Source organism: Elephas maximus, chromosome 4 (genome assembly GCF_024166365.1).
Source record: "Elephas maximus indicus isolate mEleMax1 chromosome 4, mEleMax1 primary haplotype, whole genome shotgun sequence".
NCBI classification, from domain to species: Eukaryota; Metazoa; Chordata; class Mammalia; order Proboscidea; family Elephantidae; genus Elephas; species Elephas maximus.
Genome location: NC_064822.1, coordinates 130323470 through 130395558, shown reverse-complemented (window position 1 = coordinate 130395558; position 72089 = coordinate 130323470). Strand labels below are relative to the sequence as shown.

The window sequence follows — 72089 nt, the reverse complement described above, 5'->3', positions numbered from 1 at the left end:
TTTTCACCTTTGGAGCTCTGACATCCTGTCCCCAGATGGCTAGAGCTGTTATCAGGTGTATCAGTCTAGGAGTACATTCACTTTTCTTGTACGAATTCAGCTCAAGTGTCCAGGTAGCTGATCAACAAGTGTGTGGTACCGGCTCTGTCCTATAGTGCTAGAGGGGCAGGGGTGACTGGTGTAGGCACTGGTATCTGGTTGCAGCAGGGGGTCACACTCTGAACAATGCAGGGGGCTAAGAATTGTCCCCCACGTGTCTCTAAGGAAAGCACGTTCCTGTTCCCTAGAGCGTACAGGTGGGTGGGTTCTGCAGATGGACCATGGGCACCCAAACTTTTTGGTTGTAAGAATTGGGAAGTACCAGTTATCCTTGGCTGCCTGTCAAGGGGGGCTGGGGGACCGCAGTGGAGCCACCAGTCCTTAGGCCCGTGATGTGGGTAGGTGAAAAAACAGACCCTGTTTAATAGGCAAAGCAATATAAAATATCAAATGCCTACCTCTCTACCGCACAGCTGAAAATGGTTGTAGTGTGCCAACAAGGGCCTATTCTCCAGAAATAGGCCCACACAGGTGCATGCAGAGGACAAAGGTACTCAAAGTCCATGGACCATTTATGCCTGGACAGGAGCCGCTGGCAAGTTATCTTTTCCCCCAATAGCAAATTTATTACTTCTCCAAGGATGGGAGGATGGCTCTAGGTGCTCAACAGGGCCTATCTCTGGCCCAGGGAAGTCTGCTGAAGTCGCCTAGGGAGCGGGGGGCACGGTAAAATATACGCAAGTACCTAGGTTTTGCTGAGAGTGCCGTTCTTCACTGGTTCCGGAGGTGTGAGTAGGCTGTGTTGCTGGCTGCTTCTCCCTGAGGCAACTGCGGCTGAATGCTAGTACTAACCCCCCACTGCCGCTGCCCAGAATGGTGCCTGAGGGCTCTCCACAATTCAGGTCCAGTAATTCCTCTCCACTTCTGAACCGTCTCTTCCTCCCCATGCCCCTCAATTCATTTTCTAAGCTTGCCTTTGATGTTGAGGGTTCCTAGCTTGTCATAAATATACTCATTTCAATTCTTTTTTCAGGTCTTTCTTGTAAAGAGGGCTCGCCGGAAGCGTCTGTCCATGCCACCATCTTGGCTCTGCCTCCAAGCACTAAATCATTTTCTTCAAAAATTTTCTTTTCTTCAAAGACTCTAATCTTAAACAGACAAGGTGTGACTTGCAAAGCCTTTAACAACGTCTGCATTTTTTTTACAATGTGCATAATTTCTTAGCTGTTGTTCATTAGCATTTCAATACTTGCAAACTCATCTACCTTCTGGATTTTTTAAAAATAATTTTTATTGTTCTTTAAGTGAAAGTTTACAAATCAAGTCTGTCACACAAAAACCCATATACACCTTGCTACACACTCCCAGTTACTCTCCCCCCAATGAGACAGCCCGCTGTCTCCCTCCACTCTCTCTTTTCGTGTTCTTCTCGTCAGCTTCTAACCCCCTCCACTGTCTCATCTCCCCTCCAGGCAGGAGATGCCAACATAGTCTCATGTGTCCACCTGATCCAAGAAGCTCACTCCTCACCAGCATCCCTCTCCAACCCATTGTCCAGTCCAATCCATGTCTAAAGAGTTGGTTTTGGGAATGGTTCCTGTCCTGGGCCAACAGAAGGTCTGGGGGCCATGACCACAGGGGTCCTTCTAGCCTCAGTCAGACCATTAAATCTGGTCTTATGAGAATTTGGGGTCTGCACCCCACTGCTCTCCTGTTCCCTCAAGGACTCTCTGTTGTGTTCCCTGTTAGGGCAGTCATCGGTTGTAGCCAGGCACCATCTAGTTTTTCTGGTCTCAAGATGATGTAGACTCTAGTTCACGTGGCCCTTTCTGTCTCAGGCTCGTAATCGCCTGGTGTCCTTGGTGTTCTTCATTCTCCTTTGATCCAGGTAGGTTGAGACCTATTAATGCATTGTAGATGGCTGCTTGCTAGCGTTTAAGACCCCAGACACCACTCTTCAAAGTGGGATGCAGAATGTTTTCTTAATAGATTTTATTATGCCAATTGACTTAGATGTCCCCTGAAACCATGGTCCCCAGAGCCCTGCCCCTGCTACACTGGCCTTCGAAGCATTCAGTTTGTTCAGGAAACTTCTTTGCTTTTGGTTCAGTCCAGTTGTGCTGACCTCCCCTGTATTCTGTGCTGTCTTTCCCTTCACCTAAAGTAGTTCTTATCTACTATCCAATCACTAAATAACCCTATCCCACCCTTCCTCCCTCCCCCCTCTCGTAACCACAAAAGAATGTTTTCTTCTCAGTTTAAACTATTTCTCAAGTTCTTATAATAGTGGTCGTATACAATATTTGTCCTTTTGCAACTAATTTCACTCAGCATAATGCCTTCCAGGTTCCTCCATGTTATGAAATGTTTCACAGATTCCTCACTGTTCCTTATTGATGCATAGTATTCCATTGTGTGTATATACCATAATTTATTTATCCATTCATCTGTTCATGGGCACCTTGGTTGCTTCCATGTTTTTGCTATCGTAAACAGTGCTGCAGTAAACATGGGTGTGCATATATCTGCTTGTGTAAAGGCTCTTATTTCTCTAGAATATATTCCAAGGAGTGGGATTGCTGGATCGTATGGTACTTCTGTTTCTAACTTTTTAAGGAAGCGCCAAATCGATTTCCAAAGTGGTTGTACCATTTGACATTCCCATCAGCAGTGCAGAAGTGTTCCAATCTCTCCACAGCCTCTCCAACATTTATTACTTTGTGTTTTTTGGATTAATGCCAGCCTTGTTGGAGTGAGATGAAATCTCATTGTAGTTTTGATCTGCATTTCTCTATTGGCTAATGATCGTGAACGTTTCCTCATATATCTGTTAGCTACCTGAATGTCTTCTTTAGTGAAGTGTCTATTCATATCTTTTGCCCATTTTTTAATTGGGTTGTCTATTTGCAGTTGAGTTTTCCAGTATCATGTAGATTTTAGAGATCTGGATTTAGTTTTGATGTATGAATCTACATTTATAAAAGTAAAGAATAGCAACAGCTTATCTAATCTTTCCTTATGTCTCCTTCATGATCGGCAAGATGCATGTGACAGTTTTCTATGAATTTTTTTTTTATTCTTAAGTGAAAGTTACAGCTCAAGATGGGATGGTTTTTTAAAAGACTAAAATGGATTGAAATTGTGAGCCTATTTGTAAAGCTACATAAAAGCAATATTTCTGAGAAAAAATTTCAACGAAAGGTCACACACTTCATGAAAAGAAAAGTATTAATTCAGGCAATCTCCACTTAAGCCATTTGGCATTCTGTACCTTTTTAAAGTTGATATTGCCCAGCAAAGAGTGGCCATCTCATTTGGAGATGACTGAACAGTTGGAGGCATTGTATGTCAACACAGTTGGGATTCTGCTTCAGATCAGTTTATTCTGAGATAGTCTTTTATTAGATTTTTATCTAATATTTTGGACTAACTGTATTACTCAATTTAAGTCTGGGTTATTTCTTTGATTACTAACTGAATATACTGGAGATGTATCTGTTAACCAAGACTTTAGATTCATTCCTACCAGTATCAGTTCTTTAACGCAAACTGAAAAATGTTGTAGGTGTAATATCAAAGAGTACACACGTTATTAGTCACTACGCCTTAGGAGAACGGCGATATTTTGCTCCTGTGTCTGTAAAAAAAGTTCCTTGTTTGAAGGAGAAAGAAAAGTAGTGTGTCCTTCTTTACTACTCCCTTAATTTTACTACTCCCTTAATATGAGAAAGAGGAAAAGAGAGCTGAAGAAGAAAAACTCCACAGTTAAACCCCACAGCCTCGAATGTACTGAGATCGTGGTTCTGACAATGGTTTCTCCATGCCACCCTGTACAGAAAGGTCAAACAAACCGTAAAAAGGTTAAAGTGTCTTCATTGTATATACATACTTCAAATCATACTTCAAATCTTTTGGGGAAACAAAGTATTTTACCAATAAATAAAGTATACACTACAGACAGAGTCAGGTATTATTTAATGAATGGAGATATTCAAAGCACTCCACTCCTCCCCAAGGCCCCACTAAAGCATGAGAATGCAGAAGACAAACACTGAGTTATGTGCCTTCCACATCAGCAACTACAAAGTGCATTACATGTTTTCTTGTTCTAAAAATAATTTCAAGATATTACAAGCACAGACAGTGTGGAGAATCTTAGAAACTCTTAAAAAAAAAAAAACCCTAAAATAAATGGACGAGGCAGAGAGTAACAGTCTGAATTAGTTAAGGTAGATTGTTTCTTCAAGAATTGAGGTAATACAATCTTCAACATAAATCTAAAGACAACTTTTAGTTCTCGGTAGCCTGATCCCTCCCTCCTTTTCCTGTCCATTTCGCCAGATTCTAACCCAATCTACCCTCTTATCTCTACTCCAGACAGGAGATGCCAACATAGTTTCAAGTGTCCACCTGATCCAAGAAGCTCACTCCTCACCAGCATCCCTCTCCATCCCACTGTCTAGTCCAATCCCTGTCTGAAGTGTTGGCTTTGGGAATGGTTCCTGTCCTGGGGCCAACAGAAGGTCTGGGGGCCATGACCACTGGGGTCCTTCTACTCCCAGGCAGACCATTAAGTCTGGTCTTTTTACGAGAATTTGGAGTCTACATCCAACTGCTCTCCTGCTCCCTTAGGAGTTTTCTGGTGTGTTCCCTGTCAAGGCAGTCATCGGTTATAGCCAGGTGCCATCTAGTTCTTCTGGTCTCGGGATGATGTAGTCTCTGGTTTACATGGTCTTTTCTATCTCTTGAGCCCCTTATTATTATCATCCAAAAAAAAAAAAATTTTTTTTTTCCCCCAGGGGATCTCTGTGGGAAGGACAGCAGGCTTACATTTTGGCAGGCTGATGCCGCTGTAGCCATCCATTCCATGTCATTTCAGAGTTCTGGCCAACTCACACCTTTCGAAGACCTTGCCCTGCTCAGTGTCAGAAAGGAAGAGAAGCCCCAGAACAAGGAGAGCCTTCATGCTGACTGGGAATTCAGAGGGCTCCGCTGAGCAGGATGAGCTGGTCCCAGTATTTAACATCTTGTAACTTCTTCCTTCTCCTAGTGGTTTGGTGGCTCCACCCTTTGAACTATGTGGAAAGCAGGAACTGTTTATTCACTGACCTTGAAAAGTATTCTGTTTTTGTTTGAAGATACAGATCCTGATGACCTAAGCATTACCTAAAGGTAAATGATGAAAGAAGTTATATTGTTTAAACACTAGGCTTAGGAAGAATTAAGAAGTTGCATTGTTTCCAAAACTACTCTACATTCAAGAGCAAGTTTCAGAGTCTCCTCTGACATCCATTTTGTTCTTTTTTTGTCTTGACTTTTTAATGACCCCTTGCTTTCTTCATATATGATGTCCTTGATGTCATCCCACAACTCATCTGGTATTTGGTTAGTTTTCAATGCATCGAATCTATACTTTTTTTTTTTCTTTTTTTTGCATCAAATCCATTCTTTAGATGGTCTCCAGATTCAGGTGGAATATATTTAAGGTCATATTTTGGTTCTCATGCATTTGTTTTAATTGTCTTCAGCTTCAATTTAAACTTGCATATGAGCAATTGATGGTCTGTTCCACAGTCGACCCCTGGCATTGTTCTGAATGATGATATTGAGGTTTTCCATGGTCTCTTTCCACAGATGAAAGGAGGACACTATAACTTGCTGAAGATCTTTCATTTTGTTCCTGGAGGAGAGGGTGCATAGAATTCTGTAACGGTTCAGGTGCCTGGTGACAGCTGGCCTGATAGTGGCTTGAGTCATCAGGCACAATGCATTTTTCTAAGCCCACCACTTTGGTAAATAAGTAATTTTTCAATTTGAAGAACAAGCTACTTTTATGTAAACTTCGGCATAATTTTAAGTATGACTTCCTGGGTTAAGACCTGCACAGGAGCCAAAGTCAAGATTAGGGATTCATTATTAGCCATGTTCGAACTTAAATACCCAGCTCTGGTACTTATTAGATTTAGACTCCTGGGCAAATTATTTAATCCTTTTAAGTTATAGTGGATATATAACACCTGAATTGAAAGTCCATCTTAAGAATAGATTTGATGCATTTAACACTAATGACTGAAGGCCAGACAAGTTGTGGAATGACATCACGGACATTAGACATGAAAAGAGCAAGAGGTCATTAAAAAGACAGCAAAGAAAGAAAACAACAAAATGGATGTCAGAAGAGACACTGAAACTTGCTCTGGAATGTAGAGTACCTAAAGCAAAAGAAAAATATGATGAAGTCAAAGAGCTGAACAGAAGATCGCAAAGGATGGCTCGAGAAGACAAAGTATTATAATGACGTGCAAAGAACTGGAGATAGAAAACTTAAAGGGAAGAACACCCATGACATTTCTCAAGCTGAAAGAACTGAAGAAAAATTTAAGCCTAGAATTACAATACTGAAGGATTCCACAGGGAAATATTAAAAGATCCAGGAAGTATCAAAGGAAGATGGAAGGAATACAAAAAGTCGCTATATTAAAAAGAATTGGTCGACATTCAACCATTTCAAGAGGTAGCAATGATCAGGAACAGACGGTACTGAAGGAAGAAGTCTAAGCTACACTGAAGGCATTGGTGAAAGACATGTCTCCAGGAACTGACGGAATACCAACTGATATGTTTCAACAAACGGATGCAACGCTGGAAGCGCTCACTCATCTGTGCCAAGAAATTTGGAAGACAGCTTCCTGGCCAATCAAGTGGAAGATATCCACATTCATGCCTATTTCCAAGAAAGATGATCCAAAAGAATGTGGAAATTATCAAACAGTATAATTAATATCACATGCAAGTAAAACTTTGCTGAAGATCATTCAAAAGTGGCGGCAGCAGTATATCGACAGGGAACTGCCAGAAATTCAAGCCAGGTTCAGGAGAGAAAGTGGAGCCAGGGATATCATTGCTCATGCCCAGTGGATCCTGGCAAAAAGCAGAGAATACAAAAAGATTCCTACCTGTGTTTTGCTGACTATGCAAAGGCATTCGACTGTGTGGATCGTAAGAAATTACGGAAAACATTGTGAAGACTGGGAATTCCAGAACATTTCATTGCGGTCATGAGGAGCCAGTACCTAGATCAAAAGGCAGTCACTTGAACAGAACAGGGGATACTGCGTGGTTTAAACTCAGGAAAGGTGTGCCTCATGGTTGTATCTTTCCACCATACTTCTTTAATCTGTATGCTGAGCAAATATTCAGAAAAGCTGGACTATATGAAGAACGAGGCATCAGGATTGAAAGAAAACTTATTAACAAACTACGATGTGCAGATGACACAACCTTGGTTGCTGCAACTGAAGAGGTCTTGAAGCACTTACTGATGAGGATCAAAGACTACAGCCTTTAGTGTAGATTACACTTCAACATAAAGAAAACAGAAGTCCTCACAACTGGACCAATAACCAACATCATAATAAATGGTGAAAAGACTGAAGTTGTCAAGGATTTCATTTTACTTGGATCTACAATTAATACCCAGGGAAGCGACAGTCAGGACATCAAAAGACCTACTGCACTGGGCAAATTGGCTACAAAATGCCTCTTTAAATTGTTAAGAAGCAAAGATGTCACGTTGAAGACTAAGGTGTGCCTGACCCAAGTCAGGGTGTTTATGATTGTCTCATATGCATGCAAAAGGTTAATGATGAATACAGACCAAAGAAAAATTTATGCTTTTCAAATGTGGTGTTGGTGAAAAATACTGAAAATATCAGGGACTGCCAACATATTGAACAAATCTGTCTCGGAAGAAGTACAATCAGAATGCTCCTTACAGGCAAGAGGACATATTTTGGACATGTTATCAGGAGGGATCAGTCCTTGGAGAAGGACATCATACTTGATAAAGGAGAGGCTCAGTGAAAAAGAGGAAGCCCCTTAACGAGATGGACTGACACAATGGCTGCATCAATGGGCTCAAGCATAACAACGATTGTGAGGATGGTGCAGGATTGGGCAGTGTTTCGTTCTATTGTACATAGGATTGCTCTGAGTCAGAATCGATTTGATGGCACATAACCACAGCAAGTTTTAGTTTCCTCAACTGAAAAACAGGATAGCAATAATTATACCTGTTTCTTAGGTTGATGAGAGAGTTCAGTGAGATAGTGTATGGAAAGTGCCTAACAGATTCTGCTATATAGTAAACATTTTATACATGTTCATTGTTATTTTCTGTCCACGTCTTTGCACATTTTTAAGTTCAAGTTAATTTCTTTCTAAATAATTTCTCACACATCTTCCCACGTATTAAGGGTATTAACCCTTCATCTGTGACACATTCGGTAAGTGTTTCTCCCAGTTTCTCATTTGCCTTTTAGTTTTGCTGATGTTCCTTTTTAAACACACAATGCAAGTTCATGTCTGTGCGTGTGTTTAAATAAGGACCGAATTTTTCCAAAAAAACAATCTTCTGAGATGACCTTTCAGCTAAATAACAGATTGCTCATAAAATAAAGAATATTACCCTTGAGTACTGCACACCAAATGGTCAACAATTACTCTAAAGCAAAGATGAAAGGGTAAGGGACCAGGGAAATTAGATAGCTGGAAACTTAAATAATGTTTTAATCACATGATCATTGACTTAAAATGTTAAGTGGGACAACCAAGATATAAGTCTATCTACAGTATGGCCCGAAGCATACACACATACACACAGACTTATATTCACAGCTTGGGCAGAAAACTTTATTTAAAAAATCAGTGAAATTTAAGACTTAAAAAAAATTCATTCAACTTTTTTTTGCAAAATTTCTGTAATGGGTCAATTTTTAATCAGAAAGTTACTATAAAAGAATATTATAAACTTTCTTCAAGCAAAACAAATTACAGCTTTGAAAAATTATAAGGAAAAAATGCCTACCTCATTTCTATACGGTTTTATATATACTGTCCGCTGATGGGTGTGTCCATCTTCCTCTCTTTTCTGTCCAAAGTATCGAGCAACATTGCCATAAACTATTGGTGTAACAACAGTAACCCCCTAAAAGAAAAATAATTCCAAAAACAATAAATATTGTGCCAATACCCAAATCAACAGGATGAGAGCTCTGAAACTGTGTTTTAAGTAATGGATTACCCCCACACTCTAAGAACCTAGAGTTTTGGTAGGCTATAAAGTAAAATCAATTTCAGCCACTCATTCTTATTTCATGTTAATACAAATAATACCAGATTAATTGAAATTTCCCCTTTTGAAGATGCCTTTTTAAATTGCCAATGTAAGGCACTTTGAGGATTTTGTAAAAAGAAGCACAAAAGGTCTGTTACTTACAAACATTAAAGCTAGCCTTTGGAAAAAAATTGCCAACATTGACTGCCATCACCAGCTGGTTATGTCAGCAGTTTCAGAACATTTTAGTCAATCATCTCCTCTTTAATGAGCCTATGGAGTATTTGGAGCCCTGGTGGTACAGTGTTTAAATACTCAGCTGCTAACGAAAAGCTCAGCAGTTCGAATCTACCAGCCACTCTGTGGAAACTCTATGGAGCAATTCTACTTTGTCCTATAGGGTCACTAGGAGTTGGAATTGACTCGAAGGCAACAGGTTACCTAGTATTTACCAAAACACTGCCCAAATACCAAAGGCAGTTTGTGTGAGCATGTTAGGTAGAACAAAGGCAAACAGTTTTCATTTTAATACTTAATCAGTATTAGAACATACTACAAAAAGTAAATAAACCCCAAATTTAAAAATCTTAATGCTTAAGGTATTTTCAAAATTGAATTGATTTCAATAAAAATGATAAAATAATATTATAGTTGGACTGAGATATGGCAAAAAATGGTAAAGTGGCCCTTAGATGACTGAAGCTTGGTAAACACTGGCCTATGGCATGCTTGCTTATATTCCGTGCTCAGTTCTGGGATGTACATTCAACATGTTTCTCATCACTTCTAACAAGCACAAAGGCAGCGTTGGGCGATTCTGATGGAAATGAAAAGATAAGAAATTTCAGCTGAAAATACAAAGTGTTCTACTTGAATCTGGGACAAGTTCGTCAATAGTAAGAATGTATCTGAAGGACAAAGAACAAGTTTTACCACACATGAAAAAGGTTGTGCCAATGTAACCAACAATACCAAATGTGGAAAAATAGTGAACAAAATAGAAAACCTTTTCATTCTGGTTGGATAATCAAAAACGAAATCTAATACCTATTAGCCTAAAATTAGTTCAGAAGAAGGCAAACTGTTTGTACAAGAACTTAAATAAGCATAGTATGTGCTGTTGACGAAACTTTTGGGGCAACCATAGATGGGACCTCAGGTTCAAGGCCTGACTGAAGTGCAAGGAGTGATGATGTGACAGTTTGTGTGTAACCTTCCATAGCTGGTATGGTATTGCTAAGAATTTGCAGTTTGTTAATGGTAAACAGGGCTCACCAATCTACAGGTTTTCTACCTGGTTGAAATTTACCTCACCTGGAAAAATATGTCTGAAGGAACATGTAACAATGAGGAAGAAGGAGAAATGAACCTGGAATTTTCAAGCTTTCCAGGACTAACTCACACCCATTTTTGCTGGAAAAGCATTTGGAGACTGCAGGGTTAAACTCAAGTCATTTTGGACTTAAACTTACAAACTTTTAGAACCTAACATGATTACAAGCAGAGAAAATTCCGTAACTTCTCCCTCAAAAAAATCAATGTTTTAACGCTTTGTTCTGCAGAAGTTCCCTATCAGTCCAAAACCTTCCCATAACTGCATTTATTTATAAAGTATCTAGTAATAAGAGACTTTACCTGCATCTTTTCCACATTCCATTATATTTCACCACTGTTTTAAATTTTAGAATTCTTACTTTACATGTGATATTAAAACACCGCATAAGATAGCTGTATATGTAAAAATGTGACACAGGTAACGACTCTAGAAACAACAATAACTGCAGATTGGCTAGATTGGTGCAACAATGTGTGATTTCTTTTTAAAGAATTTTCCTTTCACAATAAAAATCAGAAGCAATTAGTCCCGCCTTAAAAATTAGTTAACATGCCAGGGTCAGTGGGGAAGTGGAAGCAAAGTAAGTGTCACACGCTAGGCTATATCCTAACGCTAACTAAAAACAGCAGAAGTTAACATTTACTCAATGTTCCTTATGTACCAGGCACCGTGTCAGGATAACATGCCTTGATTAATATCCTGGCCGTAGCTTTGTAAACACCATAAACTCGGGCAAGTTTCCAATTTTCTATCCCCTCGGTTTTGGCACTTGTAAATACCGCGGGTGATAGTGACTCTATACTGTTGTGGTGAGGATTAAATCAGAGCATCGGGTAGTGTTTAGCCTCTGTTGGGCAGAGGATAGGCGCTTAGCGGGTATTTGCTGCCACTGTTATCATCCTCACAGCCAGGCGGCGGCATCCCCCGTTTGCGGATGACCTGGGCTGGAGCCGGTGAGCACCAAGCCAAGATTCCCCAGCCCGCTAAGTGGCCTGTTTCCTCTGCCACAACCTCCAGGTCATCAGTGATTACGTTTGCTTTTGGCGGAGAAGGGGGTTGTAGTGACGCGGTGACCTCGGCCTCTGACTCCCCGCCCGCCCTCAAGCCGCGATTCAAAGCGGAGGAGAGAAGGCGCGAGAGAGAAACAAACCGGCCCACGCCGCGCCGCACCACGCTGGGAGGGGCCAGGACGTGACAGCTACCGCCGGAAGGGAGGCGGGGGCCGGCACTGAACGTCACTTTCCCGCCGGAGTCAGGCCGAAATCCGGCCATTCTCTTGAACATATTGTCCCAGGGGGGAAGCCGCTCTCGCCGCTGCCGCCAGGGAAAGAGACCGGGGACGGCGGGGTCGCCGCTCCCCTTAGAGGACCCGCTCCTCCTGCGCGGGCCCAGGCGGAGGGTTTCTAGTCGAGTAAGGACTTGTCACGTATGCTCACGGAACCGAGTAACCGCAGGTCCTGTTGGCGGAGTCGTCCCTGAAGCCCATTCAGATACGCGCCGGAGAAGATCAGGAGGCAGGAGGGGCGACGTTGACGTCCTGCGCAGGCGCAGCGGGATCGCCCACACAGCGCGCACGGGCCTGGCCGCAGCCCTGGCTCAGGGCGGTGTAGGTGGCTGGAATTTGGAGGTCGTGAATAGTCTTGTCACCTGCCCAGACGACTGAGCTCGTGATGACCGCGAAATTGCTGTTTGGAGGGAATACCTTATCATCGACCAAGTGTCTCCTCAATGATGAAGTCAAAATCATGAAATCTTGTCGACGCAAACCTCCCCCCACAGCTTTTCGCTGTTCTCATCCAGACCTCCACCCCGACCCCTCTGATTTCTTCCTGTCAACCCCCTTCTTCCTTTCTTTTTCTATTGCGTTTAAATTCCAAGTTTTGTGACTTCTCGCAATGCTCCCTTCTATTGCCCATTGCCCTTCTGTGCCACTATTGCCAAGATTAATGCTGTAGTAAATTAATGTTCTCCAATTTAATTGAAGTCTGGGTTAGTAGTCCCAGGCTCTCTCTTACTTTTTCTTCAGAAATTAATATTTCTCTAGTCTCAACCTGTAACTGGCGCCAGTTCCCTCATTGTTATCAGATGACTTTGCAGAAGCAACAGACACCTTGCTGCCAGATGGAAACCGAATCTTTGCCTTGCCAGACAGCTGTGCTCCTTTCCTTTTCTTTTGTTAGGAGGCAAAATTTGTTTGAAAACAATCCCTTTATCTGTGTTCTTGGAACCCACATGGCGCAGTGATTAAGAGCTTGGCTGCTAACCAAAGGATCAACAGTTGAATCCACCAGCAGCTACTTGGAAACCCTATGGAACAGTTCTACCCGATCTCGAGGGTCACTATGAGTCGGAATCGATTTGACCCGCAAGGGATTTATCTGTGTTCTTGATCTCATTTTTTTTTTTTTTCTCTCTCAAGAATCTTGACCTTCGACCATCCACACTCTGCCCTGCATCTTCAGCTTTTCCATGTGTTTTGGCTTTTTCTCCTAAGATTTAAACAAGCTTACATCTTTCCTATTTAAAGCTAACCAAGCTAACTTTAATCCCACATAGCTCTGTGTTGTACTTCGTAGTAGAGCTTGGAAAAGCTGACAACATTTCCTGTTTCCATACCCTCTTCAGTCCATCACTTCTGACTTTCACCCTCACTGAAACCAAAGATATTGTTATCTATATCAGTAAATCCAATGTTATTCGCTTCGCTTAACCTCTTGGCAGTATCCACGGCCTCCTTTAGAGACACCAATTTCTTTTGGTTTACCTCCTACTTCTCTGGCATCTCCTCGATTTCCAGGGTAATCACTCTCTCCTGTATGTCCCCGAAGTGCCTGAAGGATTGAAATATTTATCATGTTTTATTTTGTTAGAGTACAATTTTTCGTAATTATCTGATATGATTCTTTTAATTTCAGTTGGGTCTGTTGTGATGTGGCCCTTCTCGTTTCTTATTTGGGTTATTTGTTTCCTTTCCTATATTTCTTTAGTCAGTCTAGCCAATGGTTTATCAATTTTGTTAATTTTTCAGAGAACCAGCTTTTGGCTTTGTTAATTCTTTCAATTGTTTTTCTGTTCTCTAATTCATTTAGTTCAGCTCTAATTTTTATTATTTGTTTTCTTCTGGTGCCTGATGGATTCTTTTGTTGCTCACTTTCTATTTGTTCAAGTTGTAGGGACAGTTCTCTGATTTTGGCTCTTTCTTCTTTTTGTATGTGTGCATTTATCGATATAAATTGGCCTCTGAGCACTGCTTTTGCTGTGTCCCAGAGGTTTTGATAGGAAGTATTTTCATTCTCGTTGTATTCTACGAATTTCCTTATTCCCTCCTTGATGTCTTCTATAACCCAGTCTTTTTTCAGGAGGGTATTGTTCAGTTTCCAAGTATTTGATTTCTTTTCCCTAGTTTTTCTGTTATTAATTTCTAGTTTTATTGCCTTGTGGTCTGAGAAGATGCTTTGTAATATTTCGATGTTTTGGATTCTGCAAAGGTTTGTTTTATGACCTAATATGTGGTCTATTCTAGAGAATGTTCCATGTGCGCTAGAAAAAAAAGTATACTTTGCAGCAGTTGGGTGGAGAGTTCTGTATAAGTCAATGAGGTGAAATTGGTTGATTGTTGTAATTAGGTCTTCCGTGTGTCTATTGAGCTTCTTACTGGATGTCCTGTCCTTCTCTGAAAGTGGTGTGTTGAAGTCTCCTAGTATAATTGTGGAGGTGTCTATCTCACTTTTCGGTTCTGTTAAAATTTGATTTATGTATTTTGCAGCCCTGTCACTGGGTGCATAAATATTTAATATGGTTATATCTTCCTGGTCAATTGTCCCTTTTATCATTATGTAGTGTCCTTCTTTATCCTTTGTGGTGGATTTAAGTTTAAAGTCTATTTTGTCAGAAATTAATATTGCTACTCCTCTTCTTTTTTGCTTATTGTTTGCTTGATGTATTTTTTTCCATCCTTTGCGTTTTAGTTTGTTTGTGTCTCTAAGTCTAAGGTGTGTCTCTTGTAGGCAGCATATAGACGGATCGTGTTTCTTTATCCAGTCCGAGACTCTCTGTCTCTTTATTGGTGCATTTAGTCCATTTACATTCAGCGTAATTATAGATAAATAAGTGTTTAGTGTTGTCATTTTGATGCCTTTTTATGTGTGTTGTTGACAATTTCATTTTTCCACTTACTTTTTTGTGCTGAGACGTTTTTCTTTGTAAATTGTGTGATCCTCATTCTCATAGTATTTGACTTTATGTTTGTTGAGTCGTTAACGTTTTGCTTGGCTTTTATTTTGAGTTATGGAGTTGTTATACCTCTTTGTGGTTACCTTAATATTTACCCCTATTTTTATAAGTAAAAACCTAACTTGTATTGTCCTATATCGCCTTGTATCACTCTCCATATGGCAGTTCTATGCCATCTGTATTTAGTCCCTCTTTTTGATTATGGTGATCTTTTACGTGTTGACTTCAATGATTCCCTGTTATGAGCTTTTTTTTCTTAATTAATCTTAATTTGTTTTTATGATTTCCCTATTTGAGTTGATATCAGGATGTTCTGTTTTGTGACCGTGTGTTGTGCTGGTATCCGATATTATTGGTTTTCTGACCAAACAATTTCCTTTAGTATTTCTTGTAGCTTTGGTTTGGTTTTTGCAAAGTCTCTAAGCTTGTGTTTATCTGTAAATATCTAAATTTCGCCTTCATATTTCCGAGAGAGTTTTGCTGGCTATATGGTCCTTGGCTGGCAGTTTTTCTCCTTCAGTGCTCTGTATATGTCATCCCATTGCCTTCTCGACTGCATAGTTTCTGCTGAGTAGTCTGAACTTATTCTTATTGATTCTCCCTTGAAGGAGACCTTTCTTTTCTCCCTGGCTGCTTTCAAAATTTTCTCTTTATCTTTGGTTTTGGCAAGTTTGATGATAATATGTCTTGGTGTTTTTCTTTTTGGATCAATCTTAAATGGGGTTTGATGAGCATCTTGGATAGATATCCTTTTGTCTTTCATGATGTCAGGGAAGTTTTCTCTCAGCAGATCTTCAACTATTTTCTCTGTGTTTTCTGTCCTCCCTCCTGTTCTGGGACTCCAATCACATGCAAGTTATCCTTCTTGATAGAGTCCCACATGATTCTTAGGGTTTCGTCATTTTTTTTAATTCTTTTATCCGATTTTTTTCCAGCTATGTTGGTGTTAATTCCCTGGTCCTCCAGATTTCCCACTTTGCATTCTAATTGCTCGACTCTGCTCCTCTGACTTCCTATTGCATTGTCTAATTCTGTAATTTTATTGTTAATCTTTTGGATTTCTGCATGCTGTCTCTCTATGGATTCTTGCAACTTACTAATTTTTCCACTATGTTCTTGAATAATCTTTTTGAGTTCTTCAACTGTTTTATCAGTGTGTTCCTTGGCTTTTTCTGCAGTTTGCCTTATTTCATTTCTGAGGTCATCCCTGATGTCTTGAAGCATTCTGTAAATTAGTTTTTTATATTCTGTATCTGATAATTCCAGGATTGTGTCTTCATTTGGGAAAGATTTCGATTCTTTTGTTTGGGGGGTTGTAGAAGCTGTCACGGTCTGCTTTTTTGTGGTTAGATATCGACTGCTGTCTCCGAGCCATCACTAAGATACAGTAGTGGTTTATTCTATAATTGCTCACTGAGTCTTATCTTGTTTTGTTTTCTTTCAATATATGTGGATGGGCTACTAGATTGTGCTGTCTTGTTTGTTGTAGCCCTTGACTTACTTATGACCTATTACCACTGAGTCTTATCTTGTTTTGTTTTCTTTCAATATATGTGGATGGGCTACTAGATTGTGCTGTCTTGTTTGTTGTAGCCCTTGACTTACTTATGACCTATTACCAGCTGGTTTGGGCTGTTGCCAGATATATATGCCTGAGTCTATTCACCATTCTTGAGTAGAATCTGATTTTGGGTCATCAAGTGTGTGCTGCACCCTAACACCTATCCACCTTGAGAAGTAGTGGTGATAGTTGTGGGCACCAGATTCTATTAGCAGCTGGGGCTCACACTCCAGGGGGGGCAGGATGCTGACAGGCTTCCCCCAAGTGTCAGTGAGGTAGGTGTGTCTCTATTCCTATAGCACCTTGGTGGGAGAGCACTGCAGCTGTACCTTAGGCCTCCAATGTAAGTACCTCTACTGATTGGTAGGTGTCACCCTCCTTAGACCCCTAAGGCAAGAGGCTAGGTGGTCTGGGGGGAGCTTCAGCCCTCAGTTCCCTGTTCTGGGTCAGTTAGGACTCTGTTGAATAAGCAGAGATATCAGACCTGGGAAACTTTTTCCAGTAAATCCGCTAAAAAAAAAATATAGTCAGATCCCTATCAGAACTGCCTTTGGATTATAACTGCCACCTTGTTCCCTGTGAGGATGAATGCCCGAGATTTGGATCATATATGCTTGGCTGGAGCTGGTTCTGTGTTTTTAGTCCAATTAGGGAAGGATTTTTGGTCTCTGGGTTTTTTGTGGTTGCTTCTCTCAGGCCGGAAGAATGGGTTAGGAAAAGACCAAAAAAAAAAAAAAAAAAGGGAAAAGCAAAGCCGCCGCAGAGCTGGAGCCGTTCTCCCTGTGGCTCAGAAAATTCCAATGTTAATAAAGCCGCCTGGGAAGGGGAGTGGGGGGGATTCAGAAAAACAGGAGAGTAGCACCCTGGAACATAGCCAGAGTTGCTTATCTTGCTTGGGGTGACTATTTTATCTGTCGCCTATGTGTGCTGGCTGTGTGGAGATTGCCCCTGAGGGTCTGGCCCGCTAACGCCGCGGTCAGATCCTCCGCTGCTAGTCCAAAGCCCAGCGTCAAGGTTCCCCGGCTGAGACGCTGCACTCCCGGCTCCAAAACCAGTCACTGCCTCCCGGGGACTTCCTGTCCTGCCAGCCGCGTCGCCGCGCCGCCCCCGCGGACTGGCTGGGCCCCCTCCTGGGGTTAGTTTAGGGGAGTAGGGCTGCGCCCCGTGTTTGTGCCATGAGTAGATGCCGTGTTCAGCTCCCCTGCGCCCAGTCCAAAGCCCGGCGCCAAGGTTCCCTGGCTGGGATGCTGCACTCCCAGCTCCAAAACCAGTCACTGCCTCCCGGGGACTTCTCCCACCAGCCGCATCACCACGCCGCCCTCACGGACCGGCTGGGCCCCGTCCCGGGGTCAGTTCAGGGGGGTAGGGCTGCGCCCCTTGTTTGCGCCGTCACAAGATTTTGTGTTCAGCTCCTCTAGGCCCAGTCCTAAGCCCGGCGCCAAGGTTACTTGACTGGGACGCTGGCTCCAGTCCCCGAAAACAGTCGCTGCTTCCCTGTATTTGTTCGTTCTCTGTCTCTGTCATTCAGGTCAACTCTTTAAATCTGTGTTTGTTGTTCAGGGTTCGTAGATTGTTATGTATGTGATCGATTCACTTTTTTTTTCCGAGTCTTTGTTGCAAGAGGGATCCGAGGTAGCGTCTTCCTAGTCAGCCATCTTGGCCCCCCTCATGTTATATTTTAATACTTGACAAACTTCATGAGGGCACTAACTGATCAACCAAATGTGGAAATTACCAAACAATATTATTAGTATCATAGGCAAGAAAAGGTTTGCTGAAGATCATTCGAAAGCAGTTATATCAGTGTTATCAGTAGGGACCTGCCAGAAATTCAAGCCAGATTCAAAAGAGGATGTGGAACCAGGGATATCATAACTGACGTCAAATGGATGCTGGCTGAATGCAGAGAACACCAGAGAGATGTTTACCTATGTTTATTTGACTATGGAAAGGAATTTGACTATGTGGACCCTACAAAATTATGGATAACATTGCAAAGAATGGGAATTCCAGAACACTCAATTGTGCTCATGAGGAACCTGTACATAGATCAAGAAGCAGTTGTTTGAACAGAACAGCAGATACTTCGTGGTTTAAAGTCAGGAAAGGTGTGTATCAGGGTTGTATTCTTTCACTATACCTATTCAATCCGTAGGCTGAGCAAATAACCTGAGAAGCTGGACTATATGGAGAAGAATGGGGCATCAGGATTGGAGGAAGACTCATTAACAACCTGCGATACGCAGATGACACAGCCTTGGTTGCTGAAAGTGAAGAGGACTTGAAGCACTTATACTGATGAAGGTCAAAGACCATAGCCCTCAGTGTGGATTACACCTCAACATAAAGAAAAGAAAAATGCTCACAACTGGACCAATAAGCAACATCATGCTAAACGGTGGAAAGATTGAAGTTGTCAAGGATTTCATTTTGCTTGTATCCACAGTCAACACCCAAGGAAACAGCAGTCAAAAATCAAAAGACACATCGCATTGGGCAAATCTGCTGTAAAAGAGCTCTTTAAAGTGTTAAAAACAAAAGGTGTCACCTTGAAGACTAAGGTGCCCCTGATCCAAGCCGTGGTGTTTAGGATCACCACATATGCACGTGAAACGAAAGCTGGATGATGAATAAGGAAGACCAAAGAACTGATGCCTTTGAGTTGTCCTGTTGTCAAAGAATATTGAATATACCATGGACTGCCAAAAAAATGAACAAATCTGTCCTGGAAGAAGTACAACAAAAATACTCCTTAAAAGCAAGGATGGTGAGACTACGTCACATATACTTTGACATGTTATCAGGAGGGACTAGTCCCTAGGGAAGGACATCAGGCTTGGTAAAGTAGAGGGTCAGTGAAAAAAGAGGAAGACCCTCAAGGAGATGGATTGACACAGTGGCTGCAACAATGAGCTCATGTATAACAATGATTGTGAGGATGGTGCAAGATCCGGCAGTGTTTTGTTCTGTTGTACACAGGGCGATTATGAGTTGGAATCGACTGGAGGACAACTAACAACAACAACATTCAGTTTAGTAGCCTCAGCCTCTGGTGATCATTTGCTGTGACATAATCAATGTCTATTCAATAGATGAATTAATGAAGAACAGAGACATCAAGGAAACTTGAGGCTATTCTTCAAAAGGTAATTGAAATCAGTCAGATCTGTTAAAGCAGCCTGCCCTACAAAGTCTTCCACACACCATATAGGGTTTTTTCTTCCCCGTGCTCTTTCTTGAATTTCACTTTTTTCTAAATGTGTTTTCAGAATGGGATCCCTGGACCACCCCTTTTTTTGTGTAATTATTCTCTAGTTTTCTTGATTTTTTTTCTATGTCTTTATTTCGAAGTGGATCTTATTTTTTGCTTAAAATGTTAACCTAAGTATACATAAGGTAAAATAAACTTAAATTAAACCAACACATATAAGACATATGGATATTTTGGGGAAAGACAATGGATTGAACGCTCATCTTTTCCTTCTTCCCCAGACTCCTCTAAAGCAAGTAAAGGAATTTTATGAAAGGCATAATCCTATTATAATGGGAAAAATGGGAGATAAAGCGCCAAGAAAAAATTGAAATCTGGTATGCAAATGGCAAGTGGCAATAGACAAACCTGAGAACTGAGCAGGCAGAACTAATAATCAACTTAATTTCCACTGAAACATCTTCCTTCTCCTGCCACCTGCCTCAAGATCTGTATAGCCAAGCGATTACCCCTTATATACTCCAAAGCATAAAACAGGGTCTCTGCACCTAGGAACACCAAGCAGAGTTGAAGGAGGATATCATCCAGAAAACAGATTAACCAAACATGTGCTTACTAGCTGGTGAGACCCTCACTCAGCTCCTTAAAAAGCTGGCAACCAGGCCTTCATTTTCTAGTAGGCAATAGGGAGAGCCTTCTCTGGGGAATCTGACCAGCCTAAGAGGAGAGATTTAAGGATCTCCACTGAAACTGACCCAAACCAGCTTGATCATCCTACTATGAAGTACATAATGTTTAACCCAGTTAGGGGCTGGGAACTTCAAATTAACATTTAGTTGCCCACTTCTATATTTAAGTAAGTGACCAAGGATTAGCAGACATCTGAGGAAAGCCTCTATTGTGAAAGAGATAATCCAAGAAGAAACGAACAGAAATGGCAAATTGGAGGAAACAACAGAGAAAACTAAAACAACAAAAATTAAAACTAGTTTCACTACTCAGATAAAATTAAGATGTCGCATACAAATATGACACAAAAACAGGGAAAAAGGAACATTCAGGAAACAAACCTGAGCTATCAAAAAATTAAAAACATGCTAGCAGAAATGAAAAATTCAATACATATATTGGAAGCTTAAACTGAAGAAATCTCCCAGATACTAGAACAAAAGACAAAGAGATGGAAAATAGGGCAGGAAAGACAAGAACAACAGAGGAACAGTCTAGGAGTTCGCAAAAGACAGAACAAAGAAAATCGAAGGAAGCAAATCAACAATAAATGATTCAAGAAAGTTTTCCAAAACTAGAGGATATGTTTCCAAACTGAAAGATCCCACCAAGTACCGGTAGGAAGATGAAAACAGACCTACATCAAGACACATCATTATGAACTTTCAGAGCATGGGAGGGGATAAAGGGAAGATTTCACAAATGTCTAGGTCATAAAGATTCAGGGATCATAATAGCTTGAGACTGCTTAATAGGAAGAGCAACATTGGACTCTAGGGAGCAATGAGGTATCGCCTTCAAAATTCTGGAGAATATTACCTCCAACTTAGTATTGTGTACTAAGTTGGCTATATTTATAGTCAACTATCAGTCAAGTGGTTACCAGTAAAGTGTGTGAATAAAGACAATTGTAGACATGCTAACACTCAAGACAAAACCTCTCATACACCCTTCCTCAGAAAGGCCTGGAGATGTAATCCACCAAAATGAGGGAATAAGCCAAAAAGGAGGAAATCAGGAAATACAGGAAGCACAATAAATATCAAACATGGAGAGAGAAGAAGAGAATCTCAGGATGACAGCTATGTAGTAGGCATACACAGCAACCAATCTAGATCAGATTTGGTCAGAAATCTTTGTGTGATACTGCTTCAGGAAGATGAAATTGGTAAAAGTCCAGCTGTATCTAAGGAAATGAGAGGGGACTTAAACATAAGACTTAGAGTTTGGGAGTTGAATGCATGACAGATACACAGAAAGCTAGGCAACGTTTAAAGTTATGCAGCTATTAACTCTGGGGAAAACAAAATCTTGTGTAAGAAAAGAACCGTATTTACAGCTGTGTAAATCCTGAGTATTGATCTAACCAACACAACAAAAAATTATGTAACTGCATAGGAAGGATAGGCTTTGGGAAACCGTGCATGTGTGGTTGCGATGGGAAGTGTGGCTAGAGCTTAATATCCATAGTGGGAAGGCAGTATACTAAAATGGAAAAATCAAGAAGGAGCAATATAATCCTAATATTTAAAGTCAGGAAGGTAAATATAAGAAGAGCTAAATATAAATAAGCTAAAAGAGGAGAAGGTGGTTGCATCTGAAGTGGGAGAAATGAGGGGGGTACATTTTTTGTAAGAAGCTTTGCAGAGGTATTTGACTCTATAAACATTGAGGATTTATAATGTTATTAAAAATAAAAATTAAAAGCAATTTTAAATTTGTATGGTTAGACATGCATTTAAAGTGATTTTTGAAAAATACCTTTTTTATTAATGACTACAGCTTCAAGGGATTAAAATTTTTATTAATTCCCTTGAGTAACTTATAAAAAATATTTTTAAAAGATTTCCTCTAAGTCGAAGCCTAAGAAAACATGCTCAGAGCTTAGTTATAATTAGTGCACATCAAGAGCTCACTCCCTGCATAGTTACCACTCTGAATTTCAAATAGCATCCTGGGGTGAAACTAAGCAACACAGAAAGTGAGTTTGTTTTGACAATGATCAGACACTGATACTGATTTTTACTCTGATCTCAGAATAAGAGTAGACATTTGGGGTGGGATTTTCATTGTATTAGAATAACAGGTATTATCGAAAACACTAAATCTTCAACAAACACCCATTTCAGCCAACTTCTGCTATTTCCTCAGTCAGCCTGGCTCTTCTTGGATATGTCTCACCTCTGTTTGGGTGGTATTTGGGTCACAAAGATAAAAGACTGTGCCACCAGACTGAAACAGAATCTTTGGCTAGCCCAACAGCCACCCTCCTTCTCTTCTCTTCTGTTAAGAGAAAATCTTTCAGTTTAAAAACAATCCCTTTATGTGTGTTCTTGGAACCCAGATGGCGCAGAGATTAAAAGCTTGGCTGCTAAACAAGGGGTCGTCAGTTGAATCCACCACGGCTATTTGGAAATCCAAAGGGACAGGTCTCCTCCATCTTATAGGGACAGTATAAATCGGAATCGACTTGATTTATCTCTGTTCTCGACATCATTTTTCTTTTTTTTTTTTTTTTTTGCTTTCTCAAGAATTTTTCCCCATCAACCATCGCCATTCTGCCTTGTATTTCAACTTTTCCTTTTCTTTTGGCTTCTTCTCCCGAGAAGATTCAAACAAGCTTACATATTTCCTATTTAAAGGTAACCAAGCAAATGTTTAATCCCACGTAGCTCTGTGTTGTCCTTCATGGTTGAGCTTAGAAAAGCTGTCAACATTTCCTGTTTCCATACCCTCTTCAATCCATCACTTCTGACCTTCACCCTCACTGAAACCAAAGATGTTGTCATCTGTATCAGTAAAGGCAATGTTATTTCCTTCGGTTGACCTCTTGGCAGTATCCACGGCCTCCTTTAGTGACACCAATTTCTTTTGGTTTTCCTCCTACTTCTGTGGCATCTCCTCGATTGCCAGGGTAATCACTCCTTCCACTATGTTCCCATAGTGCCTGAGGGATTGGAACATTTATCATGTTATATTTTAATTATTTATAAACTTCATGGGGGAAATAACTGATCCACCCAAATGCGGAAATTATCAAACAATATCGTTAATATCACAGGCAAGTAAAATTTTTCTGAAGATCATTCAAAAGCGGCTGGAGCTGTGTATAAGCAGGGGACTGCCAGAAATTCAAGCCGAATTTAGAAAAAGATGTGGAACCAGAGATATCATAACTGATGTCAGATGGATGCTGACTGAAAGCAGAGAACACCAGAAAGATGTTCACCTGTGTTTTATTGACTATGCAAAGGCATTCGATTGTGTACATCATAACAAATTATGGATAACATTGCAAAGAATGAGAATTCCAGAACACTTAATTGTGCTTATGAGGAACTTGTACATAGAGCAAGAGGCAGTTGTTTGAACAGAACAGCAGATACTTTGTGGTTTAAAGTCAGGAAAGGTGTGTATCAGGGTTGTATCCTTTCCCCATAGCTATTCAATCTGTACGCTGAGCATATCCAAGAAGCTGGACTATAACAGGAAGAATGGGGCATCAGGATTGGAGGAAGGCTCGTTAACAACCTGCAACACGCAGATGACAAAGCCTTGCTTGCTGCAAGTGAAGAGGACTTGAAGCGCTTACTGATGAAGGTCAAAGACCACAGTCCTCAGTGTGGATTACAGCTCAACATACAAAAAAACCAAAGAGCTCACAACTGGACCAATAAGCAACATCATGATAAACGGAGAAAAAATTGAAGTTGTCAAGGATTTCATTTTACTTGGATCCACAGTCAACACCCAGGGAAGCAGCAGTCAAGAAATCAAAAGAGACATTGCATTGGGCAAATCTGCTGTAAAATAATTCTTTAAAGTGTTAAAAAGCAAAGGTGTCACCTTGAAGACTAAGGTGCTGCTGACCCAAGCCATGGTTTTTAGGATCACCTCATATGCATGCGAAAGCTGGATGATGAATAAGGAAGACCAAAGAGGAACTGATGCCTTTTAATTGTGGTGTGGCAAAGAATATTGAATATACCGTGGACTGCCAAAAGAAACGAACAAATCTGTCCTGGAAGAAGTACAACAAAAATACTTTGTTACCCTAAGTATTTTTAAGGTAAAATAAAATTTAATAAAATTAAACTAATACATATAACACATTTGGATCTTTTGGGGAACACACATCTTTAGCTTCTTTCCCAAAGTCCTCTAAAGCACGAGAAGGAGTTTTATAAAAGGTATCATACTATTAAAAAAATGGGGTAAATGGGAAAAAAGCTGCAACAAAAATTTGAAATCTGGTATGCAAATAGCAAGCGGTAAAGGACAGACCTGAGAACTGAGCAGGCAGAGCTAATAAGCAAATCAATTTACAGTGCAGCATCTTCCCCCTCTCCAGCCCAAGAGCCATACAGCCAAGCAATTGCCCCTTATCTACTCCAAAGCGAAAAACAGAGTCTATGCTCTGAGGAACACCAGACAGAGTTGAGGTAGGATATTATCCAGATAACAGGTAAACAGGTAGATTAACCAAAATGTGCCTACAAGCTGCTGAAACCCTCACTCAGCTCTTTAAAATGCTGGCAATCAGGCCTTTGTTTTCTAGTAGGGTATAGATAGGGAGAGGCTTCTCGGGGGAATCTGACCAGCCTGAGAGGAGAGATCTAAGGATCTCCAGTGAAACTGACCCAACCCAGCTTGATCGTTCTACAGTGAATTATACTCATACTGTTGAAATCCGGTTAGGCAGTGGGAAGTTCTAATTACCATTTAGTTGCCCACTGCTGTATTTAAGTAAGTGACCAAGGATTACCAGACATCTGAGGAAAGCCTCTAAAATTAAAGAGATAATCCAGCAAGAAATGAATAGAAATGGCAAATTGGAGGAAACAGAGGAGAAAACTAAAATAACAGAAATCAAAACTATTATCACTACTTGCATAAAATGTCGCAAACATGACACAAAAACAGGGAAAAAGGAATATCCAGGAAACAAAAAAGAGCTGTTAGAAATTAAAAATATGGTAGCAGAAATGAAAACCTTTCAAAAAATATTAGAAGCTTAAATTGAAGAAATCTCCCAGATACTACAACAAAAGACAAAGAGGTGGAAAATAGGACAGGAAAGAGAAGAACATCAGAGGATCAGTCGAGGAGTTCCCAAAAGACGGAACAAAGAAAATGGAAGGAAGCAAATTATCAATAAATGATTCAAGAAAGTTTCCAAAAGTAGAGTATCTGTTTCCAGACTGAAAGATCCCACCAAGTATCAGTAAAAGATGAAAGATGAAAACAGACCTACATCAAGACAGATCATTATAAACTTTCAGAATGTGGGGATAAAGGGAAGATTTCACAAACTTCTGGGTCATAAAGATTCAGGAATCGTAATAGCTTCGGACTGCTTAATAAGAAGAGCAACATTGGAATCTAGGGAGCAATGAGGTACTAAGTTGGCTAAATTTATAAGCAACTATCAGTCAAGTGTGTGATTAGAATAAAGACAATTTCAGACATGCTAAGACTCAAAAACAAAAAAAACCTCTCATGCACCCTTCCTCCGAAAGGCCTGGAGATGTAATCCACCAAAATGAGGGAATAAGCCAAAAAGGAGGAAATCAGGAAATACAGGAAGCACAATAAATATCAAACACAGAGAGAGAAGAAGAGAATCTCAAGACAACGCTGAGAGAAAGATCCTAGGATGACAGCTAGTGGGCATACACAGCAAGCAGTCTAGATCAGATATGGCGAGAAATCTTTGGGTGATACTGCTTCAGGAAGACAAAATTGATAAAATTCCAGCTGTATCTGAAGAATTGAGAGGAGACTTAAATGTAAGGCCTAGAGTTAGGCAGTTGAGTGAATGACATACACTGAAAGCTAGGCAAAATTTAAAATCATGGAGCTATTAACCATGGGGAAAACAACATCTTGTTTAAGAAAAGAAAGGAACTGTATTTACAGCTATATATCTGCCAGGCGGTCCTTGGAAACTCTATTGGACAGTTCTCCTCTGTTCTATAGGGTTGCTATGAGTCGGAATCGACTCAACAGCAGTGGGTTTGGTTTAGTGGATTTGAAGCCCTGAGTATTGAGCTAACAACAACAACAAAAATTATATAATTGCATTGGAAGGATGGGCTTTGGGGAACCGTGTGTGTGGTGGGGATGGGAAGGGTGGCTAGAGCTTAATTCTTAATATCCATAGTGGGAAGCCAGTGTCCTAAAACGGAAAAATCAAGAAGGAGCAATATAATCCTAATATTTAAAGTCATGGAGGTAAATATAAGAAAAGCTAAATATAAATAAGCTAAAAGAGGAGAAGGTGGTTCCATGTGAAGAGGGAGAAGCTTTGTAGAGCTATTTGACTCTATAAACATTGAGGATTTATAATGTGATTAAAAATAAAAATGAAAAGCAATTTTAAAAGATAATTTGTCCACATAGACATCCATTAAAATCATTGTTGAAAAAATCTTTCCTATTAATGACTGCACCTTCAAGTGATTCCAATTTTTAGTAATTGCCTTGAGCAACTTATAAAAAATATTTTTAAATGATTCCACTAAATTGAAGCCTAGGAAAACATGCTCAGAGCTTAGCTATAATTAGTGCACATCGCAAGCTCACTCACTGCATAGAATACCACTCTGAATTTCCAATAGCGTCCTGGGGTGAAACTAAGCAACACAGAAAGTGAGTTTCTTTTGACAATGATCAGACACTCATACTGATTTTTATTCTCAGAATAAGAGTAGAAATTTGGTTTGGGATTTTGATCATATGAAAACAACAGGTATTTTCAAAAACAATAAAATCTCCGAGAAACGTCGCTTTCCGTTTTCAGCCAACTTCTGCTGTTTCCTCAATCAGCCTGGCTCTTCTTGGATATGTCTCACCTCTGTTTCTTAAGTGTCACTCTTCAAGTCTCTATCCCCTACCTGCAAGGATGGTGAGACTATGTCTCACATACTTTGGACATATTATCAGAAGATCAGTCCCTGGAGAAGGACATCATGCTTGGTATAGTTGAGGTTCATCGAAAAAGAGGGAGACCGTCAACGAGATGGACTCACACAGTGGCTACAACAATGGGCTCAAGCATAAAAACGATTGTGAGGTTGGTGCAGGAGCAGGCCCTGTTTCCTTCAGTTGTAGATAGGGTCACTATGAGTCAAAAACGACTTGCCGGGACCGAACAGCAACAACCCTACCTTGACCCATATGTCATACACCTCAGAGAATCCTGTTGTCAGCTTCCTGAGTTTCCTCATATCAAGATAGGCCCAGAGCCTAAGCTGCACCTGTGTTGGTGCCCTCTGCTGCCCACCCCCAATGGATGCTGTATGCACTACATTCACCTAGACTTGAGGCTGATTCTTGGAGTACCAGAAGCTGTTGGAATGCAATGAAGTGGGCTTAAAACTATGAAAAGCTTTGCAAGGATCAACATGGAGAAACATACTAAAGAATGTACAACAGATTCATTCTATCAGCCAGTGTTTATTGATAATGTCCCTTATTCAAAGCACTATTCTAAGTGTTTGGGATATGTTGTCAGCTGCTGCTGAGTCAGCCCCGACTCATGGCAACCCCATATATTGCAAAGTAGAACTGCTCCATGGAGTATTCTTGGCTGTAATCTTTATGAAAGCAGTAAACTAGGTTTTTCTTCAGTGGAGCCACTGAGTGGCGGAAGGCAAAGTGCTTGTGCTACCCAGGCGCGAGTGAACAGAAAGGTAAAAAAGAAGTTCTGCCATCCTCCCTATGAGGAGAGTGGTTCAGCATGGTGTGTCAGAGCAGTAAGGAGGGGTCCAGGCGTGTGTGGGTGGCAGCCCCATGAGAGGTATCAGAGCCTGAGTGGGGTGAAGAAGACAGCTATTCTCTCAGCGTAATAAGAGGCGAGTAGGGGGCTCGGCAAAGTGGAGGACTGGGAGGAGGATACTGGGGCTTTGGAGAGAGAGGAGAAGCAGTAAAATAGTTATTTTAGAGTGGGGGCAGCAATAGGGAAGGACTGCAGAGAAATAACTAAGATGGCCAGACAAGTTTGAGTGTTCATTTGAGATTTGTAGTGATGAATTTAAAGTGAGAACTATCAGCATGCTTGTGTATTTTTCTGCAGCAATATCCAGCTGTTTGGGTGCAAGTGAGGATATAGGACATATATTAAGAGTGCTAAATCATTTTTTTCAAATTTTTTTTCTTCAAAGACTCTAGTCTTAAATAAACAAAGGTGTGAGTTGCAAAGCCTTTAATAACCATGTTTACATTTTTTTTTACAATGTGCATAATTTCATAGCTGTTGTTCATTAGCATTTCAATACTTGCAAACACATCTGCCTTCTGGATTTAGTTTTCAGGCATGAATCTACATTAATAAAATTAAAGAATAGCAACAGCTTATCTAATCTTTCCTTGTGTTTCCTTTGTGATCAGCAAGATGCATGTGACAGTTTTTAATTAACTTTTTTTTTTTTATTGTGCTTTAAGTGGAAGTTTACAGCTCAAGATAGGACAGGTTTTTAAAGGACTAAAACAGATTGAAATTGTGAGTCTATTTGTAAAGCTGCATAAAAGCAATATTTTTCAGAAAAAATATCAACCAAAGGTCACACACTTCATGAAAGCAAAATTATTCATTCAGGCAATCTCCACTTTAGCCATTTGGCGTTCTGTACCTTTTTAAATTTGAGATTGTCCAACAAAGAGTGGCTGTCTCATTTGGAGATGACTGAACAGTTGGAGGCATTGTATGCCTACGCAGTTGGGATTCTGCCTGAGATCAGTTTATTTTGAGAGAGTCTTCTATTACATTTTTATCTAATATTGTGGACTAACTGTATTATCCAGTTTAAGTCGGGGTTATTTCTTTGATTACGAACGGAATATATCAGAGATGTATTTGTGAACCAAGACTTTAGATTCATTTCTACCAGCATTAGTTCCTTTCCACAAACTAAAAAATGTTGTAGGTGTAATATCAAGAAGTACACATATTATTAACCACTAAGCCTTAGGAAAAAGGCCATATTTTGCTCCTGCTTGGTTTAGTTTCTGTAAAAAAATTTCCTTGTTTGAATGGGAAAGAAAAGTAGTGTGACCTTTCACTTATTTACTACTCCCTTAATATGAGAAAGAGGAAAAACGAACTGAAGAACGAAAACTCCACAGTTAAACCCCACAGCCTCGAACGTACTGAGTGAGATCGTGGTTCTGACAATGGTTTCTCCACGCCACCCTGTAGAGAAAGGTCAAACAAACCATAAAAAGGTTAAAGTATGTTCATTGTATATACATACTTCAAATCTTTTGGGGAACAAAGTATTTTACCAATAAATAAACTATATGCTATAGAGTCAGGTATTATTTAATAAATGGAGATATACAAAGCACTCCACTCCTCCCCAAAGGCCCACTAAAGCATCAGAATGGTGAGTACAAACACTGAGATACGTGCCTTCCACATCAGCAACTACAAAGTGCGTTACATGTTTCCTTGTTCTAAAAATAATTTCAAGATATTACAAGCATAGACAGTGTGGAGAATCTTAGAAACTCTTAAAAAAAAAAAAAACCCTAAAATAAATTGATGATGCAGAGAGTAAGAGTCTGAAATAGTTAAGGTAGACTGTTTCCTCAAGAACTGAGGTAATACAATGTTCAGCATAAATCTAAAGACACAACTTTTAGTTCTCGGTAGCATACTCTGGCCTTTGAAAACCTACTCTCCGCACAAATCAATACCAGCGTAAAATAGTTTACCCCTTTAATGACTGAAAACATACCATGCTTTAATGCCTTGTGGATCCCTGACGACTCTCTTCGCACAAGCTATAGCTTGAGTGATATCATCTTGCAGCAAAGCTGAAAAAGAGGCAGTAAGGAATGAAAACAGCTTTCATGCAAATCTCATTGTAAGTTTAGGTTTAGTCAGCTTTTACTAAGCTGAGGAAGGAATACTAGGAAGTCATTTTACAAGAGTCCACATATCTGTGAATAGGAGGAGAACTTTCCAACAAAGCATTTTGTTTACCATTTACCAAGTTGTTCGGAGTTCTGAAATTCTTACTGTGGAAACCTTGGTGGCGTAATGGTTAAGAGCTATGGCTGCTAACCAAAAGGTCGGCAGTTCAATCCACCAGGCATTCCTTAGAAACCATATAGGGGCACTATAGTCCTACAGGGTCACTATGAGTCGGAATCAACTTGATGGCAGTGGGTTTGGTTTTAGCTTTTTTATGATCTTAGGTCCTGTTTGTACTTGCCGTTGTCGTTACTTGCCATCTAGTTGATTCCGACTCCCAGGGACCCTATGTACAACAGAATGAAACACTGCCTGGTCCTGCACCATCCTCACAATCGTTGTTATATTTGAGCCCATTGTTATAGCCACTGTGTCAATTCATCTCCTGGAGGACCTTCCTCTTTTTCACTGCCTTTATACTTTACCAAGCATGATGTACTTCTCCAGGGACTGGTCCCTCCTGATAACACGTCCAAAGTAAGTGAGACTAAGTCTTGCCAGTTTGCTTCTAATGAGCAATCTGGCTGTATTTCTTTCAAATACAGGTGGTGGTGTTTCCAATAGGCAATGTAAAAAAAAAAAAAAAAAAAGCTTGCCTAGTAATATTTTTTTTGTTTAGTAATATTTTTACTTAGCAATTCCACTTCTAGGAAATGAGCCCAAAGATGTATGTACAAGGCTTTTCATAGTAATTTACAAACAGGAAAAGTGGAAACAGCTTAAGTGTTTCCAATAGGAGTTGAATTAATAAATTGTACAATATTCGTGTAAGAGAATTCTATACATCCTTTAAAAATGATAATAAAGTTTTGTGTTTGTCATGGAAATAATTTTAAACAATAAAAAGAGTCATAAAGCAATATACGTAATACAATTTCATTTTTGTAAAAACATACATTGCTTACATGTTTGTATGTGGGTAAATGTGCACGAGATATAGTTTTACATTTGTATACATGATTGACATAGAGTCTTGAAAAGTATACATTAAAAAGTTAACAGTGGTTATAAATTCAAGTAGTAAAATAATGGGCGGTTTTGTTTCTTAGTATTTTCTAAGTTTTATTCAATGACCACAGAAGATTATATAATACAAAATATTTTTTAAAGTTACATTACCTGGATTTTAAAAGAAGAATATTCTAAGACTAATCTTTATTAGGGATTTAACATTTCAAAATTTAATATTAATTTTGTAATAACTTATTTCATGCATGAAAGTTTCCACACATTATTTTTATTTTTATATGAGCTCAAACACAGTATTTGCTTCACCCCAAATAAACAAATCCACAAAATAACTTATTAGGAGTATCTAGAATTTGAGATGGAGTTCTTATAGGTCTGTGAGGAACCTTTCAAGGCTTGTTTTATTTGTATTGCATCTCTAACAAGTATAACCAGATGGGTCCTGTGCCATCCCTTATGTATTATCTTGTCTTACCGTTGCAAGATATGCCACAGGCATTAACTGCTCTTGGGGTTTTGCCATCATTACACCAGTAGCGGCTATTGATCTGAAAAATCCCATAATCAGTGCTTTTGTCTGGAGGATTATAGTTTGTGGTTCGGGTGTTGTAATTACTCTCATGTTTGGCCAAACACACCCCTGAAAAGTAACAAACAAGCAATGCCAAATCACTTATATTTTAAGTATAAAGATATATACGACTTGCAAAGTATTTTAACATTTTAGTGTTAAAGGGCTCCTAAGAAAGTCCTTTTTACAATGCTAATAATTTTGTAATATTAATGAAACAAGATAATATACTTTTAAAAGTATATATAAGATAATATGCTTTTACCCTTCCCCTATTCCTCAGGCAACATTCAGCCTGGAATGTTGAGTGGATTTTTTTCATTCATACGAGATACATAAAGCAATAAACCATTTGCCTTCCAGTCGACTGCAATTCATGGTGCTCCCACGTGTATCAGAGTAGAACTGTGCTCTGTAGGGTTTTCAATGGCCGATTTTTCCAGAAGTAGATAGCCAGGCCTTTTTTCCAAGGCACCTCTGAGTGCACTCAAACCTCTAACCTTCTGATTAGCAGCTGAATGCATTAATCCCTCGTACCACCCAGGAATTTCCAGACTGATGGACAAATGCTTTTGATTAGAGAAAATAAGGATTTTCTGACAGACAAAAATTTTCTTAAAATCTTTAACAGTGCATTTGAATATAAAGGCAGACTCTGCAAGACAAGAGCTATAGAATAGAAAGGAATATTTTATCCATCAAATCATTCATTTACTTATTTATTAAAAAATAGTTACTGATGGGAAATTCTTGAATTCAATCTGAAAAGTACAGTACTGATGTTGGCAAATATGGACTAAAATACAAAGCAACTTTTGACTCTGGGCACATCTTGAATTGTGTGGAAGAAAATGAAAAATAGTTAATCAGCCATGTGAGTAAGAATGAAAAAAATTATTTAATGCTGAGTTTCAGGGATTCTTATGTAGCACAGTTACTGAGGAGAAATAGCTTCCTACTGGCCCTGTATTAAGAGTTGAACATCTTTTTAGTGTTAATGTTAAAAATCCCACGTTGTGACAGAAGAATCTTTAAAACTATACTGTATCACTCTAGGCTCTCTGGAGTCACGTAAGGAGGAATTGGCAGAGATTTCCCAGAGCCTCAAATGTATCTTTTAGTCAGCCTACTTGTGCCATTGAGCAGAGGCAACTGGCAAACCCAGTGGAACTGGAAGAGCACAAACAGGTTCTATTGTACTTAAAATGGTAGGAATTTTGCCCTGTCTTGGTGGGCAGCTCGAATCCACTAGGTGCTCCTTGGAAACCATAAGGGGCAGTTCTACTCTGTCCTATAGGGTTGCTATGAGTAGAATCGACTTGAAGGCAGCAGGGATTTTTTTTTTTTTTTTTGCCCTTATGCCTGAATCTAGTATCTCTGATTTTAAAGGAACAAATTGGTGTTTTTAACCATTTTAAGGTTGCGAACACCAATGAGATTTTAATATGTTCACTCTCTTAAGAGTCCCTTCTTTTTTCGTGTTATTGTTTCCCAGCAAATTTTTTACTTTTTATTGTGCTTTAAGTGAAAGTTTACAAATCAAGTCAGTCTCTTACACAAAAACTTATATATACCTTGCTACATACTTCCAGTTGCAGTCCCCCTGATGAAACAGCCCGCTCCCTCCTTCCACTCTCTCTTTGCATGCCCATTTCGCCAGCTTCTAACCCCCTCTACCCTCTCATCTCCCCTACAGACTGGAGATGCCAACATAGTCTCAAGTGTCCACCTGATCCAAGAAGCTCACTCCTCACCAGCATCCCTCTCCATCCCATTGTCCAGTTCAATCCCTGTAGGAAGAGTTGGCTTTGGGAATGGTTCCTGTCCTGGGCCAACAGAAGGTCTGGGGGCCATAACCACTGGGGTCCTTCTAGTCTCAGTCAGACCACTAATTCTGGTCTTTTTAGGAGAATTTGGAGTCTACATCCAACTGCTCTCCTGCTCCCTTAGGGGTTCTCTGTTGTTCCCTGTCAAGGCAGTCATTGGTTGTAGCCAGGCACCATCTAGTTCTTCTGGTCTCAGTCTGATGTAGTCTCTGGTTTATGTGGCCCTTTCTGTCTCTTGAGCCCCTTCTTATCATCATCCTCCCTGGGTTATCTCTGTGGGAAGGAGAGCAGACTTACAGTTTGCCAGGCTGATTCCTCTGTAGCCACCCAGTCCATGTCGCTTCAGAGTTCGGGCCAACTCGCACCTTTCAAAGACCTTGCCATGGACAGTGCCAGAAAGGAAGAGAAGCCCCAGAATAAGAAGAGCCCTCATGTTGACTGGGAAGTCAGAAGGCTCTGCTGACCAGGGCGAGCTGGTCCCAGTATTTAACATCTTGTAACTTCCTCCTTCTCCTAATGGTTTGGCGGCTCCACCCTTTGAACTATGCGGAAAGCAGGAACTGTTTATCCACTGACATTAAAAGGTTTTTTGTTTTTTATGTTTGAACATACAGATCCTGATGACCTAAGCATCACCTATAGGAAAATGATGAAAGAAGTTACATTGTTTAAACACCTGACTCAGGAAGAATTGAAAAGTTGCATTGTTTCCAAAATGGTAATGTCCTCCTTATTTTGAATCAGAGCCACCCTAAAGAAAAAAACAAAACGAACCATTGAACGTTCATTACACGTAGCTCAAAGTAAGCCCTGATCTTTAATAAACATTTGTTTCCACGAAATAGTTTTGCGTACATTCACTATTTCATATTCACCTTTTTCACTTAAAATTATCTTATATGCACTTTTCCACAAATGGACATGAACACATGTGCCTGTCATTTTAGTTGTATATAGCTTGATATCCTGTTGCTCAGCCATTTCCCTATTCTAGACATTTTTTGTTAATGTTGTAAAGTTTTTACCATTATAAATCCAATTTTTAAAGTTACAAATAAAGCGCTGTGAACAACTTTCCCAACTTCTTTTGTACAATGCCTTGCCTCCATTTCCATGTTAGAGCATTATGGGTTATTATAAAGCACCGAGACCTGAAAAATCAAATACACCCACAGAGATATATTCAACTAAATGCTACCTTTAAAATAATCCTCTCAGGATGTGTACATTTTTAAAAAATTGTACTTTAGATGAAGGTTTACAGAACTAGTTTCTCATTAAACAGTTAGTACAAAAACCGCAAAACCCGTTGCCGTCGAGTCGATTCCAACTCATAGCGACCCTATAGGACAGAGTAGACCTGCCCCATATCGTTTCCAACGGGCACCTGGTGGATTCGAACTTCTGGCCTTTTGGGTTAGCAGCCACAGCTCTTAACCACTGTGCTACCAGGGTTTCCCAGTTAGAACAAGTATTGTTTTATGACATTGGTTAACAACCCCCTGACACGTCAATGCTCTCCCTTCTTGACCTTGGGTTCCCTACTACCAGCTTTCCTCTTCCCTCCTGCCTTCTAATCCTTGCCCCTGCGCAGGTGTGCCCCTTCAGTCTCATTTTGTTCCATGGGCCTGTCCACTCTTTGGCTGAAGGGTAAACCTCAGGAGTGACTTCATTACTGAGCTGAAACGGTGTCCGGGGGCCATACTCGCGGGATTTCTCCAGTCTTTGTCAGGCCAGCAAGTCTGCTCATTCTTTTTGAGTTACAGTTTTGTTCTACATTTTTCTCCAGCTCTTTCCAGTCCCCTGTTGTGTGCACATTTTTAAGAAAAATGCTGTGTATATTTTTTTTGAAAAAGCTCCCAGAGCTCCAAAACAACTGTCCTTCTGGACCAGCCCATGAAGACAGATTCTGAGCCACACAAAATGTCATCACTTCGTAGTTACCCTTAATTATCCTCAACAGCAGTCTCTCTGTCCTCTAAAATATCCAATGTCCAGCTTTGGTTCTAAATGACTGGTTGGGGACCTTGTGTAAAAAAATCAAATAATTCCATTTTCGAAGCTAGGTCTAATTTTGTTACTTCATAATAAATACACAGACAGGTTTTCAGAACCCAAAGAAAGAGAAGCCAGTTTAAAACGTTAGTCTTTAGTCCCCTTTATCTTCTCTCTGGCTCAATGCTGAAGAACATCTAGTTATTATCCATGCCGTCTCAGTCTCTTGCTGGCGAGATCAACTTTTCTTTTTAAATATCTCAATACTTCTGGACTTCCACTCTCTTGGGATGGGATAAGGAAATATTTGTTTGATACCTCGAACCAAACTGACAGCATGATAATGTGAATACTTAAACAGAAGAGATGTTTTGGTCCTTCAACTATTTCCCCTGGAGCAGAAGTGATAAGTAAGGATAACATCCTATTAAAACCCTATTATTTCATTTGAGGTGAGGTTAATGAGCAAGCTATTTAAAAATAACAAGTAAGCATACTTTTTGGGCAGAGAATTTTTTTCCCTAGAAATTTTCTATGTATTCCAGGTTTATTTGGTGCGATGTATGTATTTTATCTTTTTTGGAAAGGTGTGTATAGATTCCAGATGGTTTTATTAGATTATGATACATAATGTTATTGTTGTTAGGTGCCCTCGAGTCAGTTTTGACTCATAGCAACAGAATGTCCAATAGAACGAAACACTCCCTGGTCCTGCTCAATACACACTATCATAACTATGTTTGAGCCCATCGTTGCATCTACTGCGTCCATCCATCTCATTGAGGGTCTTTCTCTTTTACACCGATGCTCTGTCTTACCAAGCATGATGTCCTTCTCCAGGGACTGATCCCTTCTGATAACATGTTCAAAGTAAGTGAGATGAAGTCTTGCCATCCTTAGTTCCAAGGAGCACTCTGGGTGTACTTCTTTCAAGACGGAGTTGTTGCTTTTTCTGGCAGCCCGTGGTATATTCAGTATTCTTCAGCAACACCATAATTTAAAGGCATCAATTCTTCTTTAGTCTTCCTTATTCATTGTCCAGCTTTCACATGTATATGAAGCAACTGATGGTATCATGGCTTGGGTCAGGCCCGCCTTAGTCCTCAATGTAACATCTTTGCTTTTCAACACTTTAAAGAGGTCTTTTGCAGCAGATTTGCCCGAGGCAATATACTGTTTGATTTCTTAACTGCTGCTTCCATGGATGTTGGCTCTGGATCCAAGTAAAATGAAATCCTTAACAATTTCAATATTTTGTTCATTTCCTATGATGTTGTTTATTGGTCCAGTTGTGAGAATTTTTATTTTCTTTGAGATGTTAATCCATGCTCAAGTCTGTAGTCTTTGATCTTTATCAGTAAGTGCTTCAAATCCTCTTTCCTTTCAGCAATCAAAGTTGTGTCATCTGCATATAAAACCCAGGGAGTCCAGTTGATTCCGACTCATAGCTACCCTACAGGACAGAGTAGAACTGCCCCATAGGGTTTCCAAGAAGTGCCTGGTGGCTTCAAACTGCCGACTTTTTGGTTAGCAACCGTGGCTCTGCTTCCAGGGTTTCCCATCTGCATATAGCAGTTGTTAATGCGTCTTCCTCCAATCCTAGTGCCTTATCTTCTTCATATACTCCAGTCTTGGGTTATTTGCTCACCATACAGATTGAATAAGTACGGTGAAAGGATACAACCCTGACGCACACCTATCTTGACATCAAACCACAGAGTATCTCCTTACTCTGTTCAAACGACTGCCTCTTGGATTACATAAAGGTTCCTCACGAGCACAATGAAGTGTTCTGCAATTCCCAGTCTTCCCAATGTTATCCATAACTTGTTATGATCCACACAGACAAATGACTTTCCATAGTCAATAAAACACAGGTAAACATCTTTCTGGCATTCTCTGCTTTCAGCCAAGATCCATCCAACATCACCAGCAATATCCCTCGTTCCATGCCCTCTTCTGAATTCCGCTTGAATTTATGGCAGTTCCCTGCCGGTGTACTGCTGTAACTGCTCTGGAATGATCTTCAGCAAAATTTACTTGCCTATGATATTAATGATATTGTTGAATAATTTCCACATTCTATTGATCGCCTTTCTTTGGAATGGGCACAAACATGGATTTCATCCAGTTGGTTAACCAGGTAGCGGTCTTCCAAATTTCTTGGCATAGACAAGTGAGCACTTCCAGCATTGAATCTGTTTGTTAAAACATCTCAATTGGTGTTCCTTCAATTCCTGGAGTCTTGGTTTTGCCAATGCCTTCAGTGCAGCTTGGACTCTTTTAATACCATCGGTCCTTGAACATATGCTACCTCCTGAAATGGTTGAATGTCAACCGATTCTTTTTGGTACAGGGACTCTGTGTATTCCTTCCATCTTCTTTTGATGCTTCCAGTGTTGTTCAATATTTTGCCTATAGAGTCCTTCAAAATTCCAACTCTAGGCTTGAATTTTTCCTTCAGCTCTTTCAGCTTTAGAAATGACTAGTATTTTCTTTTCTTTGGGTTTTCTAACTCCAGGTCTTTGCACATTTCATTATAATACTTTTCTTTGTCTTCTCAAGCCACCCTTTGAAATTTTCTATTCAGCTCTTTTACTTCACCATTTCTTTCATGTGCTTTAGCTACTCTACATTCAAGAGCAAGCTTCAGAGTCTCCTCTGACATCCATTTTGTTCTATTTGTTTCGTTCATGTCTTTTTAATGACCCCTTACTTTCTCCATGTATGATGTCCTTGATGTCATCCCACAACTCATCGGATATTTGGTTATTAGTGTTCAATGCATCAAATCTATTCTTTTTTTTTTTTTGCATCGAATCCATTGTTTAGATGGTCTCCAGATTCAGGTGGAATATATTCAAGGTCATATTTTGGCTCTCATGGACTTGCTTTAATTTTGTTTAGCTTCAATTAAAACTTGCATATGAGCAATTCATGGTCTGTTCCACAGTTGACCCCTGGCATTGTTCTGAATGATGATATTCAGCTGTTCCATGGTTTCTTTCTACATATGAAAGGAGGACACTATAAGTTAGTGAAGATCTTTCATTTTATTTCTGGAGGAGAGGGTGAGTAGAACTCTCTAAATGTTCAGGTACCTGGCGAGAGTTGGCCAGATAGTGGGTTGTGTCACCATGCACCATGCCTTTTTCTAAGCCCATTACTTTGGCAAATAAGTAATATTTCAAATTTAAGAACAAGCTACTTTTGTGTAAACTTTGGCATAACTTTAAGTATGACTTCCTGGGTTAAGACTTGCACAGTAGCCAATGTAAAGATTAGGGATTAATTATTAGTCATGTTCAAACTTAATACCCAGCTCTGGTAGTTATTAGATTTAGACTCCTGGGCAAATTATTTAATCCTTTTAATTTTTAGTGGATATATCCCTCCTGAATTTAAAGGCCATCTTAAGAATAGATTTGATGCATTTAACAGTAATGACTGAGGGCCAGACAAGTTGTGGAATGACATCACGGACACAAGAAATGAAGAGAGCAAGAGGTCATTACAAAGACAGGAAAGAAAAAAAGAACAAAAAGGATGTCAGAAGAGACTTTGAAACATGCTCTTGAATGTAGAGTACCTAAAGCGAAAGGAAGACATGATGAAGTAAAAGAGCTGAACGGAAGATTTCAAAGGATGGCTCAAGAAGACAAAGTATTATAATGACATGTGCAAAGAACTAGAGATAAAAAACTTAAATGGAAGAACACCTTTGGCATTTCTCAAGCTGAAAGAACTGAAGAAAAATTTAAGCCTAGAATTGCAATACTGAAGGATTCCACAGGGAAAATATTAAAAGATGCAGGAGGCATCAAAGGAAGATGGAAGGAATACATAAAGATGCTATATTAAAAAGAATTGGTCGACATTCAACCATTTCAAGAGGTAGCAATGATCAGAACAGGTGGCACTCAAGGAAGAATTCTAAGCTGCACTGAAGGCATTGGTGAAAGACAAGCCTCCAGGAATTGATGGAACACCAATTGAGGTGTTTCAACAAACAGATGCAGCACTGGAAGTGCTCACTCGTCTATGCCAAGAAATTTGGAAGGCAGCTTCCTGCCAGTCGACTGGAAGAGATCCATATTTATGCCTATTTCCAAGAAAGGTGATCCAACAGAATGTGGAAATTATCAAACAGTATAATTAATACCACACGCAAGTAAAACTTTGCTGAAGATCATTCAAAAGTGGCGGCAGCAGTATACCGACAGGGAACTGCCAGAAATTCAAGCCAGATTCAGAAAAGAAAGTGGAACCAGGGATATCATGGCTCATGCCCAGTGGATCTACTGTACATAGCATTGCTCTGAGTAAGAATCTACTTGATAGCACCTAATGGCAACAACTTTTAGTTTCCTCAACTGAAAAACGGGATAGCAATAATCATACCTGTTTCTTAGGTTGATGAGAGAGTTCAGTGAGATAGTGTATGGAAAGTGCCTAACAGATTCTGCTATATAGTAAACATTTTATACATGTTCATTGTTATTTTCTGTCCACGTCTTTGCACATTTTTAAGTTCAAGTTAATTTCTTTTTAAATAATTTGTCACACATTTTCCCATATATTAAGGTTAATAGCCCTTCATCTGTGACATATTCGATAAACGTTTTTCCCAGTTTCTCATTTGCCTTTTAGTTTCGTTGATGTTCCTTTTTCAACATACAGTGTAAGTTTATGTCTGTGCGTGTGTTTAAATAAGGACCACATTCTTCCAAAAAAACAATCACCTGAGATCACCTTTTAGCTAAATAACCAATTGCTCATAAAATAAAGAATACTACCATTGAGTACTGCACACCAAATGGTCAACAATTACTCTAAAGCAAAGATGAAAGGGTAAGGGACCAGGGAAATTAGATAGCTGGAAACTTAAATAATGTTTTAATCACATGATCATTGACTTAAAATGTTAAGTGGGACAACTAAGATACAAGTCTACATACAGAATGCTCCCGAAGCATACACATACACACAGACTTATATTCACAGCTTGGGCGGAAAAACTTTATTAAAAAAATTAGTGAATTTAAGACTTTAAAAAAATTCATTCAATGTTTTTTGCAAAATTTCTGCAATGGGTCAATTTTTAATCAAAAAGTTACTATAAAAGAATATTATAAACTTTCTTCAAGCAAAACAAATTATAGCTTTGAAAATAATAGGGAAAAAATGCCTACCTCATTTCTATGCGGTTTTACATATACTGTCCACTGATGGGTGTGTCCATCTTCCTCTCTTTTCTTTCCAAAGTATGGAGCAACAGTACTATAAACTATTGGTGTAACAACAGTAACCCCCTAATAGAAAAATAATTCCAAAGACAATAAATATTGTGCCAATACCCAAATCAACAGGATGAGAGCTCTGAAACTGTGTTTTAAGTAATGGATTACCCCCGCACTCTAAGAACCCAGAGTTTGGCTAGGCTGTAAAATAAAATCAATTTCAGCCACTCATTCTTATTTCATGTTAATACAAATAATACCAGATTAATTAAAATTTCTCCTTTTGAAGATGTCTTTTTAAATTGCCTATGTAAGGCACTTCGAGGATTTTGTAAAAAGAAGCACAAAAAGTCTGTTACTTAAAAACATTAAAGCTAGGCTTTGGAAAAAAATTGCGACGTTGACTGCCATCACCAGCTGGTTATGTCAGTAGTTTGAGGACATTTTAGTCAATCATCTCCTCTTTAATGAGCCTATGGAGTATTTGGAGCCCTGGTGGTACAGTGTTTAAATACTCGGCTGCTAAGGAAAAGCTCAACAGTTCGAATCTACCAGCCACTCCGTGGAAACCCTATGGAGCAATTCTACTCTGTCCTATAGGATCACTATGAGTCGGAATTGATTCGAAGGCAATGGGTTACTGAGTGTTAACCAAAACACTGCCCAAATACCAAATGCAGTTTGTGTGAGGATGTTAGGTAGAACAAAGGCAGTTTTCATTTTAATACTTAATTGGTATTAGAAAGAACATACCACGAATAGTAAATAAAACCCCAAATTTAAAAATCTTAATGCTTAAGGTATTTTTAAAATTGAATTGATTTGAATAAAAATGTTAAAATAATATTATAGTTGGACTGAGATATGGCAAAAAATGGTAAAAGTGGCCCTTAGGTAACTGAAGCTTGGTAAACACAGGCCTATGGTATGCTAGCTTACATTCCGCGCTCAGTTCTGGGATGTAGATTACACATGTTTCTCATTACTTCTAACAAGCACAAGGGCAGTGTTGGGGGATTCTGATGGAAATGAAAAGATAAGAAATTTAAACTGAAAATACAAAATGTTCTACTTAAATCTGGGATAAGTTGTTCAATAGTAAGAATGTACCTGAAGGACAAAGAACAAGTTTTACCACACATGAAAAAGGTTCTGCCCATGTAATCAACAATATGAAATGTGGCAAAATAGTGAACAAAATAGAAAACGTTTTCATTGTGGATGGATATTCAACAACTAAATCTAACACCTGTTAGCCTAAAGTTAGTTTAGAAGAAGGAAACCGTTTGTACAAGAACTTAAATAAAGATAGTATGTGCTATTAATGAAACTTTGGGGGCAACCATAGCTAGGACCTCAGGTTCAAGGCCTGACTGAAGTACAAGGAGCGCTGACCTGACAGTGTGTATGTTACCTTCCATAGTTGCTATGGTATTGCTAAGAATTTGAAGTTTGTTAATGGTAAACAGGGCTCACCAGCCTACAGGTTTTCTACCTGGATGAAATTTACCTAATCCGGAAAAATATGCCTGAAAGAGCACGTAACAATGAGGAAGGAGGAGAAATCAATCTGTAATTTTCAAGCTTTCCAGGACTAACTCACACCCGTTTTTGCTGGAAAAGCATTTGGGGATTCAGGGTTAAACTCAAGTCATTTTGAATAACTTTTAGAACTTAACATGACTACAAGCAGAGAAAATTCCGTAACTTCTCCCTCAAAAATCAATGTTTTAACCCTTTGTTCTGCAGTAGTTCCCTATCAGTCCAAAACCTTCCCATAACTGCATGTATTTATAAAAAGTGTCTAATAATAAGAGATTCTGCTTGGATCTTTTCCCCATTCCATTAAATTTCACTGGTGTTTTAAATTTTAGAATTCCTACTTTACATGTGATATTAAAACACCTCATAAGATAGCTGTATATGCAAAAATGTGACATAGGTAAGGACTCTAAAAAAAAAACAACAACAACTGCAGATTAGCTAGATTGGTGCAATAATGTGTGATTTCTTTTTAAAGAATTTTCCTTTCACAATCAATAAAAATGAGAATCAACATTAGGGGGAGAGTGAATGGGAGTGTGTAGTGAGGTGTACATAAGGTTATATGTGACAGACTAACTTGATTTGTAAACTTTCACTTAAAGCACAATAAAAATTATTATTTTTAAAAAGTACATGATTAGGACTGTTCATGAAATTTGAAGAGATTAAAAACCAACCTCCCCCCCCCAAAAAAAACCCAAACTCACTGCCATCGAGTTGGTTCCAACTCAGAGGTGATAGTATTATGGCTCTATTAACTTTGCTATATTTGATAATTACATAGGCTTAAGAAAGTAAACATCCTTGGTCTTCCAAACCTGTTGCCATCAAGTTGATTCTGGCTCATAGCAACCCTATAGGACAGAGTAGAACTGTCCCGTAGGATTTCCAAGGGGCAGCTAGCGGATTCAAACTGCCAGCCTTTTAGTTAGCAGCCATAGGTCTTAACCACTGCATCACCAGGACTCTATCCTTGGTTTTAGGAAATCCATATTGAAGTATGAAGAGACAAAGGAGCACAGTGTCTACAACTTATTCTCAAGTAGAAAAAAAGTGTACATATAAAATTTACCTGCCCTTAAAATTTTTTTTTTTTTAAATTTAGCCTGTCCAAAATTAATTCTATTATGAAAACATTCTGCATCCCACTTTGAAGTGTGGCGTCTGGGGTCTTAAATGCTAACAAGGGGCCATCTAAGATGCATCAATTGGTCTCAACCCACCTGGATCAAAGGAGAATGAAGAACACCAAGGTCACACGATAACTATGAGCCCAAGAGACAGAAAGGGCCACAGGAACCAGAGACCTACATCATCCTGAGACCACAAGAACTAGATGGTGCCCGGCCGCAACCGATGACTGCCCTGACAGGGAGCACAACAGAGAACCCCTGAGGGAGCAGGAGAGCAGTGGGATGCAGACCCCAAATTCTCATAAAAAGACCAGACTTAATGGTCTGAGACTCGAAGAATCCCGGCGGTCATGGTCCCCAAATCTGCTGGCCCAGGACAGGAACCATACCCCAAGACAACTCATCAGACATGGAAGGGACTGGACAATGGGTTGGAGAGAGATGCTCATGAAGAGCGAGCTACGTGTATCAGGTGGACGCTTGAGACTGTGTTGCCACCTCCTGTCTGGAGAGGAGATGGGAGGGTAGAGAGGGTTAGAAACTAGCAACACGGTCACAAAACGAGAGACTGGAAGAAGGCAGCGGGCTGACTCATTAGGGGGAGAGTAAATGGGAGTATGTAGTAAGGTGGATATAAGCTTATATGTGACAGACTAACTTCATTTGTAAACTTTCACTTAAAGCACAAAAAAATTAAAAAAAAAAAATCAGAATCAGTTGCTTCCGCCTTAAAAATTAGTCAACATGCCAGGGTCTGTGGGGAAGTGGAAGCAGAGTAAGTGTTGCATGCTAGGCTATATCCTAACGTTCACTAAAAACAGCAGAAGTTAACACTTACTCAATGTTCCTCATGTACCAGGCACCGTGTCAGGATAACATGCCTTAATATCCTGGCTGTAGCTTTGTAAACACCATAAACTCGGGCAAGTTTCCAACTTTTCTACCCCCTCGGTTTTGGCACTTGTAAATACCGCGGGTGATAGTGACTCTATACTGTTGTGGTGAGGATTAAATCAGAGCATCGGGTAGTGTTTAGCCTCTTTGGGCAGACGATAGGCGCTTATCGGGTATTTGCTGCCACTGTTATCATCCTCACAGCCAGGCGGCGGCATCCCCCGTTTGCGGATGACCTGGGCTGGAGCCGGTGAGCACCAAGCCAAGATTCCCCAGCCCGCTAAGTGGCCTGTTTCCTCTGCCACAACCTCCAGGTCATCAGTGATTACGTTTGCTTTTGGCGGGGAAGGGGGTTGTAGTGACGCGGTGACCTCGGCCTCTGACTCCCCGCCCGCCTTCAAGCCGCGATTCAAACCCGAGGAGAGAAGGCGCGAAAGAGAAACAAACCGGCCCACGCCGCGCCCCACCACGCTGGGAGGGGCCAGGCCACGACAGCCACCTCCGGAAGGGAGTCGCGGGCCGGCACTGACCATCACTCTCCCGCCGGAGTCAGGCCCAAATCCGGCCATTCTCTTGAACATTGTCCCACGGATGAAGCCGCCACCGCCGCTGCCGCCAGGGAAAGAGACCGGGGCCGGCGGGGTCGCCGCTCCCCTCAGAGGACCCGCTCCTCCCGCGCGGGCCCAGGCGGAGGGTTTGTGGTGGAGAAAGGCGTGGCACCTATGCCCACTGCAGCGAGTAACCCCCAAGTCTTCTTGGCGGCCGTCGTCCCTGAAGCCCATTCTGTTACGCGCCGGAGAAGATCCGGAAAGATGGAGGGGCGATGGCCACGCCCTGCGCAGGCGCGTTGGGATCACGCGCAGAGCGCGCACGCGCATCGCCCTTGGCCTGGTGCATGGTGGTCCAGGTGGCTGGCACTTGAGGATGGTGAATGATCACGTCACCTACGCAGACGATTTAGCTTCGTAATGATCGCGAAATTGCCGTTTGGAGGGAATACCTTGTCATCGACCAAGTGTTCCTCAATGATGAAGTCAAAATCATGAAATCTTGCTGACCCAAACCTCCCCCCACAGCTTTTCGTTGTTCTCATCCAGACCTCCACCCCTGACCCCGCTGATTTCTTCCTATCAGCCCCCTTTTTCCTTTCTTGTCCTACTCCGTTGAAATTCCAAGTACTATAACTTCTCCCAGTGCTCCCTTCCATTGCCCATTGTGTTTCTGTGGCACTATTGTGCAGGTGAGTGCTGTACTGAATTTATGTTCTCCAGTTTAATTGAAGTCTTCGTAACTGGTCGTTGGTTCTCTCTTAATTTCTCTTCTCTAGTTATTTTAAAACTTCTGTAGTGTCAACCTCTGACACCAGTTCCCTCATTGTTATCATTTGACTTTGCATCCTACTTCGAAAAGATGTTACCTAATGAGGGTCCCTGCTCTGGAGCAGGGGAGCCAATAAAACATACTCCAAGTCAGAAAGAGTGAGAAAGTTTATTAAGGAGATGTATACATCACTGGGGACCCAGCAGAAACACAGGCTGTCTCTGTGGAATCCCAAAGAGCAGTTTTACATTAGAGCTTGTATAGACTCTTACAAGGGTTACAAGTGTGTTTGTAGTCCCCTGCCAGACATTTCTTTATTAGGCTAAAGATACACATATCTGATACCTGGGCTCCAACTTTCCTGTGGAGGTTGTATGCCACAGGTAGTCTGGACAGAACAAAAGGTTATTTGCATCAGTTTTAAAACAAAGAACAAAGTCATTAACATTGTCAAAACAAGGTCATTAACAGAGGTATGTGAAGAAGGCAGGCAGAGGAAGATCAACTTATAGGTTTATCATGGCCTTAGTTATGTTAAGCTCTGAGCTGCCCATTTTGAAAAAGGAGAAAACATGCTGGGTGGTATTGGGGTCACAAAGATAAAAGACTGTGTCACCAGACTGAAACAGAATCTTTGGCTTGCCCAACAGCCACCCTCCTTCTCTTCTGTTAAGAGGAAATCTTTCCGTTTAAAAACAATCCCTTTATCTGTGTTCCCGGAACCCAGATGGCACAGAGATTAAAAGCTTGGCTGCTAAACAATGGGTCATCAGTTGAATCCCCCAGCAGCTACTTGGAAATCCAATTGGACAGTTCTGCTCTATTTTGTAGGGCTAGTGTAACTTGGAATCGACTTGACGTAATGGATTTATCTGTTTTTGACATCTTTTTTTTTTTTGCTTTCTCAAGAATTTTGCCCCATCAACCATCGCCACTCTGCCTTGCATTTTCAACTTTTTCTTTTCTTTTGGCTTTTTCTCCCAAGAAGATTCAAACAAGCTTACATCTTTCCTATTTAAAGCTAACCAAGCAAACGTTTAATCCCACGTAGCTGTGTGTTGTCCTTCATGGTTGAACTTAGAAAAGCTGTCAACATTTCCTGTTTCCATACCCTCTTCAATTCGTCACTTCTGACTTTCACCCTCACTGAAACCAAAGATACTGTCATCTGTATCAGTAAAGCCAATGGTATTTCCTTCGCTTGATCTCTTGGCAGTGTCCGTGGCCTCCTTTAGAGACACCAGTTTCTTCTGGTTTTCCTCCTACTTCTGTGGCATCTCTTCCATTGCCGGGGTAACCAGTTCCTCCACTATGTTCCCATAGTGCCTGAGGGATTGGAACATTTATCATGTTATATTTTAATTATTCACAAACTTCATGAGGGAAATAACATCCATCCAAATGAGGAAATTATCAAATTATATCGTTAATATCAGAGGCAAGTAAAATTTTTCTGAAGATCATTCAAAAGCGGCTGGAGCTGTGTATAAGCAGGGAACTGCCAGAAATTCAAGCTGGATTTAGAAAAGGACGTGGAACCAGCAATATAACTGATGTCAGATGGATGCTGACTGAAAGCAGAGAATCACCTGTGTCTTACTGACTATGCAAAGGCATTTGTCTGTGTGGATCATAACAAATTACGGATAACATTGCAAAGAATGAGAATTCCAGGACACTTAATTGTGCTTGTGAGGAACCTGTACATAGATCAAGAGGCAGTTGTTTGAACAGAACAGCAGATACTTAGTGGTTTGAAGTCAGGAAAGGTGTGTATCAGGGTTGTATCCTTTCTCCATAGCTATTCAATGTGTATGCTGAGCATATCCAAGAAGCTGGACTATATGAAGAAGAATGGGGCATCAGGATTGGAGGAAGACTTATGAACAACCTGCGATATGCAGATGACACAGCCTTGCTTGCTGAAAGTGAAGAGGACTTGAAGCACTTACTGATGAAGGTCAAAGACCACAGTCCTCAGTGTGGATTACACCTCAATATACAGAAAACAAAAAAGCTCAAAACTGGACCAATAAGCAACATCATGATAAACGGAGAAAAAATTGAAGTTGTCAAGGATTTCATTTTGCTTGGATCCACAGTCAACACCCAGGGAAGCAGCAGTCAAGAAATCAAAAGACACATAGCATCGGGCAAATCTGCTGTAAAGCTGGTCTTTAAAGTGTTAAAAAGCAAAGTTGTCACCTTGAAGACCAAGGTGGGCCTGACCCAAGCCATGGTTTTTAGGATCACCTCATATGCATGCAAAAGCTGGATGATGAATAAGGAAGACCAAAGAGGAACTGGTGGTGCCTTTTAACTGTGGTGTGGCAAAGAATATTGAATACACCATGGACTGCCAAAAGAAATGAACAAATCTGTCCTGGAAGAAGTACAACAAAAATGCTTTGTTACCATATTTTTAAGGTAAAATAAAATTTAATAAAATTAAACCAATACATAGAACACATTTGGATCTTTTCAGGAAAGACAATGGATTGAACACACATCTTTAGCTTCTTTCCCAAAGTCCTCTAAAGCAAGGAAAGGAGTTTTATAAAAGGCATCTTACTATCAGGATGGGGAAAATGGGAAAGAAACCAGCAACAAAAATTTGAAGTCTGGTATGCAAATAGCAGGTGGTAAAGGACAGACCTGAGAACTGAGCAGGCAGAGCTAATAACCAAATCAATTTACAGTGCAGCATCTTCCCCCTCTCCAGCCCAAGAGCCATACAGCCAAGTAATTGCCCCTTATCTACTCCAAAGCGAAAAACAGAGTCTATGCTCTGAGGAACACCAGACAGAGTTGAGGTAGGATATTACCCAGAAAACAGATTTACCAAAATGTGCCTACAAGCTGCTGAAACCCTCACTCAGCTCTTTAAAATCCTGGCAATCAGGCCTTTGTTTTCTAGTAGGGTATAGATAGGGAGAGGCTTCTCTGGGGAATCTGACCAGCCTGAGAGGAGAGATCTAAGGATCTCCAGTGAAACTGACCCGACCCAGCTTGATCGTTCTACAGTGAATTATACACATAATGTTGAAATCCAGTTAGGCAGTGGGAACTTTAATTAACATTTAGTTGCCCACTGCTGTATTTAAGTAAGTGACCAAGGATTACCAGGCATCTGAGGAAAGCCTCTAAAATTAAAGAGATAATCCAGCAAGAACTGAACAGGAATGGCAAATTGGAGGAAACAGAGAAAACTAAAACAACACAAATCAAAACTATTATCATTACTCCGATAAAATGTCACAAATATGACAGAAAAACAGGGAAAAAAGAAATCCAGGAAACAAAAAGCTGTTAGAAATTAAAAATATGGTAGTAGAAATGAAACCTTACAAAAAATATTAGAAGCTTAAATTGAAGAAATCTCCCAGATACTAGAACAAAGTACAAAGAGGTGGAAAATAGGACAGGAAAGACAAGAACATCAGAGGATCAGTCTAGGAGTTCCCAAAAGACAGAATGAAGAAAATGGAAGGAAGCAAATCATTAATAAATGATTTAAGAAAGTTTTCCAAAACTAGAGGATATGTTTCTAAACTGAAAGATCCCACCAAGTGCCAGTAGGAAGATGAAAACAGACTTACATCAAGACACATCATTATGAGGTTTCAGAATGGGGGAGGGGATAAAGAGAAAATTTCACAAACGTCTGGGTCATCAAGATTCAGGAATCGTAATAGCAATCGTAATAGCTTCAGACTGCTTAATAAGAAGAGCAACGTTGGTTAGCAGTGGGCCCTAGTCCAGTGTGCCTGGCATCCTTGTAAGAGTAGGAGAGACAACTGGAGAGACACAGGGAGAAGGCAGCCACGTGAAGATAAAGGCAGATTGGAGTTATGCGATCACAAGCCAAGGCAAGCCTGGGGCCGCCACAGGATAGAAGAGGTAAGGAAGGATCCTTCCCTAGAGCCTTCAGAGAGAATGTTGGCCCTGTTGACACCTTGTTCTCAGACTTCTGGCCTCCAGAAAGGTGATAGAATAAATTTCTGTTGTTTTAAGTGATCTGTGGTACTTCGTTATGTCAGCCACAGGACACTCATATAGTAAGTATATGTTTAAGGACATTGGTGGTTTGGTGGTAGAATTCTCATCTTCCATGCAGGAGACCCATGTTCAATTTCTGGCCAGTGTACCACATGGCAAGCCACTACCCATCTGTTTTTGTGTACTGCTGTGATGAACAGGTTTTAGCTGAGCTTCCAGACTAAGATGGACTTGGAAGAAAGCACTGCCAATCTATATTCTCAAATCAGCTGGTGAAAACCCTGTGGATGACAAGGGTCTGAGTTGCAGCTGATTATAGGAATGGTGCAGAGCCAGGCAGCATTTTTTTATGTCATGCATGGGGTCACCATGACTTGGGGACTGACTCGCCAGCGGCTAACAATCGGTGCACTGCCGGGGGCCAGCCTCAGCAAAGAACAGGGTCACCAGAGGAAGGGTAGAGTTTGGCGAAAAAGAATGAGACGTAGTGTGTCTTATATTTTCATTCTGCAGAAAAAAGCCCTCCTCTTTATTTTTTACATGGTCTTTTATATCATAAGCTTACATAAGCATAACATCGCATGATCAACAAAGGGGCAGTACAAGATAACATTATTTTCCAGAGACATAATTTTCCAAGTGACACATAGTACGGTTCCACATACGCACACAAGTACAATGAGTTTTTGTTTAATTGAAGAGAACATTTTGTTGATTTATTTTTACACAAAGTAACAATTGACTTCATACTGCTTTACACTTATGCTTAATCTTGCAACACCTTCCACAGTTTTTATAACAATTAATCTTTTTGCAAAACCATTGCCACATAGGCTTTGTCCATCTTGTCCAGGGTGGCCAAGTTCTTGAAGTCCAGCCACTTTGGGTTACGTCATATTGTCCACGATTATGCCAAGGACAATTAGCCCAATCTCTACACCCCCAAGCCGGTTTTGGAGTAATAAAACTTCCTTCTACTCTATATGGTCTCCATTCAGCGTCATAATCCCAATTTCTTGCCAATAGAAATTCAAAATATTGTTTTTCCACTTTTACGGGATCATGTGTGGGTGGTGGTTTAATCACAAAAGGGCCTCGGTAAATACCAGGATTCCACCATCCTGTTTTTGTTTTCCATAGTCGAGCTATTCGTTTTCCCCCTAAGACAACTTCATGTTGATCCCCAGGTAATACACGGGCTGTCCCTACCCGGGATTTCACCAGGGGATTATGAGTAGGATGCCCCCCTTCAAAGGTCCCTAAATCTATAATGGAATTTTATGCTTATACATTCTGCTATACACAGGCTGAAAATGAAACAGAAACATAACACAGATGACAGAGATATTCCTGACTTTTCAGGAATTCTTCGATGTTTATGCTGGGGGCAGTGGGTGCAGAGGGGCCGCCCTTGCAGCCTGGCTCCCAGCAGTGCACTGCTTAGGGCTTGGAGGCAGAGAGAAGACTGGGGCCTTCAGGCAGTTCTACCAGTGTCACACTGTACCCTGGACAAGCACTTTCCTTTGAAAGGCCTCAGTGTTTCCACTTGTAAAATGAGATGAGGAAACCAAGGCACAGAGAGGGGGAGTAACTTAGCTAAAATCATGCAGTCAGGAAGGGGAGGAGCTAGGATTCAAATCCAAGTTGAAAACCACCGTGGCTCACCTATTAATTCAAAATTCTGTCAGTACCCTGCAGCAGCTGGAGCAGGGCCCAGCAGAATGACGCCCATCTGCCCCCTGCCTCTGCCCATGGCCACCCGATGCCTGTTCGTCCTCGTCGGGGCACTCTTGGCAGCCTCCCAGCCGGGTCTAGCCCAGCCAGATGCACTGCTGGTCTTCCCAGGCCAGACGGCCCAGCTCTCCTGCACGCTCAGCACCCCCCACGCTGCCATCAGGAGCTACGGTGTATCCTGGTACCAGCAGCGGGCAGGTAGCGCCCCCCGGTACCTCCTTTACTACCGCTCAGAGGATGAACGGCACCAGCCTGAAGATGTCCCAGCCCGCTTCTCAGCAACCAGGGATATGGCCCACAATGCCTGCATCCTGACTGACCATCAGCCCTGTGCAGCTCGAGGATGACACACATTACTACTGCTCTGTGGGCTATGGCTCCAGCCCCTAGGGATGGAGCGTGGAGGAGTGCTCTTGTCTGCCTCCCACTCTGCCCGAACCTCCGGCCAGTCTCGAACTTTCTCTGAGCCTTGCTTTCCCTTCTCTGTAAAATAGGTTAATAAAATTCAACCTGTCAATCAAAAAAAAAAAAAAAAAAGAAGAGCAACATTGGAATCTAGGGAGCAATGAGGTACTAAGTTGGCTAAATTTATAGGCAACTATCAGTCGAATGTGTGATTAGAATAAAGACAATTTCAGACATGCTAAGACTCAAAAACAAACAAAGCCTCTCATGCACCCTTCCTCAGAAAGTTTTGGAGATGTAATCCACCAAAATGAGGGAATAAGCCCAAAAGGAGGAAATCATGAAATACAGGAAGCACAATAACTGTCAAACACAGAGAGAGAAGAAGAGAATCTCAAGATGACGCTGAAAGAAAGAGCCTAGGATGACAGCTATGTAGCAGGCATACACAGCATCCAGTCTAGATCAGATTTGGTCAGAAATCTTTGTGTGATACTGCTTCAGGAAGATGAAATTGATAAAAGTCCAGCTGTATCTAAGGAAATGAGAGGAGACTTAAATATAAGACTTAAGAGTTTGGGAGTTGAATGAATGAGATACGCAGAAATCTAGGCAAAATTTAAAATCATGCATCTATTGACTCTGGGGAAAACAAAACTTTGTGTAAGAACTGTATTTACAGCTATGAAAACCCTGAGTATTGATCTAACAAAAAAAAAAGTATGTAATTGCATTGGAAGGATGGGCTTGGGGCAACAGTGTATGTGTGGTGGGGATGGGACAGGTGGCTAGAGCTTAATTCTTAATATCCATAGTGGGAAGTCAGTGTCCTAAAATGGAAAAATCAAGAAGGAGCAATATAATCCTAGTATTTAAAGTCATGGAGGTAAATATAAGAAGAGCTAAATATAAATAAGCTAAAAGAGGAGAAGGTGGTTGCATCTGAAGAGGGAGAGAAGCTTTGTAGGGTTATTTGTATAAATATTGAGGATTTATAACGTTATTAAAAATAAAAATTAAAAGCCATTTTAAGTGATTTTTATGATAGACATGCATCTAAAATCATTTTTGAAAAATATATTTTCTATTAATGACTACAGCTTCATGTGATTACAATTTTTAGTAATTCCATTGAGCAATTTATAAAAAATATTTTTAAAATGATTCCACTAAGTTGAAGCCTACAAAAACATGCTCAGAGCTTAGTTATAATTAGTGCACATGGAGAGCTCACTCACTGCATAGAATACCTCTCTGAATTTCAAATAGCATCCTGGGGTGAAACTAAGCAACACAGAAAGTGAGTTTCTTTTGACAATGATCAGACGCTGATACTGATTTTTATTCTGTTCTCAGCGTAAGAGTAGAAATTTGGTTTAGGATTTTGATTGTAGTAAAACAACAACAGATATTATCAAAATACATCGCTTTCCATTTTCAGCCAACTTCTGCTGTTTCCTCAGTCAGCCTGGCCTGTCTTAGATAAGTCTCACCTCTGTTTCTTAACTGTCACTCTTCAAGTCTCTATTCCCTACCTTCAAAGATGGTCAGACTATGTCTCACATACTTTGGACGTGTTATCAGCAAGAATCAGTCTCTGGAGGACATCATGCTTGTTATAGTTGAGGGTCATTGAAAAAGGGGAAGGCCGTCAACGGGATGGACTCACACAGTACCTACAACAACGGGCTCAAGTACGATTGTGATGATAGTGCAGGAGCGGGCAGTGTTTCCTTTTGTTGTAGATAGGGTCACTATTAGTCAAAAAGGACTTGCCGGCAGCGAACAGCAACACCACCACCACCCCTGCCTAGACCCATATGTCATACACCTCAGAGAATCCTGTGTCAGCTTCCTGAGTTTATTCATATCAAGATATGCCCAGAGCCTGAAGCTGTACCTGTGTTGGGGCCCTCTGCTGCCAACCCCCCACAGATGATTTATGCACTACATCCACATGGACTTGAGGCTGACTCTTGGGATACCAGAAGTTGTTGTAATGGAATGAAGTGGGCTTAAAACTATGAAAAGCTTTGCAAGACCAACTTTGAGGAACATACTAAAGAATGGACAAGAGGCTCATTGCATCAATCAGGGTTTATTGAGAATGTCCCTTATTCAAAGCAGTATTCTGTGTTTGGGATATGTTGTTGTTAGTTGCCGCTGAGTCAGTCCCGACTCATGGCAACCCAATATATTTGAAAATAGAACTGCTTCATAGAGTTTTCTTGGCTGTAATCTTTATAAAAGCAGTTCACTAAGTTTTTCCGCCATGGAGACACTGAGTGGGTTTGAACCGGCAACCTTTACATTAGAAACTGAAGGCAAACTGCTTGTGCCATCCAGGCGTGAGTGATCAGAACGATAAAAAATAAGTTTTGCCCTCCTCCCTATGAGGAGAGTGTTTCAGCATGGTGTGTTGGAACAGGGACACAGTAAGGAGGGGTGCAGGTGTGTGTGGGTGGCAGCCCAATGACAGGTTTCAGAGCCTGAGTGGGGTGAAGAAGACAGCTATTCTCAGTGTAATATGAGGCGAGTGGGGGCTCGGCGAAGTGGAGGACTGGGGGGAGGATACTGGGACTTTGGAGAGAGAGGAGAAGAAGTAAAATAGCAATACTTATTTTAGAGTGGGGACACCAACAGGGAGGACTGCAGAGAAATAACTAAGATGGCCAGATAGGTTTGAGTGTTCATTTGAGATTCGTAGCAATGAATTTAAAGTGAGAACTATCAGGATATTTGTGTGTTTTTCTGCAGCAACATGCAGCAGTTTGGGTGCAAGTGAGGATATAGGAAATATATTGAGTGCAAAATCATTTTTTTCAAATTTTTTTTCTTCAAAGACTCCAGTCTTAAACAAACATACAAGGTGTGAGTTGCGAAGCCTTTAATAACCATGTTTGCATTTTTTTTTACAATATGCATAATTTCTTAGCTGTTGTTCATTAGCATTTCACTATTTGCAAACTCATCTGCCTTCTGGATTTAGTTTTCAGGCATGAATTTACATTAATAAAATTAAAGAATAGCAACAGCTTATCTAATCTTTCCTTATCTTTCCTTCATGATCAGCAAGATGCATGTGACAGTTTTTTAATTAAATTTTTTTTTTATTGTGCTTTAAGTGGAAGTTTACAGCTCAAGATAGGACAGGTTTTTAAGGGACTAAAATAGATTGAAATTGTGAGTCTATTTGTAAAGCTGCATAAAAGCAATATTTTTCAGAAAAAATTTCAACCAAAGGTCACACACTTCATGAAAACAAAATTATTCATTCAGGCAATCTCCACTTTAGCCATTTGGCGTTCTGTACCTTTTTAAATTTGAGATTGTCCAACAAAGAGTGGCTGTCTCATTTGGAGATGACTGAACAGTTGGAGGCATTGTATGCCTACGTAGTTGGGATTCTGCCTGAGATCAGTTTATTTTGAGAGAGTCTTCTATTACATTTTTATCTAATATTGTGGACTAACTGTATTATCCAGTTTAAGTCGGGGTTATTTCTTTGATTACGAACTGAATATATCAGAGATGTATTTGTGAACCAAGACTTTAGATTCATTTCTACCAGCATTAGTTCTTTGACGCAAACTGAAAAATGCTGTAGGTGTAACGTCAAATACCCATAATCAAATAGTACATGTTATTAATCACTAAGCCTTAGGAGAAAGGCAATATTTTGCTCCTGCTTCTGTAAAAAAAGTTCCTTGTTTGAAAGGGAAAGAAAAGTAGTGTGACCTTTCACTTATTTACTACTGCCTTAATATGAAAAGAGACAAAAGCGAGCTGAAGAACGAAAACTCTGCAGTTAAACCCCACAGCCTCGAACATACTGAGTGAGATCACGGTTCTGACAATGTTTTCTCCATGCTACCCTGTAGAGAAAGGTCAAACAAACCGTAAAAAGGTTAAACTATCTTCATTGTATATACATACTTCAAATCTTCTGGGGGGAAGAAAGAATTTTACCAATAAATAAACTATAGACTATAGATAGAGTCAGGTATTATTTAATAAATGGAAATATACAAAGCACTCCACTCCTCCCCAAAGCCCCACTAAAGCTCAGAAGGCAGAATACAAACACTGAGTTACGTGCCTTCCACATCAGCAACTACAAAGGGCATCATTACACATTTCTTTGTTCTAAAAATAATGTCAAGATATTAGAAGCACAGACAGTGTGGAGAATCATAAAAACCCTTAAAAAAAAAAAAAAAAACCCTGAATTGATGAGGCAGAGATTAAGAGTGTGAATTTAGGTAAGGTAGATTGTTTCTTCAAGAACTATATATTGCTGTACAATGTTCAGCATAAATCTAAAGACACAACTTCTAGTTCTCAGTAGCATACTTCGGCCTTTGAAACCCTGATCTCTGCACAAATCAATACCAGTGTAAAATAGTTTACCCCTTTAATGACTGAAAACATACCATGCTTTAATGCCTTGTGGATCCCTGACAACTCTCTTCGCACAAGCTACAGCTTGAGTGATATCACCTTGCAGTAAATCTGAAAAAAGAGGCAGTAAGGAATGAAAACAGCTTTCATAGAAATCTCGTTGTAAGTTTAGGTTTAGCCAGCTTTAACTCTACTAGGCTGAGGAAGGAATACTAGGAAGTTATTTTCCAAGAGTCCATGTATCTGTGAATAGGAGAAAAATTTTCTCTTCATTCCATTCTATTTGGCATGAAACATTTTGTTTATCATTTACCAAGTTGTTGGGAGTTCTGAAATTTTAAACTAATATGGAAACCTTGGTGGTCTAGTGGTTAACAGGTACGGCTGCTAACCAAGAGATTGGCAGTTCAACCCACCAGGCATTCCTTAGAAACTGTATAGGGGCACTATAGTCCTATAGGGTCACTATGAGTCAGAATCAACCTGATGGCAGTGCGTTTGGTTTTAAGGTATTTTATGACCTTACGACCTGTTTGTACTTCCCGTTGTTGTTGTTAGTTGCTGTCCAGTCGATTTCGACCGCCAGCGACCCTATGTACAACAGAACGAAGCACTGCCTGGTCCTGCGCCATCCTCACAATCGTTGTTATGTTTGAGCCCACTGTTGTAGCCACTGTGCCAATTCATCTCGTTGAGGGTGTTCCTCCTTTTCACTGACTCTATACTTTACCAGGGACTGGTCCCTCTTGATAACATGTCTAAAATAAGTGAGACTAAGTCTCACCATGTTTGCTTCTAATGAGCATTCTGGCTGTACTTGGTGGTCGTGTTTGTACTAGGCAATGTAAAAAAAAAAAAAAAAAAAATTTGCCTATTAATTTTTTTACTTAGCAATTCCGCTTTTAGGAAATGAACCCAAAGATGTATGTACAAGGTTTTTCATAGTAATTTACAATCGGGAAAAGTGGAAACAACTTATGTGTTTCCAATAGGAGTTGAATCAATAAATTCTGCAATATTCATGTAACGGAATTCTATACGTCCTTTAAAAATGATAATACGGTTTTGTTTGTTGTCGTGGAAATAATTTTAAACAATAAAAAGTCATAAAGTAGTATAGGTAATACAATTTCATTTTTGTAAAAACATACATTGCTTACATGTTTGTATGTGGGTAAATGTGCATGAGATATAGCTTTACATTTGTATACATGATTGATATATAGTCTTGTAAAGTATTTTTCAAAAAGTTAACAATGGTTATAAATTTCTGAGTAGTAAAATTATGGGTGATTTTGTTTCTTAGTATTGTCTAATTTTTATTCAATGACCACAGATTATTATACACAACAAAATATTTTTTAAAGTTACATTAACTGGATTTTAAAAGAAGAATATTCTAAGACTAATCTTATTAGGGATTTAACATTTCAAAATTTAATAATATTAATTTTGCAATACTTATTCTTTTATGCACGAAAGATTCCATATGTTATTTTTATATTTATATGAGCTCAAATACAATATTTGTTTCACCCCAAATAAACAAATCCATAAAATAACTTATTAGGAGTATCTGGAAGTTGAGATGGAGTTTTTACAAGTCCCTGATGAAACTTTCAAGGCTTTTTAAAATTTGTATTGCATCTCTAATAAGTACAACCAGATGGGTCCTGTGCCATCACTTATATGTTATCTTGTCTTACCGTAGCAAGATATGCCACAGGCATTAACTGCGTTTGGGGTTTTGCCATCATTACACCAGTAGCGGCTATTGATCTGAAAAATCCCGTAATCAGTGCTTTTGTCTCCAGGATTATAGTTTGTAGTTCGGGTCTTGTAATTACTCTCATGTTTGGCCAAACACACCCCTGAAAAGTAATAAGTGAGCAACACCAAATCACTTATACTGTAAGTGTAAATATATATTTGACTTGCAAAGTTATTTTAACATTTTAGTGTTAAAGGGCTCCTAAGAAAGTCCTTTTCACAATGCAAATAATTTTGTAATACTAGTGAAACAAGATAAGATACTTTTAAAAGTATATACAATATCCTTTTACCCTTCCCCTATACCTCAGGCAACATTCAGCCCAGAATGTTGAGTGGAGTTTTTTAATTCATAGGCGATACAGCAATAAACCAGTTGCCTTCCAGTCGACTGCAATTCATGGTGATCCCATGTGTATCAGAGTAGAACTGTGCTCCATAGGGTTTTCAGTGGAAGATTTTTCCAGAAGTAGATAGCCAGGCCTTTTTTCCAAGGTACCTCTGAGTGCACTCAAACCTCTAAGCTTTTGATTAACAGCTGAGTGCATTAATCCCTTGCACCACACAGGAATTTCCAGACTGATGGAAAAATGCTTTTGATTAGAGAAAATAAGAATTTTCTGTCACACAAAATTTTCTTAAAATCCTTAACAGGGTATTTGAATATAAAGTCAGACTCTGCAAGACAACAGCTATAGAATCGAAAGGAATATTTTTTCCATGAAATCATTCATTTAATTGTTTATTCAAAAATAGTTACTGAGGGGAAATACCTGAATTCAATCTGAAAAGTACAGTACTTATATTAGCAAATATGTACTAAAATAGAAAGTAAGTTTTACTCAGTGCACCTCTTGAATTGTGTGGAAGAAAATGAAAAATAGTTAATCAACCAGGTGAATAAGAATTAAAACATTATTTCATGGCTGAGTTTCAGGGATTCTTATGTAGCACAGTTACTGAGGAGAAATAGTTTCCTACTGCCCTGGTATTAAGAGTTGAACATAATCTTTTTAATGTTAATGTTAAAAATCCCACGTTGTGACAGGAGAAGCTTTAAAACCATACTGCATCACTCTAGGCTCTCCCGAGTCACGTAAGGAGGAATTGGCAGCGATATCCCAGATCCTCAAATGTATCTTTTAGTCAGCCTACTTGCGCCATTGAGTTGGAGGCAACTGGCAAACCCAGTGGAACCGGAAGAGCACGAACAGGTTCTATTGTACTTAAAATGGTAGGAATTTTGCCCTCTCTTGTTCTAATTCCTGAATCTGGTATCTCTGATTTTAAAGGAACAAATTGGTGTTTTTAATCATTTTAAGTATGCAAACACCAATAAAATTTTAAAAAGTCCACTCTCTCAGAGCCCCTTTTTTTCTTTTGTGTTACTGCATCCCAGCAAATTTTCTTTTTTTAATTTTTATTGTGCTTTAACTGAAAGTTTACATATCAAGTCAGTCTCTCACACAAAAATTTATATACACCTTGCAACATACTCCCAATTGCTCTCCTCTTAAGGAGGCAGCCTGCTCCCTTCCTCCACTCTCTCTTTACATGTCCATTTCACCAGCTTCTAACCCCCTCTACCCTCTCATCTCCCCTCCATGCAGGAGATGCCAACATAGTCTCAAGTGTCCACCTGATCCAAGAAGCTCACACCTCACCAGCATCCCTCTCCAACCCATTGACCAGTCCAATCCCTGTCTGAGCAGTTGGCTTTGGGAATGGTTCCTGTCCTGGGCCAACAGAAGGTCTGGGGGCCATGACCACTGGGGTCCTTCTAGTCTCAGTCAGACCATTAAGTCTGGTCTTTTTAGGATAATTTGGAGCCTACACCCAACTGCTCTCCTGCTCCCTCAGGCGTTCTCTGTTGTGTCCCTCCCAGGCCACTCATCTTTTGTAGCCGGGCACCATCTAGTTCTTCTGGTCTCAGTCTGATGTAGTCTCTGGTTTATGTGGCCCTTTCTGTCTCTTGAGCCCCTTCTTATTATCATCCTCCCTGGGGTATCTCTGTGGAAAGGAGAGCAGACTTACAGTTTGCCAGGCTGATTCCCCTGTAGCCATCCAGTCCATGTCGCTTCAGAGTTCGGGCCAACTCGCACCTTTTAAAGACCTTACCGTGGACAGTGCCACAAAGGAAGAGAAGCCCCAGAATAAGGAGAGCCTTCATGTTGACTGGGAAGTCAGATGGCTCAGCTAACCAGGGTGAGCTGGTCCCAGTATTTAACATCTTGTAACTTCCTCCTTCTCCTAGTGGTTTGGTGGCTCCACTCTTTGAACTATGCGGAAAGGAGGAACTGTTTATCCACTGACATTAAAAGGTTTTTTGCTTTTTATGTTTGAACATACAGATCCTGATGACCTAAGAATTACCTATGAAGGAAGTTACATTTTTTAAGACAGGAGGGAACAGGAACACCTGGTTCAGGAAGAATTGAGAAGTTGCATTGTATCCAAAATGGAAATGTCCTCCTTATTTTGAATTTGAGCAACTCTAAAGAAAAAAAAAACAAACTAATGAACATTATACATATCTCAAAGTTAGCCCTATTCTTTAATTAACACTCGTTTCCACGAAATCATTTTGTGTACATTCACTATTTCATTTTCATTTAAAATTAACTTATATGTGCTTTTCCACAAATAGACACAAACACATGTGCCTGTCATTTTAGTGGTATATAGGTTTATATCCTGTTGTTCAGCCATTTCCCTATTCTAAACATTTTTTGTTACTATTATACATTTTTTACTATTATAAATCTAATTTTCAATTGTTATAAATAAGGCTGCTGTTAAGAACGTTCGCAACTCTTTTTGTACAAGGCCTTGCCTCCATTTCCATGTTAGAGCATAAAGAGTTATCGTAAAGCACTGAAACTTTCAAAATCAAATACACCTAAATAGATATATTCAACTAAGTGCTCCCTTTAAAATAATCAGCTCAGGATGTGCACTTTTTTTTTTTAATTGTACATTTTAGATGAAGGTTTATAGAATGAACTAGTTTTTCATTAAACAGTTAGTACAAGTATTGTTTTATGACGTTGGTTAACAACCCCCTGACATGTCAAAACTCTCTCATCTTGACCTTGAGTTCGTTATTACCAGCGTTCCTATTCCCTCCTGCCTTCTAGTACTTGCCCCTGGGCTGGTATGTCCCTTCAGTCTCATTTTCTTCCATGGGCCTGTCCACTCTTTGGCTGAAGGGTAAACCTCAGGAGTGACTTCATTACTGAGCTGAACGGGTGTCCGGGGCCATCCTCTTGGGGTTTCTCCAGTCTCTGTAAGGCCAGCAAGTCTGCTCTTTCTTTTTGAATTATAATTTTGTTCTACATTTTTCTCCAGCTCTGTCCCAGACCCTCTATTCTGTGCACATTTTTAAGAACAATGCTATGTATGTGTATGTATATATATATATATAGCGGCCATAGCTCAAAAGGAACTGTCCTTCCGGACCTGCCTATGAAGACAAATTCTGAGCCACACAAAATGTCATCACTTTGTAGTACTCTTAATTTTCATCAATAGCAGTCTCTCTCTGTCTGTCCTCTAAGATTATTCTCCAGCTTTGCCTCTAAATTACTGGTTGGAGACCTTGTCTAAGAAAATAAAAATAATTCCATTTTTGAAGCTAGGTCTAATTTTGTTAATTCACAACAAATATAGAGACAGATTTTCAGGACCCAAAGAGACAGAAGCGAGTGTAAAATGCTAGTCTTTAGTCCCCTATATATTCTCTCCAACTCAATGCTAACGTGCATCTAGTTATTATCCACACTGTCTCAGCCTTCTGCTGGCGAGATTAACTTTTCCTTTTAAATATCTGAATAGTTCTGGACTTCCACTTTCTTGGGATGGAATAAGGAAATATTTGCATGACATCCCAAACCAAAATGATAGCATGATAATGTGAACACTTAAACAGAAGAGATGTTTTGGTCCTTTATCTCTCCTGGGGCAGAGCGATGAACAGTGATAACATCTTATCAAAACACTATTATTTCATTTGAGGTGAGTTTAATGAGCAAGCTCTTTAAAAATAAAATAAGAAGTAAGCATACTTTTCGGGCACAGATATTTTTCCCCAGAAATTTTGCACGTATTGCATATTTGGTGCAATGTATGTATTTTATTCTCTTGGGAAAGGTGTCTATAGATTCCAGATTATTTTGTTACGTTATAATACCCAGTGTTACTGTTGTTAGGTGCCCTCAAGTCAATTTCGACTCATAGCAACACTATGTGCAACAGAACAAAACACTCTCTGGTCCTGCACCATACTCACAATCATAGCTATGCTTGAGCCCATTGTTGCATCGACTGTGTCCATCCATCTCACTGAGGGTCTTTCTCTTTTTCACTGATGCTCTGCCTTACAAAGCATGATGTCCTTCTTCAGGGACTGATCCCTTCTGATAACATATTCAAAGCAAGGGAGATGAAGTCGTGCCATCATTACTTGCAAGGAGCACTCTGCCTGTACTTCTTTCAAGATGGAGTTTTTGCTTTTTTAGGCAGTCCATAGTATACTCAATATTCTTTGCCAACAGCATAATTCAAAGGCATCAATTCTTCTTTGGTCTTCCTTATTCATTGTCCAGCTTTTGCATACATATGAAGCAACTGAAAGTATCATGGCTTGGGTCAGGCGTACCTTAGTCCTCAATGTAACATCTTTACTTCTCAACACTTTAAAGAGGTCTTTTGCAGCAGATTTGTCCAATGCAATATGCCGTTTGATTTCTTGACTGCTGCTTCCATGGGTGTTGGCTGTGGTTCCAAGTAAAATGAAATCCTTGAGAATTTCAATATTTCTTTTCATTTATTATGATGTCGTTTATTGGTCCAGTTGTGAGGATTTTTGTTTTCTTTACGTTGAGATGTTAATGCATAAGGAAGGCTGTAGTCTTTGATCTCCATCAGTAACTGCTTCAAGTCCTCTTTGCTTTCAGCAAGGAAAGTAGTGTCATCTGCATATAGCAGTTGATAATGGGTCTTCCTCCAGTCTTGATGGCTGGTTCTTCTTCATATACTCCACTCTTGGGTTATTTGCTCAGGATACAGATTGAGTAAGTACGGTGAAAGGATACAACCCTGACGCACACCTATCTTGATTTCAAACCACAGAGTATCCCCTTACTCTGTTCAGATGACTCACTCTTGGTTTACATTCAGGTTCCTCATGAGCACAATTAAGTTTTCTGCAATTCCCCGTCTTCCCAATGTTATCCATAATTTGTTATGATCCACACAGACAAATGACTTTCCATAGTCAATAAAATACAGGTAAACATCTTTCTGGCATTCTCTGCTTTCAGCCAAGATCCATCTGACATCAGCAGTGATACCCCTAATTCCACGTCCTCTTCTGAATTTGGCTTGAATTTCTGGCAGTTCCTTGCTGGTGTACTGCTGCAACTGCTTTGGAATGACTTGCATGTGATATTAATGATATTGTTCAATAATTTCCACCTTCTATTGGATTGCCTTTCTTTGGAATGGGAACAGACATGGATTTCATCCACTTGGTTGACCAGGTAGCTGTCTTCCAAATTTTTTGGCATGGACAAGTGAGCACTTCCAGCATTGCATCTGTTTGTTAAAACATCTCAATTGGTGTTCCTTCAGTTCCTGGAGTCTTGGTTTTGCCAATGCCTTCAGTGAAGCTTGGACTTCTTGCTTTAATACCATCAGTCCCTGATCATATGCTACCTCCTGAAATGGTTGAATGTCGACCAATTCTTTTTAGTAGAGCGACTGTGTATTCCTTCCACCTTCTTTTGATGCTTCCAGTGTCATTCAATATTTTGCCTATAAAGTCCTTCAAAATTGCAACTCAAGGCTTGAATTTTTCCTTCAGCTTTAGAAATGACCAGTATTTTCTTTTCTAACTCCAGGTCTTTGCACATTTCATTATAATACTTTATTTTGTGTTCTTGAGCCACCCTTTGAAATCTTGTGTTCAGCTATTTTACTTCACCATTTCTTCCATTTGCTTTAGTTACTCTACATTTAAGACCTAGTTACAGAGTCTCTTCTGACATCCATTTTTTTTCTTTCCTGTCTTTTTAATGACCCTTTGCTTTCTTCATGTATGATGCCCTTGATGTCATCCCACAACTCTTCAGATATTTGGTTATTAGTGTTCAATGCATTATATCTTTTTTTTTTTTTTTTTGCATCAAATGCATTCTTTAGATGGTCTCCAGATTCGGGTGGAATATATTCAAGGTTTTTTTTTTTTTTTTTTTTTTTTGCATCAAATCCATTCTTTAGATGGTCTCCAGATTCGGGTGGAATATATTCAAGGTCATATTTTGGTTCTCATGGAATGGCTGTAATTTTCTCCAGCTTCAATTGAAACTTGCATATGGGCAACTGATGGTCTGTTCCACAGTCGACCCCAGCAGTGTTCTGAATGATGATACTGAGCTTCTCCATGGACTGTTTCCACAGGTGAAAGAAGGACACTATTACTTGGTGAAGATCTTTCATTTTGTTCCTGAAGGGGAGGGTGAATAGAACTCTGTAAACGTTCAGGTGCCTGGTGACAGTTGACATGATAGCGGCTTGAGTCATCATGCACAATGCCTTTTTCTAAGCCTACCACTTTGGCAAATAAGTGACTTTTCAATTTGAAGAACAAGCTACTTTTGTGTAAACTTTGGCATAATTTTAAGTATGACTTCCTGGGTTGGGACCTGCACAGGAGCCAATGTCAATATTAGCCATGTTCGACCTTAACACTCAGCTCCAGCAGTTATTAGATTTAGACACCTGGGCAAATTATTTAATCCTTTTATGTTTTACTGGATATATCACACCTGAATTGAAAGACCATCTTAAAAGCAGATTTCATGCATTTAACACTAATAACTGAAGGCCAGACAAGTTGTGGAATGACATCACAGACATGAGACATGAAGAGAGCAAGAGGTTGTTAAAAAGACAGGAAAGAAAGAAAAGAACAAAATGGATGTCAGAAGAGACTCTGAAACTTGCTCTTGAATGTAGAGCACCTAAAGTGAAAGGAAGAAATGATAAAGTAAAAGAGCTGAACGGAAGATTTCAAAGGATGGCTCGAGAAGACAAAGTATTATAATGACAGCTGCAAAGACCTGGAGATAGACAACTAAGAGGGAAGAACGCCCTCGGCATTTCTCAAGCTGAAAGAACTGAAGAAAAGTTTAAGCCTAGAATTGCAATACTGAGGGACTCCACAGGGAAAATATTAAAACATGCAGGAAGCATCAAAAGAAGATGGAAGGAATACACAGAGTCACTATATTAAAAAGAATTGGTCGACATTCAACCATTTCAAGAGGTGGTAATGATCAGGAACCGATGGTACTGAAGGAAGACGTCCAAGCTACACTTAAGGCACTGGTGAAAGACAAATCTCCAGGAATTGACGGAATACCAATTGAGATGTTTCAACAAACAGATGCAACCCTGGAAGTGCTCACTCATCTATGCCAAAAAACTTGGAAGACAGCTTCCTGGCCAACTGACTGGAAGAGATTCATATTTATGCCTATTTCCAAGAAAGGTGATCCAACAGAATGTAGAAATTATCAAACAATATCATCAATATCTTATTCAAGGAAAATGTTGCTGAAAACCATTCAAAAGTGGCTGCAGCAATATTTCAACAGGGAACTGCCAGAAATTCAAGCCAGATTCAGAAGAGAACGTGGAACCAGGGGTATCAGTGCTCATGCCCAGAGGCTCCTGGGTGAAAGCAGAAAATACCAAAAAGATGCTTGCCTGTGCTTTATTGACTATTCAAATAGTCATTCGACTGTATGGATCATAACAAATTACGGATAAGATTGTAAAGATTGGGAATTCCAGAACATTTCCTTGTGGTCATGAGGAGTCAGTACATAGATCAAAAGGCAGTTTGAACAGAACAGGGGATACTGCGTGGTTTAAAGGCAGGAAAGGTGTGCATCATGGTTGTATCTTTTCACCACACTTCTTTAATCTGTATGCCAAGCAAATAATCTGAGAAGCTGGACTATATGAAGAATGGGGCATCAGGATTGGAGGAAGACTTATTAACAACCTGCAATATGCAGATGACACAACCTTGCTTGCTGCAAGTGAAGAGGTCTTGAAGCACTTACTGATGAAGATCAAAGACTATAGCCTTTAGTGTAGATTACACTTCAACATAAAACAGAAATCCTCACAACTGGACCAATAAGCAACATCATAATAAACGGAGAAAAGCTGTCAAGGATTTCATTTTACTTGGATCCACAATCAATAGTCAGAGAAGCAACAGTCAAGAAATCAAAAGACGCATTGCATTGGGCAAATCTGCTGCAAAATGCTTCTTTAAAGTGTTAAGAAGCAAAGACGTCACCTCGAAGACTAAGGTGCGCCTGACCCAAGTAAGGGTGTTTATGATTGCCTCATATGCATGTGAAAGCTGGACAATGAATAAAGAAGACCAAAGAAAAATTTACGCTTTTCAACTGTGGTGTTGGTGAAGAATATTGAATATACCAGGGACTGCCAAAACAATGAACAAATCTGTCTTGGGAGAAGTACAATCAGAATGCTTCTTAGAGGCAAGATGACATATTTTGGACATTTTATCAGGAGAAAAAAATTTTTTTTTTTTTTTATCAGGAGGGATCAGTCCTTGGAGAAAGACATCCTACTTGGTAAAGGAGAGGCAGAGTGAAAAAGAGGAAGCCCCTCAATGAGATGGATTGACGCAGTGGCTGCATCAATGGTCTCAAGCATAACAACGATTGTGAGAATGGCGCGGGATTAGGCAGTGTTTCGTTCTATTGTACATAGGATCGCTCTGAGTCAGAATCGACTTGATGGCACCTAAAAACAACAAGTTTTAGTTTCTTCAACTGAAAAATGGGATAACAATAATAATACCTGTTTCTTAGGTTGATGAGAGAGTTCAGTGAAATAGTGTTTGGATAGTGCCTAACAGATTCTGCTATATAATAAACATTTTATACATGTTCATTGTTGTTACTCATTTTCTGTCCACGTTTTTGCACATTTTGAAATTCAAGTTAATTTCTTTCTAAATTTGTAACACATTTTCCCGTATATTAAGGGTATTAACCCTTCATCTGTGACACATTCGGTAAATGGTTCTCTTAGTTTCTCATTTGCCTTTTAGTTCTGTTGATGTTCCTTTTTCAACATATAAGTTCATGACTGTGTACGTGTTTAAATAAGGACTGAATTTTTCCAAAAAAAAACCTAACAAAACTATCTCCTGAGACACCTTTTAGCTAAATAACAGATTTCTCATAAAATAAAGAATATTACCCTTGAGTACAGCACACCAAATGGTCAATAATTACTCTAAAGCAAAGATGAAAGGGTAAGGGAACAGGGAAATTAGATAGCTGGAAACTTAACATTTAATTACATGATCATTGACTTAAAATGTTAAGTGGGACAACTAAGATACAAGTCTATATACAGTATGCTCCCAAAGCATACACACACACAGTTATATTCACAGCTTGGATGGAAAAACTATTAAAAATATTAGTGAAATTTAAGACTTTAAAAAAATTCATTCAACTCTTTTTGCAAAATTACTGTAATGGGTCAATTTTTAATCAGAAAGTTACTATAAAAGAATATTATAATCTTTCTTCAAGCAAAACAAATTATAGCTTTGAAAAATTATAGGGAAAAAATGCCTACCTCATTTCTGTGTGGTTTTACATATACTATCCACTGATGGGTGTGTCCATCTTCCTCTCATTTCTTTCCAAAGTATCGGCAACATTACCATGAACTATTCGTGTAACAGTAGTAACCCCCTAAAAGAAAAATAATTTCAAAGACAACAAATATTGTGTCAATACCCAAATAAACAGAAAGAGAGCTCTGAAAGTGTATTTTAAGTAATGGATTACCCCGGCACTCTAAGAACCTAGAGTTTGGCTAGGCTATAAAATAAAATCAATTTCAGCCACTCATTCTTATTTCATGTTAACACAAATAATACCAGATTAATTAAAATTTCCCCTTTTGAAGACCTCTTTTTAAATCACCCATCTAAAGCACTTTGAGGATTTTGTAAAAAGAAGCACAAAAGGTCTGTTACTTACAAACTTTAAAGCTAGCCTTTGGAAAAAAATTTCCAACGTTGACTGTTTGAGGACATTAGACAATCATTTCCTCCTTAGTCAGCCTATGGAGTATTCGGAGCCCTGGTGGTGCAGTGTTTAAATGCTCGGCTGCTAGCCAAAAGGTCAGCAGTTCAAATCTACCAGCCACGCCTTGGAAACCCTATGGAGCAGTTCTACTCTGTCGTATAGGGTCACTAGGAGTCTGTATCCACTCGAAGGCAACAGATGATTGAGTGTTGACCAAAACTGCACAAATACCAAACAAAGGCATTTTGTGTGAGGATGTTAGGAGAACAGAGGCAAACACTTTTCATTTTAATGCTTAATCAGTATTAGAAAAAACATACTACAAATAATAAATAAAACCCCAAATTTAAAAATCTTCATGCTTAAGGCATTTTTAAAATTGAATTGATTTAAGTAACAATGTTGAAATGATATTATAGTTGGACTGAGATATGACAAAAAAAAGGTAAACTGGCCCTTAGACTGAAGCTTGGTAAACACTGGCCAATGGCATGCTTGCTTACATTCTGTGCTCAGTTCTGGGATGTACATTCAATATGTTTCTCATCACTTCGAACAAGCGTAAATGCAGTGTTGGGGGATTATGATGGAAATGAAAAGATAAGAAATTTAAACTGAAAATAGAAAATGTACATGAATCTGGGACAAACTGTTCAATAGTTAGAATTTGTCTGAAGGACAAACAGCAAGTTGTACCACACATGAAAAAGGTTGTGCCAATATAACCAGCAATATGAAATGTGGAAAAATAGTGAACAAAATAGAAAACCTTTTCATCCTGGTTGGATAATCAAAAACTAAATCTAATACCTATTAGCCTAAAATTAGTACAGAAGAAGGGAAACTGTTTGTACAAGAACTTAAATAAGCACAGTATGTGCTATTGATGAAACTTTTGGGGCAACCATAGATGGGACCTCAGGTTCAAGGCCTGACTGAAGTACAAGGATCGCTGATGTGACAGTGTGTGCATAACCTTCCATAGCTGCTATGGTATTGCTAAGAACGCACAGTTTTTTAATGGTAAAAAGGGCTCACCAGCCTACAGGTTTTCTACCTGGATGAAATTTACGTAACCTGGAAAAATATGCCTGAAAGAGCACGTAACAATGAGGAAGGAGAAGAAATCAATCTGTAATTTTCAAGCTTTCCAGGACTAACTCACACCCATTTTTGCTGGAAAAGCATTTGGGGACTGCAGGTTTAAACTCAAGTAATTTTGGACTTAAACTTACAAACTTTTAGAACTAAACATGATTACAAGCAGAGAAAATTCCGTAACTTCTCCTTCAAAAAAATCAATGTTTTAACGCTTTGTTCTGCAGTAGTTCCCTAGCAGTCCATTACTTTCCCATAACTGCATGTATTTATAAAGTGTCTAATAATAAGAGATTTTACCTGGATCTTTTTCCCATTCCATTAAATTTCACCGGTGTTTTAAATTTTAGAATGCTTACTTTACATGTAATATTGAAACACTTCATAACATAGCTCTATATGTGAAAATGTGACATAGTAAGGTATCTCTAAAAAAAAAAAAAGCAACGACAATTGCAGGTTGACTAGATCGGTGCAATAATGCATGATTTTCTTTTTAAAGAATTTTCCTTTCACAATAAATAAAAATCAGAAGCAATTGGTCCTGCCTTAAAAAAATCGTTAACAGAGGCGTGGCCAAGATGGTGGACTAGGTGGACGCTACTGCGGATCCCTCTTGCAACAAAGACTCAGAAAAACAAGTGAATCGATCACATACATAACAATCTACAAACTCTGAACAACAAACACAGATTTAGAGACGGAGAACGAACAAATATGGGGAGGCAGCGATTGTTTTCAGAGCCTGGAGCCAGCGTACCAGTCAGGTGACCTTTGGCGCCCGATTTGGGACAGAGCCCAGGGGGGCGGACGGCACAGACAAGGGGCCCAGCCCTAGCCCCCGAACTCATTCCGGGAGGGGGCCCAGCCGGTTCGCGCGGGCGGCGTGGCGGTGCAGCCAGTGGCAGAAGTCCCTGGGAGGCAGTGACAGGTCTTGGAGCGGGGAGAGCAGCGTCCCAGCCGGGGATCCGTCCCGCCGGGATTTTGGCGGGGCGCGGGCGTGGCGTGAGCGCGGGGAGCAGCTCCATCCCCCTGAAATGACCCAGGGGGGGCCCAGCCGGTTTGCGCAGGTGGCGCGGCGGCGCAGCCGGCGGGAGAAGTTCCCAGGAGGCAGTGACTGGTCTTGGAGCGGGGAGAGCAGCGTCCAAGCCGGGGAGCCGTCCCGCCAGGATTTTGGCGGGGCGCGGGCATGGCGTGAGCTCGGGAAGCAGCTACATCCCCCTGAGCTGACCCCGGCGGGGGGCCCAGCCCGTTGGCGCGGGTGGCACAGCGGCGTAGCTGGTGGGTGAAGTCCCCAGGAGGCAGTGGCTGGTCTTGGAGAGGGGAGAGCGGCGTCCTAGCCAGGACGCGCGGTCGCCGCGCAGGCGCGGGGAGCGGCTCCGCTCTCCTGAGCTGACCCCGGGGGGGGGCCCAGCCGGTACGCGGGGGCGGCGCGGCGACTCCGCTGGCGGGACGGGGAGTCCCCGGGAGGCAGTGACTGATTTTGGAGTCGGGAGTGCACCGTCCCAGTAGGGGAACCTTAACCTTAGGTGTGGGGCTGACAGCGGAGGATCTGACCGTGACTCCAGCGGGCCAGACCCCCCGGGGGCAATCTCCGCACAGCCAGCACACATAGGTGACGCGCCCCACAGAAATCTCAGATATAATAGTCATTCCAAGCAAGACAAGCAACTCTGGCTATATTCTGAGGTGTTACTCTCCTAGCTCTCTGATCCCTCCCCCACCCTCCCCAGGCGGCTCCATTAACATCCGAATAGCCTGAGCCAGAGGGAGAACTCTGATAGGGATCCGACTGCATTTTTTTAGCAGATTTTCTGGAAAAACTAGTTTCCCAGTGATGGCGCGGAGACAGCAGTCCATATCAAACCACATAAAGAAGCAGACCATGACAGCTTCTCCAACCCCCCAAACAAAAGAATCAAAATCTTTCCCAAATGAAGATACAATCCTGGAATTATCAGATACAGAATATAAAAAACTAATTTACAGAATGCTTCAAGACATCACAAACGAAATAAGGCAAACTGCAGAAAAAGCCAAGGAACACACTGATAAAACTGTTGAAGAACTCAAAAAGATTATTCAAGAACATAGGGGAAAATTAATAAGTTGCAAGAATCCATAGAGAGACAGCATGTAGAAATCCAAAAGATTAACAATAAAATTACAGAATTAGACAACCCAATAGGAAGTCAGAGGAGCAGACCCGAGCAATTAGAATGCAGACTGGGAAATCTGGAGGACCAGGGAATCAACAGCAACATAGCTGAAAAAAAATCAGATAAAAGAATTAAAAAAAATGAAGAAACCCTAAGAATCATGTGGGACTCTATCAAGAAGGATAACTTGCGAGTGATTGGAGTCCCAGAACAGGGAGGGGGGACAGAAAACACAGAGAAAATAGTTGAAGAACTCCTGACACAAAACTTCCCTGACATCATGAAAGACGAAAGGATATCTATCCAAGATGCTCATCGAACCCCATTTAAGATTGATTCAAAAAGAAAAACACCAAGACATATTATCATCAAACTTGCCCCATTTAAGATTGATCCAAAAAGAAAAACACCAAGACATATTATCATCAAACCCCATTTAAGATTGATCCAAAAAGAAAAATACCAAGACATATTATCATCAAAGACAAACAGAAAATTTTAAAAGCAGCCAGGGAGAAAAGAAAGGTTTCCTTCAAGGGAGAATCAATAAGAATAAGTTCAGACTACTCAGCAGAAACCATGCAGGCAAGAAGGGAATGGGACGACACATACAGAGCACTGAAGGAGAAAAACTGCCAGCCAAGGATCATATAGCCAGCAAAACTCTCTC

The 72089-nt window shown here is 40.1% G+C and overlaps 2 protein-coding genes and 1 pseudogene across 2 annotated transcripts; 1 reads left to right on the top strand and 2 right to left on the bottom strand.

Moving 5' to 3' along the window:
- Positions 1–28415: 28415 nt before the first annotated feature.
- On the bottom strand, positions 28416–45196 carry LOC126075779 (lysozyme C, spleen isozyme-like). Its single transcript, XM_049883859.1, has 5 exons — positions 44907–45196; positions 33867–34205; positions 31648–31812; positions 29965–30043; positions 28416–29417 (listed from the first exon to the last, which is right to left on the bottom strand). The coding sequence occupies exons 2-5, from the start codon at positions 34060–34062 to the stop codon at positions 29351–29353; spliced, it is 507 nt and encodes a 168-aa protein (XP_049739816.1). The 5' UTR covers positions 34063–34205; positions 44907–45196; the 3' UTR covers positions 28416–29350.
- A 6250-nt stretch (positions 45197–51446) lies between these two features.
- On the top strand, positions 51447–51908 carry LOC126075784 (pre-B lymphocyte protein 3-like; annotated as a pseudogene).
- Positions 51909–54706: 2798 nt separating this feature from the next.
- On the bottom strand, positions 54707–60251 carry LOC126075778 (lysozyme C-like). Its single transcript, XM_049883857.1, has 4 exons — positions 60040–60251; positions 57942–58106; positions 56268–56346; positions 54707–55709 (listed from the first exon to the last, which is right to left on the bottom strand). The coding sequence occupies exons 1-4, from the start codon at positions 60233–60235 to the stop codon at positions 55643–55645; spliced, it is 507 nt and encodes a 168-aa protein (XP_049739814.1). The 5' UTR covers positions 60236–60251; the 3' UTR covers positions 54707–55642.
- Between the last annotated feature and the right edge of the window lie 11838 nt (positions 60252–72089).

Excerpts from the sequence above, each read along its gene's own strand:
- LOC126075779 (XM_049883859.1), bottom strand. The coding sequence starts at position 34,062 with ATGTTAAATACTGGGACCAGCTCGCCCTGGTCAGCAGAGCCTTCTGAC. Across the intron at positions 31,813-33,866 it reads AGGAATCAGCCTGGCAAACT|GGGTGTGTTTGGCCAAACAT; the intron begins GTAAGTCTGCTC and ends GTTACTTTTCAG. Across the intron at positions 30,044-31,647 it reads CTGTGGCATATCTTGCAACG|CTTTGCTGCAAGATGATATC; the intron begins GTAAGACAAGAT and ends CCTCTTTTTCAG.
- LOC126075778 (XM_049883857.1), bottom strand. The coding sequence starts at position 60,235 with ATGTTAAATACTGGGACCAGCTCACCCTGGTTAGCTGAGCCATCTGAC. Across the intron at positions 58,107-60,039 it reads GGGAATCAGCCTGGCAAACT|GGGTGTGTTTGGCCAAACAT; the intron begins GTAAGTCTGCTC and ends ATTACTTTTCAG. Across the intron at positions 55,710-56,267 it reads CCACAAGGCATTAAAGCATG|GGTAGCATGGAGAAAACATT; the intron begins GTATGTTTTCAG and ends CTTTCTCTACAG.